The sequence below is a fragment of the Chelonia mydas genome, chromosome 2 (genome assembly GCF_015237465.2).
Source record: "Chelonia mydas isolate rCheMyd1 chromosome 2, rCheMyd1.pri.v2, whole genome shotgun sequence".
NCBI classification, from domain to species: Eukaryota; Metazoa; Chordata; order Testudines; family Cheloniidae; genus Chelonia; species Chelonia mydas.
In genome coordinates this window covers 117,409,784-117,481,872 of record NC_057850.1, presented here as the reverse complement: position 1 = coordinate 117,481,872, position 72,089 = coordinate 117,409,784, and the positions used below count along the sequence as shown (strand labels likewise).

The following is a 72,089-nucleotide window of genomic DNA, read 5'->3' as shown; positions in this document are numbered from 1 at the left end:
CACAAACCGTAAAACTATTGACATTTGCTTGATTTTGCTCAGATCTTGAGTACAATTAATTCTAATTGAGTAATATTTGGCATGTTTCAAATCCGATACAATTAATTTCTAGTGGAGTGCGTAATTAAATTTTATTGTCACATTTTGTGTATTTTTACCCAAATAATGGGTGTGAATCTCTCCATCTTTCACTCTTCATACATGCTCAGCCATAACACTATCAAATTTTGCCAATAACTCAACCAATTTCAAGAAATTTCAATTGTTGTTCTCATATAAAATATCCGAGGATCTGCGGAATGCGAGGCACTGTTCATTTAGGAAATTAATGATTGCCAGTAAACGTTCCAACACACCTTGCCAATGTAGAATTTCTGAATTTAGTAGACGTTGCTGTACCGCATCGATTGTTGTACCAGAACGTAATCTGTTTGACAGCTCAATCCAGTTTGTCAATGAGTGTAAATGATTTTTTGATGTTTCATGTTCTTTCAAATGCTGATGCAAATTTCGCTAGTCATTAAAACCTGCAGTTGCCAGAAGAATGTCCGCGATACAGAACAGTTTGCAGCAAAACCAAAAAACTACATCTTTGGTTCTGAATACACTAACCACGATCTATTAATTTGTTCCCCATTTTTCATTTTTTTTCTTCATACTGGATGGCATAAATTGACGATTTGACTCATTAAATGGATATTCAAATGTAGGATGTAGTTTTGAAGGACCTTTTTTCACAATAATCATTAGCATTGCATCAGTAATTATTGTCGGCCATGTACTTGGATCCGATGCTATGTCAGTCTCTCCACCTTCCAATAATTGTTCTTCAGTTTTAGATTTGGATAATAGTTCTTCGTTTCTGGACTCTTCAGCTGAAGAAGTAAATCTTTGGATGCATTGTGATTGTTCGTCTTTATCAGTTAGTGAAGATCATCTTTGGTTGGATTGTTGTTCATCTTTATCAGTTCATAAAGATAATTTTTGGTTCGATTGGTCTTCATCAGTTGATGAATAATCACTTTCAATGCATTGCTTAGAGCTTTCACCTTGATTGTCAACTTTTAAAAAATACTTATTTGAAGTACAAGATAGTTTTTCTAATTCTTTTTGCTATTTCTCTCTTTGCTGCCTGTAGGCAGCACCGGAAAGTCGTTTTTGTTTTTGTCCCGGCATTTTAACCCTATAACCACTGGCACCTACATGACATGGAAATTGGCATGAATGGCGCCGATAGGGCGGCACAGTACACACAAGTAATCGTGATTCCTGATTTAATTAATCAATAACTGTTAACGTTTACGCATTTACGCACGTTCACATTATGAGTGACCGTGTCACGACATGACACAATATTTTTCACTTCATGCTCCTATTGCACTACTGGAGATTTTTTTGATCTTCATGTATTATTTTTTTTTTTTTGTACATTGGTGGATTTTTCCGGGGTGGGGGGAGAAAAGGATGGCCAGGATGCTGGCCCTGGAAATGTGCCGCCCCAAGCACATGCTTGCTTTGCTGGTGCCTAGAGCCGGCCCTGATGTGATCGAGGGAATGAAAATAAGGCTGAAAGAATGAGGGGGAGATGAGGCTGAGAATGAGGGAAGGAAGAGGAAAGGAGAAGAACACTGAAGTAAGGGGGAGGTAAAAGGAGAAAAAAGAAGACAAGAGCCTGAGAAATATAAGATCATCTCTGTGGTTCTTCACCAAACCAAACCATGTCCTGGGAATCTTCTCCCACAGAATAAGTGCTCCATTTTTTTCACCTTGAAAATCTGGTCACCCAGTAAATAAACTGTTTTTATTTTTAAACATAAGCAGCATCTTAGACTCTGAAACTGTTGTAAATATTTGCAACAACACATACTCAAGTAGCTCAGAGTTGCACGGGGACCTTCATGATACATTCTGTGTACAGAATAACATACTGGGCTGTCATAAATTAGGACTGTTTGACAGCTCATGTTCATGTTTGAGACCACTGAAAATCCTGAGGACCAGATTCTGCATTGCCTCCCTCACCGCAATGAACAGCACTGTTGTGGAGATGACTGCCTCCGCAGAAGCCCCCAGAGCAGGGGACACTCCTAGGTAAGCATAAGGCCTGTCCAGGCAGACCAGAGGAGGACTGTGCATGGGAGAATTGTGCAGAGAGAGTGGTGTTACACCCCAACAATTGCCCACTGCTACAAGCCCGATATGGGTGATGGCAACTAGTGGCCCAAGGGCTGCCCTAGCCTGTGCTGGGGACTTGAACCCAAGTCTGAAAATACTGGCCTACATGAATTGATAAAGACCACATAGGGAGTCAGCATCAGAGCTGGGACTAGCCCCGGCTTAGTCTTCTAAACCATGCTCCTCCCACTTTTGAACTGTCTCCCGCCCTTGTAGCCGGAAGCCATTCTGGCTATTCTGCACAAGGGTTGGCTCAGTCACAGGCAGCCAAAACTGAGCTAGGGTCTGTAAAAATCAAGAGTGCTCTAGCTATAGTTATTCTGGACCTGGGTGTCTGATGACAAATAACCTGCAAGTTTTAGGCAAAATGAATGATAAACTTCCAACCGTACTGATTGTTTTGCCTGAACACACATCAGTTGACATTGTTAGGTTATGTCTGCAGTGACAAAGGCTTCCTCATTTTTTAAAAGAAAGCTGAGATTCTCCATTATGGGAGATTTATAATGGTTGGCTCTGACTAACTACCTGCTTCTGCTGATACCATCAGCTACTGTGACCACCCTACTGTATATAATAGTGATGTTTCACACCTGAGTCACTTCCTGTTGCTGTGGGCAATCTACTGGCTGCTGAATCTCTAGGTCTGTGAGTGAGGAGCTTTTACAGCATTCAGCTAAACATTGCCTCTGTCTTACATAGGACAACCACCATCATAAATCCACTAGTTGCTGGTCATGTTGTAAACCTGCATGGGGATTTGTTAGGATGATAATTTATGCTGCTGATTTTCCTGATTTCAAGTAATTTTTGGACAATCTTTTTCCCTGGTGCTTTTTTTACTCCAAAGTGGTCAACTGAGACCTTTGTTTTTTAAAAATCCAGGAAGCCACTCATGTTACTTTACTTGATAAAGAGCTTGGATGCAAAGCTTTCCAAGAAATGAATAGTACTGCTCTAAGGAGCATTTGAACAATGCAATGTTATTTGTTTTCTTCAGCTATTTTATAATAATTTGGCCACCCAGTCCACTTGTGAGGTTCCAGAGGTCTTTGATTTTTTTTTTTTTTTTTTTAACCTCGGAACACAGGATGTGCTTATTTAAGTGATAAGAAAGAAACAACATTTTGTAGAGGAGGGAATCTTTATTCCTTCCGGATGACCCTTTCTTTTCAGGCAGATTCCAGATATAAGGGAAACAGGACACACTGAAGCACCAGGAATGGCTAAGTTTCATGTAACCTACAGTTCACGTTTGCAGGAATATTTTAAAGGTTTCACATGAATAAAAGTTTAACTTTTATTCACATGGCAGCTTAAAACTACATTGAACACAGGCGCTGATATTTGCACTCAGGAGTCTATTCTCCTTTCCACATCTGCACAGAATGCCTGCTAGTTTCAGTAGAAATCCTAAAGCTATGTAGTAACTTTTAGTTAACTTAGCAAAAAAACCATAAAGGTCATAAAAGGAGGATAAAAGTTGCACCAGGTAGATAAAGAGCAAAGAAAGTGCCTTGGATAAATTAAGAAATAGCTTGAATCGTCATAATAAACTCAGATGAGAACGTAAAACAAACAATTTCTGAGGCTCAGCTTTCTTAGTTCTTCCACTCCCTGCAAACCTTACACTTTCATGCACTTCCTGGTTTTGGCTGGGACTGGAAGGGGTCATACCAAATACCTCAGGAAAAGACTTGTTCTCGTGATATTTCTGACCTATCCAGTAACAGGCAGGAAGAACTATATATCTTACAATGATACCGGTTCCTCCTTCCCCCGCCTCAACAAATCCCTTAACTGGCATCCTCTTTTTCTTTATCAAGTTCAGTCTCCTCTTCCTTACCTTCTTGCTTGCTGCAAGTGCACCCCACCCAAAATTCTTTCTTCAGACTCTCCCCCTTGCTCCTGTGAGTCATCCAAACCATCTCTTCTAACTGCTTCTTTTACCTTATTCTCATGCTTGGCTTCACACCTGATTCTGTGCCATGTCCCTATGCATGGAACAGCCTCCCACTTACCATATGCCAAAAATCTTCTCTTTTCTTCTTTGGGTTCCTCCGTAAACCCCACTTCTTTTGCATGAAGCCTTCATAGGTTGGCTTCTGTCTGACAATTTCTTCCTGCCCTCTTGCATTTGACCTGCTATCCTAGACATTCCATAACTGAGGCCTCTTTGAGCCTCATCTTGGTGGTTATTTGCATTCAAAACTCACCAATTACTTAAGGATCCGAATGTCATGCTTTATGTCATCAGACAATTGTCCTTTTGCTCTAGTGGGCTGTAAAGTGTGGAACAGGATTTTCCTCCTGAAAATCCATCTCAGTCCTTTCCCCTCATTTACAAAAAGAACCTACAGTCTTTTTATTCTTGAAGTATGTTTTTTAGAATGCCCCTTGTTGGCCCTGTCTTGGATCAGAGCATGCTATGCCTTGTACCTCTCCACGGTCTCTCGTGAGTGTGCCCTTCCCAGTCATAGGCCCAGGGCCTCCACTTCACTCAAGGGGGAGTCCTATGGCGCTGCCACTCTCAGGCTGGGTCCCTCGGCTTCAGCAGCCCTGTTTCCCAACATGGCTCTTTTAGCAGGGCCAATTTAGCTTGGCTCCCTGCAGGAGTCTTCTTTCTTGGAAGTTTTGTAGCCAGAATATATATGCAGTGACACAGTTCTGCCTTTTCAAAACAAAGTATTTAACAGTCAACAGGAATATGGTAATCAGAGAAATGGGTTAAAATAACAAAGTAGGCCTTCATGCATGAATCTTATTTAAACTTCATTCTTTCCTTGCAAGTTTTGGGTGAGTTCCATTCAGCCAAGATACCCCTGCTCCTGGACTGGGAGAGACAGACAGTATGCTCTCAGGATCTTTTTGTCATAGACACCTCTCACTGCTGATCACTCTTCTTCCTTTCTGGGCTAGCCAGTTTGGTGGGTAATTCCCTATTAATAACTTCCCCTTTGTTCTGTCGAGGACGCTTGGTATTTTCTCTGGAAGTATCTTAACTCCATTATTGTCTTGGTTCCTGTTGGTTTTCCCCTAACTACCTCCTTTGTTTTACCTGATGCATAATAATATCTAGCAGGTAAACTGAGATGAATATAATATTCCCAGAAATAATACAAAAATCCCCCATGATTTCCACAGGCCCTATATATATTGTTTTTCCTTCTTGTGGCTTTTTTCTCTCTCTTTTTGTATTGGACCCTCTTGTTCACTGCATGATTTTTAACAGGTTCATTTAATGATGATAATATGGTTTATATATAAATAGATATTGTACAGTGCCCTCAGCTCATTTAGTGGAGGAGTGTGCTTTATAAATAAAATCATTATCACTGATAATCTATTGTTGTTGTTATACCACAGTTATCTGATTAGATTGTATGCTTCACAAAACAAGTGTACCATTTTCTTTTTTTTCCATTATACCAAATTTAAAATAAGGATAACTCAGCCTGAACTAATGGAATTGCTCCAGGTTTTCACTGGAATAACTAAGAGCAGAATTTGGCCCATTGTCTTTTTATGTTTGGAAAGTACCATGTGTGTGATGGGAACTAATCTAATCTAAAATTTTCTAGCCTTATTTCTGTACCAAAGAGCATGAAATAATCATTTGAACTTAAGCATCCAACCTTTTCAGATTCACCCCACCTCTAAAGGCCTTTAACAAGATCCCGCTGCTTTGCAAGAGGCTACTAAAAAAACTAAATGGTCATGGGGTGAGCAGCAAGTGTTGCCTTGGAGGAAAAACTGGCTGAGAGGTAGGAGTCAAAGAATAGGAATAAATGGCCTATTTTCATCATAACAGAAGGTTACCAGGGGTATGCCACAAAGTTCCATAAATATAGTTATTAACAGCCTGGAAAGGGGGCTGAGCAGTGAGGTAGATAACACAAAATTGCTTGGGTTAGTCAATCCTAGAGAAGGCTGAGGGACCTCAGAGGGACTTAACCAATCTAGATGAATGGGCAACATGATGGCGGGCAGATGAAGTTCAACACTGATAAATGAAAAATAATGGAACTGGAAGGGGAAAAAATAAATTGCTTATATACCTTAAAAGGTTCTAAATCAATTGTATCAAGACAGGAAAAGGACCTGGTAGTTTCTGTAGACAGCTCAATGAAGACCTCTGCTCAATGTGCAACTGTGGTCAATAAACACACCATGTTAGCATGCATAAGGAATGAGAGAGAGAGCGATACCCAAAATATTATAATGCCTTTGTATAAATCAATGGTATGGTCTCATGTGGAATACTGTGTGCAGTACTGGTCTCCCCCTCTCATAAAGTATATTGTGGAACCAGAGGAGATTCAGAGAAGAGTGGTGAGAATGATCAAGAGCCGGGAAAAATTGTTCTATGAAGTGAGATTGAAAAGAACGGGATTGTTCACTTTCGGGTGGAGATGAATAAGAGGGGACATAACTGTATATAAAATAATGAATGGTATAGAGAAGGTAGATTCTGGTTTCCCTACCTTGTAATACAAGAGCAAGGGGACATTCAATGATATTAACAGAAGCAACTGACAAAAGGAAATAGTTTTTCACACAGCATGTAATTAGAACGTGGAGCTTGTTGGCAAAGGATGTCATTAAGGCCAAGAACTTAGCAAGATTCAAAGAGGACTTGGACATTTATATGGATAGTAAGAATATCTAGAGTTAAATGCTAACAGAAAGCATACTGGAGGGAGATAAACCCAATGTTTCAGGGTTTAAACCAATTCCAAGTATTAGGGATGATGATGAGTGCACGTCTGCCTACTGTAGGGTTTTTTTGTTTGTTTGTTTGTTTTTTTGCACTGTCTTCTGAAGCATCTAGTGTGGGCCACTGGGCTAGATGGACCTCTAATATGATAAAGTATGGCAATTCCTGTGTTCCTAAATTATATATTGTATTCCCATGCACAGACTGACCCATCAGGCAAACAGAATTGGAAATAGTATTTACCTCAACATTGCACCTGAATTCCAATTCCAGATAAATATCAAGTATACAGATGTTTTAACCTTTGCTGGAAACTGAAATTTGGGTACATTCTGGTAGTGAAGACTGAATTGAGCAGAGAGTCCAGCTCTCTCTCATTTCACTGCATCACTATCTTGGATTTGATCAGATAAGTCAGTGAATAATATCTACAGAGTCCTCTGGGTGTCACCGCTGTGCAATTCTTCCCCAGGAAAAGGAAAAATACCCATTGGGATGGAGCAGGTTGCTCCTTCTGGTGTGCCAGCCCTACTACATTAGCTAATGAAAACTGAACGGGGAGAGATCCCCATCTTTTTTGGGGGGGAGCAAGCATTGGGTACTAGGGATCACAGGAACTAACATTGAGAGTGGCCCCTGCACAGCCATGTAACAGGGACACAGGAACTCACTGTCAACCCCTGATACCTGCACACCAGTTAGCACTCATGTCAATGTGTGCAGGCTCCATTCTATGCCTGTTATCACTATGGCACACCATCTAAACACCTGAAGAAGAGCTCTGTGTAAGCTCAAATGCTTGTCTCTCTCACCAACAGTAGTCGGTCCAGTACAAGATATTACCTCACCTACCTTGTCACTCTTATATCCTGGACCGACACAGTGCATATACCATCTAAACAGTAAGTCCTATATTGTATTGCTTCTCAGTCTATCCTGCATGTACCTGAGATCCACAAGGAGCAATGACTCCGTTCTGAGATCAGTACCTTCATTGATCCATGTGCAGAGTGGTCCTTTTTCACTCTGCTTTCAGAGAGAAGAATCTTGAATAAGCCTCTGGCTTCTGTATCGTCTCTCCTTGTCAACCTTTTCTACAGAGCACACACAAAAAGTGGAGGCCATGTGATCTACATTAGTGTCCTTCTTGCTCATGATGGGAGCATAGAGTTGCATCTTTTTCTGTGTAACTAAGACCTTGTCTATACTCTGGATTTGGCCCCTATTTAGCCACCAGTGTAGTTGCACCCCAGCATAGGGTAGGAAACCAGAAATCTGTAGGAGTGAACAGTCTGAATAATTCCCCGAAACTCCAAATTTCCCTTTCTCCAGAGATGCCCCTGAGCAGTGTCTGTTTGATTTCCACATCTGTTTTCTGCCTTCCAGCCTTGGAGGTTTTTTGGTTGAGTTTTGTTCCTGATATGTTCTACTTCAAAATCCCCAAGGTGACCTCAATCCAGGATAGCAAAACAGCTAACTACAGACAGGCAAAAATTCCTCATAGCATGTAATGCCTGTTCATAACATTCAATGGCCTTCTTTCAAGAAGCTGCCAGCATGCAGTGAGGTAATTATATAAGCTTAAAAGAGGTGCACAGGGCTACTGATTTAAGTGACCACTCAGAGGACTGACAAAAACTGGTTACTTGATTAAGGTGGTTTTCTAATCAAGGTGTATTCACTATGTCTGGGGGTGATGTGGCCTCTCTTAAGATGGGAGCCCTCCTAGTGCTAGCCCCTGCACAGTGTAATATGAACATGTTTTAACAACCTCCAAACCCCTGCAGTGTAAGGAAAGAGTTATGAAGGAGCTGGATCAGGTGTGCTGCTAGGCATCAAATACCCTGCCCTACCACAATGTGCTGTAGTTATTAGCCCCATCTCCTGCCCACCCTTCCTTTCCTCTTTCCAGTTGCCCCTATGGCCCTGAGTTGCTATGTTACTGTGAACCTGCCCCTGCCTCGTCCAGAGGTGCTTCCTTTTGACCCATTCCCTCAGGAACACAGCTGGGGATTTCCCGATCTTCCCTTCTACAGGTGGGAAAAGAGAAGACAGGCAAACAGCAATAGGAGGAAAGGGATCAATAAACTTGACTTGTCTTTCTCCACAATACAAGGTTTGAACATAAGCAAGTGCCTGGTAATTAATAAACACCTTTAAATATTGACAAGGTTGTACTACCGGGCTGTGGTGCCAGTTACTGTTCTTCTTCAGTAAAGGAAGAAGTTGATGTGAGGGGAAGTACAGATTAAATGTAGTAGGGTCTACATGGCTAAGTGTGTGTTGTATTTGCTCAGGGACAGTACTGGACAGTAAATGATTACAGGCTCTGTCTAGCTCCCACTGATTTCAGTGACAAAACTCTCATTGACTACATTGGGCCAGGAGCAAGTCCCATGTCCTTGAGTACAAAGGAAACTAACTTTGCTGAGGAAGAAATATTGGCCAATCAAGAGGCAGGGAAGGATGCAAGGGCAGAGTTGGAAGTATCAGAGGTCCACCACTGCCACTTTGTCATGAGCATAATGATGGAAAGGAGATAGAGGTGTCTTCATGACAGGGATTTGGGAGTGTGTAAAAGACTTGATATAGATTTGGTGGAATTTCAAATTTATACTGGGCAATTTCTGCTCTCAATTATACCAGTATAGCCCCACTGACGTTGTCGCACTTACAGGACTAGCTGCATACCCCTTTCTGATGTCGTTCTCCATGCTGCCTTCTGGGAATTTGTCAACCTTGCAGCCTTCCCTTCCTGTTGGTTTATCCTAGAGTCTGTCTCCTGGGGCACCCATGTACCCTGCAAGAGAACTGGGACCTTCTCTAGCCCCTGGTCTGGGGCTGGCACCCCATTCTGCCTCTGATCATCTTCATTCAGCAAAGGCACCAGCTCTGACTTTTTAAGCTCTTTAAGGTTTAGCTTTCTTTCTTTCTTTGCACAGCTCCACTAGCTGATCTTGATTATTCATGGCTAACTTTTCCTGGCTGTGTGTTGGGTTTTTTTTTTTTTTTTTGTGCTCTTCCCAAAAAGAACATAGGACACCTTTCTCATGCTTTTTCCTTCCAAATTACTTGTTTTTTACTGCTGTTGTCACTAATGGGAAATTCACCATTGTTACCATCCGAAATACGCTGCCGCCAATATGTCAGGGTTACAGAGATAGCTGTACCTTTGAGTAATTTCTTGGTCTTTCTGCGTGCATTCCCTCAGGTGTCAGGCCTTGTACTGTTCCCTCTTCTGGAACAGAATTCCACAATTCTTCCAATCTTAGACCAGGCCTGGGGCTACAGTAGCCTCTGTATCAACCCTGCAGATCTGATTAGGTTCTGAAGCTGTGGTTCTGCCTTTCAGGGGTCTGTAACCAGTGGTGTTCAGCGGCAAAACAGCTTTCTTAAAACCAAAGTATTGTTTAAATTTAATAGCAGGAATAGAGCATGTAGAGGGGGGAAAAAGTCTACATGCATGTCTATTATTTTAAGATCTATCTTACCTAATGGCTTAACATCCCTTGATCATAAACTAGGCAGGCCTAACTTCTTTAGAAATCCCAGCAGGAGCCTGGGTCAGTCTGGTTTCCTGGAATAGCACCCTAACAATTACCTCCTCTCTTCAGAGAGAATCCTTTATAACAAGGTTCCTTCATTTCTGTCCATTTCCAGGGCTTGACCCTGCTTGTCCAAACCAGTCGGTAGCCTCAGCAGCAGGTCAAGCTAGATTTCTCAGAACTAAGGGTTCTGCCATTGTCCCATAACAACCCTCAATTGTTTACTTTGAGGTGGCTTATGTTGATCCATTGTTTCCTTCCAGCTTGCTTTTCATTACATCCTCCTATTAAACTAAACATATATTTATACAGTAAGTATCCCAATAACTAGGTCAACATACTGTATTAATAACTTACACTGGTGCTGCCCTGCTTACATCTGTGCTGGAAGTGGAGCTGCTCTGTAGTAAGTGAAAGCAGGGTTTAGTCTATTAGGTTTGAAATAGAACTGGGATCCTATGGGTAGGAGCCTAATTCTGCTTTTCAGCTACATGATGTAACTTCCATTGTCTTCAATGAGTTACACCTGCGTTTCTGAGTGTGGATCTAAGCCCTAAGGACTTTTATCTGCAATTGTGTTTAATAACTGCCCTCTGATACAGCTACAGACCATCTACACCTCTTCTGTCACATCTATTTTTATTAAGACACTGAAAAGTCACTTCATATTAAACCAGGTGTTCTCAAATGTTTTCACACTGCACTGTCTGGGGGAGACCTTTTTCCCCATTCATAACTGCAAACCATATTTCATCCCATTGACAATAACATAAGATCCCTAGTGCAGTTCAGCAATTGCTGGAAATAGTCGTCTACTTAACTGCCTTTAGCATGATAAGTTTTGTATTTCTGTTGGAAAAGAGTTCACCGCACTGTCTATTCTGATCTTTGTTGAATCTCCCCCTGCCATCTGTTCTCATTCTCTCAGCTGGAAAGAAGGAGAGCCAGCATCATGTAACCAGATAGCTTTCTCTGGGCCACCAACAAATACTCTGCAGGCCACCAGTGGTCAACAAACCACAGCTGGGGAAACCTCTGTTTTATACAAAAGCAAATGAAAAAAAAAAAGTACATGGGTTAATTGTCAAGTCACTGCCTTGATTCCTCAATTAAAGTTGTAAAAGAGTTTCCAGTATGAATACACGTTGGCGCTAAGTCTACTTTGGGCTCTCTACATGAGAAAGTTGCATCTGTTTAATTTAAGGCTTGTTTCCACAGAGAGGTTGCATTGTTTTAAGTTAAATTGGTTTAGTTCAACTGTGGTGCTTTGGTGGGTGGACACTCTCTTTTATATCAATTTAGAACTGATTATATTGTTTAGCTGGCATCTGTAAATGTACAGACACTATCTTAACCTATACAAGCCAGGCTTAAACTGATAAACAGACAAGAGTTGCATTGGTTTAATGAAATTGGTATAAAATCACACCTTTAGTTATGTAAGTACAGCTTTGACTGTAGACCAGCCTTTGGGAGCAATTGGTTAAATCAGCAGCAAAAGACTATGTGGATACCCTCATTTCACCTTAAGCTTATTTTGACTTTAGATTACATTGATTAGGAGCAGGTTTAAACCATTCCAAAACAAACCACTCTGAAAGTGAGAAAAGAGTATCTACACAAGGGTTGTCACCATTTTGGCTAAATCAGCTTAAAAACTGTGTTACTGTATAAAAACTTATAAACTGGTGCAGCTTTCTTGCATAAATAAGTCCTTTCTAAAAAAGCTGCTTTCTGCATAAAATAGTTCATATGTATCCTCTTGTTAGAGATTAACATTTATTGGAAACATTTAGGTTAATCAGATCAAACTCCTCTGAAGTTTAGAGACTGAAAATATCATGATTTCTTGTTTTTTAAAAATTGTACTGTACTGATTTTGGTATTCATATTTATGTATTTGAGTCAGATCCTCAGTTAGTCAGTGAAGCAACACATAACTATGCCTACTGAGGCTCTGGTCCTAGGAAACTGTGCTTGGTAATTACTCAAAAATGACAAAACTTCAACCCTATTTTTAACGTTCTAAAACTGGCAGAACATGCAGTGATGGGCAAATCCAACTGTGTTCCGTACGGTATTGTAAACTCCTCTTGTAAAAGTTCAAATAAACTCTGATACAATTAATAGGAAGCGCAATTCTTTCCAATATTATATTCAAAAGACTAGTAATGCAATTAAAATTTAAATCTAAATCTAATCTTAAAATACCTCTAGTTCCAGTTGTTGTTTGATAGTGATGAAAAGTCTCTTTGCATTTTAGGACCCTCTCCCCCCAAAATATTTCTTTTATAAATGACCAATGGAGAAATAAATATTTCCATAAATCATCTTTGGATTAAAAACCAAGCATAAAAAGGAGGCTTGAAGTTGTTTAATATTACAGATGTTTTGGAGTTCTATTCAGTAGTTGGCAAATCACACAAGGCTGCTCTGAATTCTTTATAATCTAGACACAAGGATCATTGCACTCTAAAAGAACCTCTGGGCTCTTATTCAAAAATATGTTGGCTTCTATTTACCTCTTTCCTCATTTGTATCTATCAAATGGCTAAATGTATAAATAAAGTCCGGGTGTTCTTATTAGCTAAGGCAGTATTTCATGCAGATTAATGCCGCAGATTTAGTAAAATGTATTTCTCTTTAAAGTTAGAGTATGTTTTGAATTAATTTCCTTGATGTGTATGAATCAGGTAGACCCTATTCTATGCCTGTTGTTTCACAATGCTCATAAGTATCACATCTGAGCATTGTCTATATGGGGCGTTAAAATCCCGATTCAGCAAGCCAATCTATTCAGCGAAGCACTTAATTTTAAAAAGGCGCTTAATCCCATCAATTTTAACGGGACTCTTCACAGGCTTAAAATTGGAATGGAAAGATGAATCAGGGCCTGCCTGACAATGCCAGCTCTTTATTGAGCACAGTTATTTAAATCTCAGCTCATGTGGCGGGGATATATCTTTCAGCGTTCAATAAAATCAGATTTACTCCGACTGAACAAAAATCTTTAACCTTCCTTCGCCATGAAAGTTGGCTAATATTTCTCTGGATTCTGTAGACAATGAACAAGAAAATGAAGTGCATTGTCAATCGGGATTAAAATACAATACGAAATCAATCCGCTGACAATTTTGATAGAATAATCTGTGAGTGAATTTTGTTAAATAAATACACTGGATGTTTTCCGGAATATGTTAACCAAATAGCTGCTCCAGCTTCAACATCTCACACAAGATAGATCCGCACTTGGCTAATTTTGTAAACGTTAAACGGCTTTGCCAGAACTCTCCTGTCTTTTGAGTGGCTGAGGTTTTTCTGGTGTAATGTAAACACTACCAAGGAAAATCCCCATGTTGGTGCTTCAGGCTGTGAGGAAATCAGCAGATGGAGAGAAAAATGTAGATTAGATTAGATACATTCCAATTTGGTCGACTGCGGTGTTCGTGGTCAAGATTTCATTCCTGTGCTACACAGAACCTCGCTTTAATGTGATGTAATTATGGACATGTTAGTGTTTAGTCCACCTTTAATCCAATTACCACAAACTCTCCCAGCAAGTGCGAACTCTATTGCTCTGCTAACAGGGATGAGTTTATCTGTGATTGTGTAGATAAGTGGGTCTCGACTTCCTCCTACTCTGCCCCCCATATTAGAAAAGAAGGTATAGAGGTATAAAGACCTATCTAAAGAAAGGGTTGGTGACCACACCACCCTGAAATCTGTTTGTGAACCGTAGCTTGAAAACCTATGACGTAGATCATATTTTCACACCCAGTCGGTAGAGCTGTGTGACTCGGGTTAAACCACCGTCCAAGGAAGGAAGCTAGAGCCTCGATACTACGGGGAGGTGTAGACAGAAACTAAGGCAGAACGAAGCGTGTCAATGGGTGCAAAGGGGATGGAAGAAGCAGAGCGAGGAAATAGGGCATGGTCATTGAAAATTCAGATAATTAATCACGGTGCTAATTGAGCTGGTGGCTGACTGAGATACATGCCCGGCAGCATTTTCAACCAGCTGATGTCCGTTTCAGTGACTCAACCGTAGGGTTCCCTAAAGGGTGACCCGCAAAGGGTTTGTTTGTTTTTTTCCCTTCCTAATTGGGGTCGTGCCCTTTCTGCTTGGTTAGGATGTAAGTGGAAGCCCGGAAAGGGATTTTTCAGAATAAATAAATACAATTCTGGTTTCTAAACTTCAGAAATATCGAGATGTGAACTCTAGTCTTCTCTCGTTTTGCTGGAGCCTCCTGGGTGCTTCCGATGTAGGTACTGTGAAAGTTAACCCGGGAATTAAAACGCTGGAGAAGTCGGATCTTTAACGAAGGCCTCCTTTCCCCAGACTGTTCGGTAACCACTGATGATACCCAAAGCAAAGCAAACCGAACCCTAGGGCGCTTTCAGCTGTCCCATTAAAAGTCCCTTCTGCAGGGGTAGAGCTTTCTGGCTTTTAACCCTTGTGACGTCCCTAGCCCTGGAGTCTTGCAGGCTAGACCAGCTCGGAGTGCCCACAGTAGCAAACGCTAAAATCAAAAATGGGGCTAATTTGGTTTTATTTCATTGTATTTCTCCCCCCTCCCCTTTGCAAGTCACTTAAATTTGAAAGAATTATTGGGTGAAGATTAGGAATCCATTTCACTGCCATTCCCCGGGCTCCTGTTGATAGTTAAATCGGTCTGTTTCTGAAGCATTCTCTGTCCGTCTAAAAAACGTGGAAAAGAAAACGTACATTTTACCGTCCAGAAATACAGAAGCAAAGGCAAGCTCAAAACTGCAATATTTCCTAGTATGGCATTCTTGTTATGAAGGTGTGTGTGTGTGAGAGAGAGAGAGAGAATATTGCCTGGAATGGAATCACTTCCAGAAATAGAAAGAACAAAAATATATCGAATAGGAACATTTGAAGCACCACAAATGCCGTTGGTATTTCGGTCTTAATGGTCAATGACACGGTGGGTCCAGTAGGGGGCACTAGAACCATGGTCTATTCAATCTGTTAGGCAAATTCAGTTTTTTTGTCTTTGAGGTCCTGTCATTCTCTGTATAAACAAGTTACGTTCAAGTGTTTAGGATATAAATCACGACCAGGCAGGCTTGCCTCGGAAAGAATGTAAACACAGCACTGTGGTCGGAGCAAACTCTGAAGCTGACTTTATAATTTATTGCAGGCCCCTGAGAAGCTCAGGGGGAAAAAGGGCATGTTTGAGTATAAATATAAAAATGGAGATTTAAAAAAAAATCATTCTGATCAAATTCACTCCCTACTTAGGAGTTTAAAGGCGCCAGGGGGGCATGGATGCTGCAGTTTAAACAGGAGTTTGTTTCCTTCCTTTTAATATGGACTGGAGCTGCACTGAATTGTATGATGCCTGAGGATATGATTGCATGCGATCAGGGGGCAAACTTGCGGTCTAAGGGAGAACAGATCTTTTAGCACTGAATTGGCCAAGCCGGTGCCACAGTTTCTTTCCCGTAAGAAAGTGTGATGTGAGGGAAGACATACATCAGCTCGATTCTATCTAACCTACCGAGGAAGCAGACCAACAACATCCTTCATATTTAATTCGCCACATGGGCTACGGAATAGCATCCTTGGGGGCGGGAGTGATTTTCTGAGGCAACCATCCTTGCACGTACAGATTCATTTTGCTTTCATTGACGGATGCACATGAAAACTTGACAAGCTTGAGGTGGTCCCTTAAGAAATCCAGCCAATACAGTAAGGAGAAGCGGCTTCAAGAGACATTAGTGCATCCGATCCCCCTGTGTGGAAGTCTCTTTTAAGGCTCCATACAGGGGTCCCACAGTGTGATCAAAGGGTTGTAGTTTATAAACGTGACTTCACTGCTTTACCTAAGCAGAAAGGTGTATCGCTCGTGAACTCCAATGATTTAAGGGATGAATTGACTTTATGAGCTGAGATTGAGTAAATGTTCAGCTCCATGTAATTTTAGATCTGTCCCTGGGGTTCCTTGCAGCTGCCCCACTGACACTCAGACATGTGTTTTCAGTATCTTGACATCAAAACTGCTACATGACTACCTGAACGAGTAATTAAGAAGCCACGATTTTACTTAACGAACAGTAGGATGCTTTTCTGAGTTACAAAAAGCCTGCCCCACAATCAGAAGTGACAAGGCACTATTTATCTATAGCTTTATCCTGCATTCCTAGCGCACCCCAAACTCCTGTTGAGTTCATTGTTTCATTAAGGACAAGGACAGCAGAATTTGGGCCAACTCCGACCCAAAGCATTAATACAGGGAAAGAGCAAAAACAGGAACAATTCTGAAGAAGAAATCACAATCATGGTCAATTGGATGCTCTAAACATTGTTCAGTGCAGTGGAGGCGTTAGATATAATTGAAAGACGGTTTGAATTTCTAACATTTTGATTATTTGTTTTTATGTTAACGCTTTCCCCCATACTATTGCAAATCCTCCATAAGTAGCCGGGGAAAACGAGAGAGAGAGAGAGAGAGAGAGAGACAGACAGACACTCCAAACCTAAGGCTAGCTCAGGACACAGATCCCACTGCAGGTCAATTACTCTCACCCTCCCTTCAATAGTACCTGCAGGGTCTAGGGTGTCTTATTATACTTACTACACTTGGGTTGAAAGGGACAATTACAAGAAGGGTTAGAGTGAAACTAAATGCCTGGCCAGTGCATATTCGTTTATACACATTTTATTGAAAAAGAATTTGTACATCAAAATATTTTTGGCAAACTGTAAAAAGTATACATAAGTGCAAATATATTCTCCTTTTAAAGCAGTTAAGTGTGCGAGTATACACAAGATGTATTTAAAATATTTCTTTTTAAAAATACTGTGGTAGAAAACAACTTTGTAAAAATAAAAACAAAACATTGTATTGTTGCAATACTGAAAAAAATGAACTTTCTTAAACTCTATACACGAAACTTCTAAACAATATACTTTTAATAATATTGATTGGTGCTGGCGTCCATAGAAAGTGTTTCGAAAAAAAGTAAACTTTAATTAACGCTCGAACCACTTAGAAAGGGACTTTCTCGCTGGTGTTGGGTTGAGGCAGATTTTTCCCAGTCAAAGGAAACTTGTTTCTACTAAAAAAAAAAAAAAAAAGATAGAACTGAGCACTTTTGCAGACCCTAATTTTTAGGACAATGGAGATCACAGAAATGCATTTTATTATTAACTTGGATAGACTTCCTATAAAAGATACCCTTCCCCCGCCCTCCCAAGCACATACACACCCACAAAAGAAAATCTTTCAAAAAAGCTTTGGAGCATTACATCAACTTTTTCTGTCTTTCAAGGTGTGGCAGGGGACAAAATGGTAAACAGTGCTGCCTTATGTAATTTTGCTAAGTGACTTGTGTACTATTCAATGCTATCAGGAGTGCACATTACATTTTATCTGCGTGAGTCCGTCTATACCTCAAATCTGTTAAACAGCCACCTGACTGTCTTTATTTGATAGTGCTAAGTTCACATCACACAGGGTTTGATATCTTGACAGACGCTTTGATGGTGATGGTGATGATAGTAAGATCCACTAGCAGAAGGGTGAAAAGAAGAAATGCCATTAAAATTGAGAACAAAATCTTTCCTGTCACACACTGGGGAAGAGTGATGCTGGTAGCGAGGCAATCCCACTGCAAGAGAAGAAAATAACAAGAGCTTCTCAGAAATTAGCTCGACTCTGTCTGAAAAAGTGGTTCTCTGTCTGACATACATCGTAGTTATGGCGAATATAAATTCAGATATGTGGGGAAATTAAACGTTACAGATGTGATGTAGCCTTCTGGAGCATTTAAGAAGGCCTCCACGAAATGTTAATTTCCTTGAAGACGCTTTCAAAGGACAGTCTGAAGGCTATTGAAATTTACAAGATAAGTAGTCTTGTCCCATTTCTCAAAAAAGAAAAGTGTAAAATTATTGTGCACACATACATACTTAAATAGTTTGTGTGTATTTGTGTGTGTGTGTGTGTGTATGTATGTGTGTAATATTATAAACACAAAGAATATGCTTGTCAGTGTGGGTGTAGAGATCTAGATTATATAGATTATATAGATACATACAATCTATACCCATATACCCACAACACGCACAACCTCATATACATGTTATGTGTATACGGTGTTTGTGTGTGTGTGTATGTGTGTGCAGGTATGTTTGCTGGAGTTGTGCACACACACATCTCTGTACCCCCTCGTGTGTGTGTGTGTGTGTGTGTGTGTGTGTGTATGTGTGTGTGTGCAGGTATGTTTGCTGGAGTTGTGCACACACACATCTCTGTACCCCCTCGTGTGTGTGTGTGTGTGTGTGTGTGTGCGCGCGCAACTATACAAACACACCTGCACTTTTTTTTTCTGAATTCAGTGCAGATAATGATCCTGATCCTGCCCTATCAAAATGAATGGGAGGTTTGTTATTGACTTCAGTGGGCAGAGGATCAATGAGAATTAATTTTATTAACTATAGAATGTGAGTGTGTGTGTACTGTATCTGGCTATAGTTGGACATGTGTATTCATATAGTTAAGATACAGAGGAATGATGCCCTACACTTAAACCAAAAAGTACAATACCTCCCCCATACAGTATCACCAGTATATAAATCAGGTATCAGCCTCACTCAGATATTTCAAACCCCACAGCCACACGCCAGTGTGCCCGGTTCCGGATGTGCTGTACTCTTTTGGGAGCAATTCTATACAACTGTGGGGCTGATCCTGAGGTCCTTTATTCAGACTTTATTCTCCCGGTGGGAGCTTTGCTTGAGAAAGGACTGCAGGATCTAACCCAGGTGTTCCCCCCACCCTTCCCAGAGCAATCTGTTCATATCTGAAAGGGGATGTTCAGTGGGTTCAGATTTTTCCTCTGGCCTATTGGACCTTTTCAAATCTTATTGGAAAAGAAGCTTATTCGAGGTTCTTCAGTAGCTTATCTGAGTCCCGCAGAGACTGGAGCAAATCTCCGACAGCACAGAACATCAGCGTCTGCATTTGTAATCTGGATAAAACTTTGTAGATTCCAAGGCAAATAGGTCTCCAGCTTCTGTGCCCGGAGGCTAGGCAGCCCTCTTGTACAGTGAGGCACGTACAGTATTCATTGCAGCATGCCTATCTCTTCCTGAACTGCTGTCATTGTCCCTTCCCTCACCCCACAGTGCTCACTGTGTAAAGGTGATTATTTCGCTGGATTTCCTTGGTCTTTCTAATAACCCTGCTGGTATGCTCACAATAAACCATTGCACTTTTTATTACAACCCTGATTCAATCAGTGAGCATGGTTTAATAGTGTGCGAAAAAATGTCTCCCTCAAGCCTCCAGGAGAACAAGTCTCTGTTTCCAATCTTTTCTTTTCTTATTCTTGGGTCAGATGCAAGTCCAAGGCTTAAACTCTACACCATCACTAACTTAAAAGGCTAGTGATTTGATATAGGTTTATTGACCGATAAAAACACATTTTGGAACCAAATCTGCGTCGCATTAAACTAATAAAAAAGCAGCTACAGAAACACTGTGTGCACTTGTTATTGCTTGTAGGTTGTAGATTAATGAGAAATAATTGCTCATATTCATTTACTGTTAAGAATTCTTACAAACCCAGGACCTAATTTTTACCATATAATGCCGCATATACATAAGTGTGTATATATTCACAAACAAAACCTTTTTAGCTACCTAGGGTATGATGATCTGAGCTGCTTTCACTAAAGGCCTGGGCCCAAATCATGGCATTAGTTTTAAACAGAACACATTTATTGAAATCAATTGGAAATTCCGTTCAAAAGCTGACTGCACGATTTGCCCTCTGGTCTAGCACATCTGAAATAAATATTAATTTGTCCCTTTGGCACAAATGATCTTACATAGCTAGCTAGCTAGATCTATATTTATAGCAGCGAGCTAGCTATGGGATCTGTACTTCTCTTACGTTTTAAAAGGATGAAACTGGATTTAAATAATCACATTATTGGAAATATTTGAGTTTCAACGGTAGAACAAAATCCCTTGAAAACAAAACAAACAAAAAAACAACCCTGTACTTGGATTGTCTCCACGTCCCTTTCAAAATTAAAATGTTGCACTCTGATAACAAACGTCACTTCTAAGATCCTGTTGATTCCATGCCCACTGAAGTTGCTTACTGCATTTTTGGGATACATTTTTTATTTGTAAACCTCAAAGTATTTCTAAAAGCTGTCCAAAGGTTATGAAAGTGTTCCTCGAGGGGTTGGCGAGAATATGCAATTGCGAACGCGCGTGTCTGTTCAGAAAAAGGATAAGGAAGATTATTGTTCTGATCATAAAACCAAAGTGAAGAATTAATCTAATCTGTAGACGGGATTTACAATTAAACGAGGCTATACTCTGGCATTTCGAAAGTGCAGATTCCGCCTGGGCAGATGGAAACTCTTTGTGGAGGTAGGGTTCGCTTACTGTTTTCTGGACCAGGGTCCGTTTCCCAGGAGCTGCTGTAAAGCACTGAATTCCTGTAGCTGCTGTTGCTTTACAGATCAGCCTCTGAGATTATTTTCAAGGTTTTAACACTGTGCGGTTTTGTTTGGTCAGCTTCACTGCTGAGATAAATTTAGTCAATGCAAACTTTAAACCTTCCTTTCCTAAAGGACATCCAGAACCGTTTGCGCTGTTAAAAAGTTACTTCTCTGCGAGCGAAGCAGCCAACAAAGGTTAAACATTGCTTTCCAAAGTGAAGGCTGGGTATTTTAGATCGAAAGGTACAGTGCAATTCTTTGAGATGAACAGAGGAATGATTGACAGCCCTTCAAGTAGCGGGGGGTAGGAGGGGGAACCCAATGAAGAGGGTCTTCTGTATTTGTTACTTGTTGAAATTCCCATAAAATTGAACAAGACCCTGCTCTCATATGGGTTAAGTCAGGCCAAAATCCTCTTCGGTGTGGTCCAGCCCAGACTGTCTTTGTTTGGTTAACCTCCAAGACCCACATTTAAAAGGGCTATTTGGAAAATTCCCCCCTAACAACTTAACATCTTTTACCCATTGTTGTGCCTTGTTTTCTCCGCTAATGTCCCCTTTGCAGTTTTTCTAAGAATACATTTTCTATAATCACTAGAGCAGGCAGGGAGGGGAGAAATCCAGGCACATTTCCCCCTCCGGTTGTAGAAATAGATTAGATCTGCTTTAATCTCTTCTGCATTTTTAAAGATTACGGGGTTTTCCGCCCCCCCCCCCGCCGCAGCCTGCAAGACTTTGGAGGTAATATTAAACACCTTTTTCAGTCACTCTTGCTATAAATCTCCTTGGGTTTTTGTATTTAATGTCGGATTTGTAATTCTTTATGTTTTTCCTAGTATTTCTGTCTAAGAAATCAAACAAACATACCAGACGGGTTGAAACTGACAATACCATAAAGATAAGGATCTGGGTTTTAACCTCTAAACTAGTAATAACAACACTAACGGACATGTTCATATTGAGATCCAAACCCACAGCAAGGCAGTAGTGGATGGCAATTTTTGTTCTCCCCATACTTAGCCAGAAACAGAGCAAATGTGTTCACGAACAATAGCTCTAGTTGTCCTTCTCGGACCAGGTTTTGTTTTCTCTTGTCAAGCTCTGTTTTCAGAGAAAACACAAGGCAGCCCCAGCCTCGCCCTTGTTCCTGGGCTCTTATCTGACAGCTTCAGTAAACCAGAGTCAACCACCAGATTGCCCAAACTAGGCAGCGATTGGAGAGCCTCCTCTAATCCTAGCAAGAGCCCAGCCCCAGCCGTAAAGGAATGAAAGTGGAAGGGGTATTACCTGACAGGTCTTCCCTGGCGTTTTGGTGCAGATAGCTTTGCTCCAAGGAGTAGCTGGGCATGCTGGAGTGGATGCCCGTGGAGGCTGGGTTACTGGGTGGAAGGGCCTGCTGCTTTATATACGGAGATGCCCCCGATGCTGTCCAGTGAGCTGACGGGCTCGTGTAGGGGGAATGGCATTCAATTGCACTAGCCAGGGCGGGTGAAGACGGCACGGGGCTGCTGCTGCTGTCGGGACCGTAGTCCCCGTTGGAAGTCACAGGGCAGCTGGCCATGTAGGTAGAGCCCGGGTTGGGGGACATGTGAGGGGCGTGATGCCCCCCGCTCAGCGCGTCGTAGCCGCCGGCCATGGAGTTAGTCATCATGTCTAGGTTGTAGCCGTTGGCGTGGCAGGCCAGGGAGGCGGAGGGCGCCTGGAAGTCAAAGCCCTGGGGCAGGATGGAGGCGCTGAAGCCGATGCTGTTCATCATGCGGTACATGGGCTTGAGCGCCTGGCACTTTCTGCGGAAGCCCCGGGGCCGGCGGCGGAAGGAGCCTTCCTCGAACATGAACTCGCTGGCCGGGTCGATGGTCCAGTAGTGGCCCTTGCCGGGGCGGCCCAGCCCCTTGGGCAGCTTGATGAAGCACTCGTTGAGCGAGAGGTTGTGGCGCACCGAGTTCTTCCAGCCCTGGTAGGAGCCGCGGAAGAAGGGGAAGCGGCTCTGCAGGAACTGGTAGATCTCGCTCAGGGTCAGCCGCTTGGTGGGCGAGCTCTGGATGGCCATCACGATGAGGGCGATGTAGGAGTAAGGGGGCTTCTCGGGCCGCCGCAGCCCCGAGCTCGCCTTCTTGTTCTTGCTGGAGGAGGAGGAGGAGGAGGAGGAGGAGGTCTCCAGGGCGGAGGGGGGCGGCTGGCTCATCAAGGCGGACTGGAGAGCTCCGGGAGCCGGGCTGCAGGAGCGGAGAGGGGCCGGGGGCTCCAGCTGCTGCTGGCCGCTCTCGGTGGTCATCTGGCGGAGGGAGGGAATGGAGGGGTGGGGTGAGACTGGAGCGGGGTGCGGCGGGCGGGTGCCCGGGTGGGCTTGTGGGGAGGGGGCGAGCTGCTGCTCCCGGGGCACCTCCTAGTGCTGCTGCTGGAGGCGGCGGCGGCGGACTGCAGGCAGCGCCCTGTGCATCACTCCCCCAGCAGCGCCCGCCAGGCCCCTTGCGCAATGGCTCCCCTCCTTTGCGCCGCGGCGAGCGAGGCACTTGGCAGGGCGGATTAGGCTGCGCTCCGGCTCGCCCCCTGCCCCCTCACTGCACTGCCTTGGGGAGGGCTCGGCTCAGGGCTTCTGACATTCCAGCCTGGCCCCCCCACCTGGCGGCCATCCCTCGCTGCCTGAGCCTTTGAGAGGAGGAAGCACGAGAGCCCCTCGAGTCTGGCGTCGAGGCTGAGCAGCCAAACAACACCCGGCCACCTATCAGTTCCTTAAATCTTGCTCTTGTTCTTCAGACCCCCCTGAATCCCTCCGAGAGCTCAGCCCAGCAGCAGCGAGCGAGAGGAGAGAGAGAGAGAGAGAGAGAGAGACCACCCCCTTTCCAGCTGGCCCCTGTCCACTCGTCATCTGGGCAGGAGGCGCTGCCGCACCAGATCGGTCTCGCTGCCCTCCCTAACACACGCAATTACACCATTCATCAACCTCACTTAGACATTTCAATCCCCACAGCCACACGCCAGTGTGCCAGACTCCAAAGGTAACGTGCCGAGCTCTCGCTTTCCTGGCATGGCAATTGCATGCTCTCTTGTCGCTTGAAGGAATGCCCCCCCCCCCCGCCCCTTGGGATGGAGGGAGTTCCCCACAGAGAGCGTGGAGACCGCAGGGGAGCTGAGGGGGTGCGGGGAGCATTAGAAACCGAGAGAGAATCTGAACGTACCTGCGCGTGGACTTTGCCACGGCACCCGCCCCAGGTTGACTTCCCGCCCCACGCAACAAAACGAATGTTGAGCAAGGAGCGGAATGATTCCGATCTCACAGTGTGTGTGTGTGTGTGTGTGTGTGTGTGTGCGTGTGTGTGATTGGGTTTCTGCATGGAACCCGAGACAGCAATATCGCCGCTGACAGCCTGCCAGGGTTTTATATCGAGAAACAGCTCACGAGACATTGCCAAAAAACGATGTGCCCCCGGTGAAATCATTTCCAGTGAAACCCCCCGTTCCGTTATAGGGTTACACGTGCTTGGAAACAGGGTCTGATCCAGGAATTAAGGGGAGAAGGGAGGAGAGAGAGAGAGAGAGAGACAAAGGCTGGGGGTGGTGGAAGATCTCTAAAACCGTGGGGAGGAGGGAGGATGGATGGAAGCAGCACGGGAAGTGGAAGAGAAAGGGATGCTGGAGCAAAGAGAAAGGAAAGGTTTGCGGCCGAGCAGGACGCCATATCAATATGCCTGAAGCACTGTGTATCTGTCTGTCTCCAGTGCAGCTCCTTGCAGCGGGTATACGCAAGGAGGGGGTTGGGGTTGGGGCTGGTCTCAGACAGTGACCTGCAGTTGAGTGGAAGCAGGCTTTTTCCATCAAACTCTGCCTGGATACCACACACAGAGCCCAAGTGTCAGTTTACTGCCCTGAGCCCGGCTCCTTTTCCCTAAGCTCCACAGTAATTAGACAAAGAAAACCTAAATTAACTGAACAGGCGTCGACAGCTTCCTCCAGCTCACCACTGCTACATACATGGGAATGTGTCCGAAAATGGCTTGATTGTACCTGAGAATCAGCTAAGAAAACACTACGAAGCTCCACACTATTTACCACACATTTTAATAGGAACCCCTGCCCCCCCCCAATCGCTTTGTCAATATGAATTGTTTACCTTCCGTAAGACTTTGGTATAAGTTGTTCCCATACTGTATTTGGAGGCGCAGTTTCTGAGCTTGTTGGAATTACCTCCTCAGAGAATAAAAAAATCCTCTTTTTTTGCATTTAAAATCCTTCCCTGAGCCTGATCAGTGAGAGCAATTCTTTTTCTCCTAAGCTCTGTGACATCTGTTTAAATGTCCAGATCGTTCCACCACCAGAGAACACTGTAAAATCTTCACGCCCATTTCAATACACTCCTATAAGTTCTGTCTATTAAATATAAGGAGGGTAACTTTATGTGAAATAACTCCAACCAGATCATTAGGTTTAAACAATATTACGTCGGAAGGGGGAATTCGCTCAAAGTAACTTTCAGGAGAAATCTCTACTCGCGGTGTAAAAAAATGCAATTGCATCATCTCTTGATTACAAAGCACATGAGAAAGAACTTTCACAAGTAAACCAAAATAGCCCCAATTGGGCAGAGAAGCACCTCTTATTTACCATCAGTATTCTGCCGTAATCTCCCGTTTATAGAAGAAAGGGGGTAACAAATTGCGTCAGATTCCTCATACCTGACAGGAATTTACTCTGCCTAGCAGACGATTACTTTAAACAAATCATTAAGAAGCCAGGCGTGCTATTTACAATGAATTCAAATGATCGTCGAGCACTAGCAGCACCAGTGGTGGTCTCTGCTTCTGAGTTTTACTGTCTTCTTTATTTTTAGCCACACAAATCCTGCGTCCGAGACAAGGTACTGAACGTTTCCATGACTTTTTGCTGTTAGTATCAGCTTGAGGTTCCCCTGATTAAACAAAAGTACATAGGCTGGTTGGTGAAGATGTTTATTTTGGTTGGTGTATCGATTTCTGTGCTTAACCCAGCTTTGGAGCTCTGCTTTGCCAGAGTATATGGACATTATACTTTTGGCAGATATGGTTAGTCAGATGGTGTTCTATAATCATCGTTTTTATTCTAGGAAATCTCTTCATTATTGCGGTTTCAGTTTCATGTCCGTGCGCCTCTGCTTCTTGGGATAAATGAAATAGCTTAGACTAAGCCAGTTAAGAAAATGGGAGACAAATATGAAAGATAAATGTTTACCGCTATCTCAGAAACTTCCCTTCTTAACTGCAGGCTCTCTCCCCCTCCCTCTCTTCTTGTTCTGAGGTCCGGCATATGAGAAGCATTTTTTCAATTAAATCCGAGACTGAAACTTAAACAAATCCCTTCAGTATTGTAAAAGTACGTTTCCTTAAGCCCTGGAGGATTTTCCCTCCACTGTCAGTTTCAGGGTGTCTGAATTTATCAAGATCTACATAGATCTCGACAGGCTGAGGCTGAGATAGACAGATACATTTCAGCATTGGGGATATGACTGCATTTTGCGCTAGTTGAAAATGCTGATCAACCAAAATGATCATCCAATAGACTCTCTCGGCAAAACCTAAAGAAAAATCCGAAGAGAAGACAAGTCCCTTCAAAGCAAGGAAGGAGGGGAAGAGCTGGGATGGGGGGGGGGGGAGGGAGAAGGATTTAGTACCAATCCCAGACTCTGTTGCCCTTTCTTTGTCCTGAGCCCCCAGACCTCTTGGCTTCTATTGGACCTTTGGCACGAGGCCTGGAATCCGACTGTTTATTTGGATGGATTTTCCTTTTTGCAAACGCACATGTCACAGACAGGACGCTTTTTATAGCCATCTTCCTCAGAACTGCATACTCCCCTATGTCCTTTTTAAATGATTTGATGCCTCTTTTGGCTACAGGGGGAACATTCTGACATTTGACAATCTTTGTAACAGATTAACCATCTAACTGCTTTTCTGATAGGGACTGTGTGTCCATAAAGCAATCGGTGCTCTCGTCGGATCAGCCTGTGTCTAAAGAATAGAAAAGGAAATACTCTACAAAACTTAAAGGCCTACCTTACTTGCAGTAAAAAAAAAAAAAAAAAAAAAAAAAAAAAAAAGCGCTTTAGGCAACTAACGTTTAAAGGCAGTGTACCTTGAATAGATTGTTATGAATCCAGCTGAGAACCCTAAATTGCAGTAAGAATAGGATGTTTTAAATGACACGATTGCTACCGTTTTCCAAAGTGTGCTGAATCACGCAAGATTTGGAGAGAAATAAACAGCAGACAGGAGTAAATACATTTTCCATTTTAGGACGAAATGTTTTCCCATGTCTTTTTGGGTTATCGAGGCCGAGCCCTTTGACGTTATTCTCTGCTGCAGGAAAGTTTCCTTGGCCTGTGAAGTTTTAAACTTCTCCCATCAGTGGCGATGTTATGGAATACCCTGGGGTTGGAGACATAAAGAGGAGAGAAATGGAGTTCCTTGGTTATGTACAAAGTTAGAGAGACACAAAAACTATATGTACAATAGCAAAGTATTCTTAACATGAAATCAGTTGAGGAGAGGGGGAATGGGGAGTAAGAGAAAAGAAACACCCGAAAACAATGTATCAGGGTTCCCCATCATTATGTCTCACTCAAGCAAAACTCCCATTGATTTCAATTTACCCTTGATTTCAGTGGGATTTTTGCTTGAGGGGGAAGTGCAGGACCTGTGTGCTTGGAATTCTTCAAGTGCAAACTAACGCGCAGGAATGTCCTACAGGGCCAGCTAGCACCAGTGTAATGGAAAGTGTGAAAGTTAGTTGCTCGGATCTCGCAGCCTTTTGCTATTTTCTCTTGGAGTCATTCTGTTTCCCAGGCACCGGTCTATTCAGCGCGCTGAGATGGGTTTTTCAGCTTTCCGGAAAGCCATTCTATAACCTAAGGTTTGTTGCCGCTGTTCCCGAGTCTGCCTATACCATGCATTGTTTGAACTGGGTGAGTCTAAAATACCCCTCTCTTCCTCTTCACGGCTTGAGAGAGGAGGGCTCCAGTGAACGCCACGGCTAAAGTCCCTGGAAAGTCTCCTCTTAGAAGGCAGCAATGCGCATTTTCTAGCTGGTAGATAATCTGTGAAGCAGCAACAGAAAAGGAGGGGGGAGAGAGTGGGCTGATGACCCCGTTAGCTCTCCCAGATGTGAGACCGCTGCCGGACACCACCCTCCGACTCTCAGGCAGGCTACAGGCTCGCAGCAGAAAGACTGACGCAGACTTTTGCAAGGCAGCCTCCTGTCCAGCAGCCCGGCTCAGGTATGCGAGGCAGCTAGGGCTAATTGTTCTGCTGATCCAAACTGCTGTGTTGCGAAGGCGCCTTTCGCCACGGTCCTATACTTTTCCCTTTTGCTGTGCGCTGGCGAGCTAAATACTGAAATCCTACAGACGCCTTCACTTCGTCATTGTGGTAGATCACACTGCACGTGGGCAGAGACTCAGCAGTATCTACTGCCTCAGAATGAGCCTCTGTAGTTTCAATAGCTCACACTAAGGTAATATGTGCGTATTTAATGAACATGTCATCTGACCTCCAGGCGTTTATCATAGGAACTCCATGCGTATTACACACAGCCACTGACAGGAATCTGTGTAAAATACTCACTCTGCATTGTCCTTTGTCTACTTCACAAGTGCCACCCTACGGTAATTTAGAACATGTCTTTTTGCCTGTAGTATTAGGTAGATCTTGCTTTTCCTCCACCAGAGCACAATGTATAGGAATTCCGCCCCGCCCCTTCCCCCCCAAGCCTGTGATCTGCACAATCCTATATGAACTTCCCGGAGTATCAAAATAACCCCCCTACTGCGGACAGGATACAGGTCACCTCTTTAAAGGAAACACGACCCTTCCAAAAATATATAACATCTCTGACGCAAAAAAAAAAAATAAATAAAAATAAAAAAAAATCTTTTGTCTCCGGGCATCCTTTGTACGGGGAAAATAAAACGTGACAGGCGCTGAGTACAATAATAATAATAATAATAATAATAATTAATAATGTATTTTTAAAAAGCAGAGAAAATACAAATTCTACGTTTAGTCTGGTTTTCCGTCACAGTTCAGGCTAGGACAGTGGAGTAGCATGCAGCACACTTGGCTTAGAAAGGGGTGAGCCTTTTAGGCAGGGATCTGTTGTGATTCCAATATAGCACGCTGGAAAGTGACAAACTCTGCTTTGGCAGAATCTTCCAGCGTAGGATGCCAAGCGAGATCTGTCCGAACGGGAGAAATGCCGTTCTTGGTAGTAAAGGGCAATCTCAATCTCCAGTGCGTTGGTCCAGTGCACATTTGAACAACAGCCTTATCATGGAAGTTATTTTGGCTTCATAGTACTTCTATTTAAAATAAAATCCGAATCCTGCTCCCCATTCGCCGGTGACAGTAATGAATAAGGCCAGCAAGTTTTGCCCGCAGATCTAAACACGCAATACCATCTTTTGTTTTGCTTTTAACTCTCTCAGGTTTACATTCCAATCAAACGAGATTTCTGCTCAAATAGCTTTTCTACATCGTCAATGATTTTCATACAGGGCTTCGACCTTCATTATCTTCCACGCCTTTTGTAACTGTAGGTGAGTGAGGGGAAGTGTCAGATCTGCTTCTAGTCTAGTTGTTCTAAAAATACTCTTCTCACTGAAGGCTGCTCGATTCCGACACTCTTATTTATATTAAGTGGAACCTTACTCCAGTGACTTGTGGGGCTGCTGACAGAGTAGGGTGCTGTTAAACATGAAGGTGGGTGTCAGACTTTGGCCCAGAGTGGGTCAATTCTGTAAAGAAACACGTACGAGTTTGGGTTTCACTTTGCAATGGGGAGTGGGGTCTGTAGCTAAATATTAAAGACACAGGGCATAATCCTGGTGCCAGTGACGTCCGGGCAAAACTCCCTTTATCTTCACTGATGCAGGATCAAGGCTGTGATCTCTAATTTGGACTGTGAAAGGAGAAATTGTTGGATCCCGTAGAGAGAAAAGACTCGTTCTGTTTTTTTTTTTTTTTAAAAAGGTTGCCTGGTTTGGTGTGGAAAGCAGAGAGCAGCTCGCCTTAGCCTTGCGATGTTAACTGGGAGGGGGAAAAGTGCTGTGGATTGATGTGACATAACCTCAGTGTAATATGAATCTGACCTACGCTGTTTACGTTGGGAAGATGGGGATTCAAAGATTCGTTTCTGCCCAGGCCGCGTGTATGGAATGAGCTCAGAGGAAAAGAACATTACGCGTCTCCCATCCTTTGCGGAGAGCCCAGCTGGACGTCTGGGGAACGTGCTAATCAGGAGCAGGTTGCATGCCCCAGTTCGTGAGAGGTTTTCATTAATTTCGTAGTAAAGGCCATAAAATATAACGATCCACTCAAAGGTAGGGCCGAGTGACTGAGTGCCGGATTATTAAATGATTTACGAACATAGTTTGGAAAAAAGTAATAATCCAAGGAGCACCTACGAGCGAGGCTGCCAATTCCTGAGCGAGCTTTGCGCTCCCCTGTGCACCTCCTCCGACATTCAAGGAGACCCCGGCGGTGACTAGGGCAGGAAACAATAAACCCGGTTTTACATCATTTTTATGGGCTGTGTGTCGGCAGAACGTGCGTTGTGCCCTGCAGCTCCGCCGCTGGAGCGTCTCCCAGGGAAATAGATGGATCAAAGGGAAGAAGAAATGATGCCCTCCCATAGGTGCTGGGACTAGGGGTGCCGCGGGCGCTGCCCCACCCCCTGGCTTGCAGTGGCTTCCATCACATCCAGGGTCTGCAGTTTGGTTCAGTGGCTCTCAGCACCCCCACCTCACAAACCGTCCCGGCGCCCCTGTGCGCTCCCCTACCGCAGGTGGCCTTCTCTGAGCGCCCGCGCTGGAAGGGCTCCCCGGAGCTCACCTCTCCCTGAGGCTGGGTGGTTCCGCTGGCACAAAACGTCTCTGACGGGTTTAAACCATTCACCATCCACTGTTTTAGGGAGACGTTTCGTCCTTTCCCACCCCACTCCAGAGCGGGAGGGGAGGGAGCCTACCTGAAACGAGAACAGCTCCATGAGCGTGGTCAAAGGGTACCCTGACCTCTCGGAAACCTAGAGTCAGCAGAATCGCCCAAGGATTTACTTGGCCTCCTCTTTGGCTTTCACTGCCACGGGCTGCACAGTTAAAGGGCCCGCTCTTTTCCTAAGCTCATTAGGCTTCGGGGGCATGGCGAGTCCATCTCTTTCTCCCTCCCACCCCCAGGAAGGAAAAAGGAGCCCTGAACACCATGCCCTTGGCAGAAGGAACTGCTGCTCTGGAAGGGAGAGAGATGTGGAGGGGCAGGGCCAGGGGGGTTTGTATAGTGGGGGTGCTGAGAGCCGTTGAACCAAACAGCAAACCCAATATCTGATGGAAACCACTGCAAGGGAGGGAGGGGTGGCACCATCCCTAGTTCCAGCACCTATGGGTGGGTCAGACTCCAGCTGTTGTTTGATACCTGGGGTGGCTGCTGCTGTCACCAATCTCCCCCAGCCTCTTCCGTTAACTCGGCTATCTCCCCTCACAAAGGGCCCACGCCCCCGTCCTTTCTCCCGGCTCCCCAGAAGTAGCCCCCCGCCCCCCGTCTCTTTCTCCTGGTTTGTCCTTTCCGCTGGGTGGCGCTAGGCTCTTGCGAATGAGGGCTCAGGCGGCAGTCCCAGCACTTTCACCACCTGCCGGGCGAGCGTGTCCCGGGAAGCCGGCTGCTCTCCGGAGAGCGCCGACGGCTCCCCAGTGACTGATCGGGGGCACAGAATAGCAGCGCTGCAGGGCAGCAAGCGTCTGCCGGTGAAACTGACGAGCGAGGAAATAGCTTGCTCCACTTGCGCATACTGGGATCACGTTATGCGGAGGGCCATGCCTGTCTCTGTTGTTAGAGCCACGTGCCAGCTCCCTGTGCTCAGCTTGGCAGCCAGGCTTCAAGGCGAAATCAATGGTAGTTGATAGCTGTTACATTTTTTTTTAAAGGGGTAGGACCTAGGAATGCCGAACGTGCTGAAAGTATTTGGACAGGTTTATTCCCAGCCCTGTGACTTAAGTGATTATTTGCTATTTATTTTACTCGAGATCCAAACAAAAGTTTGTCTCTGGTGTTCGCACTACCACGGCAGAACGGTGTGTTTTTAAAGCGGGTCACTGCAAATCTGCATTTCCACCCGCGAAAGATAGCCCGTGAGCACGGAATGTTACCTACTTGCCAGGGCAACAGTGGCTCCGAATCACCTCCGTTAACCGCTCCCAAAGACTCTTTGCAAGATCCGGTGGGGCCTGGAACACAGGTTGTTGTAGGATGACTTCTAGCCGTGCGTGTGTTTTTCTAATTGCTTGACATTTTTCACTCTGCTGAGTTCGTGTAAAGACAGATAGCTATAGAAATACAAACATCCATTCTCTAAACTCAGGGTTATTGGTCCGAGGCTGTTAGAAAACACGCTAGTCTCAGTGTAGTCTATTGACTAGGGGTGGGGGTGGAGGGGGAAGAAGGGACTGGAGTGTCAGCACGTTTTCTCCTAAACTCGGTGTTTCTTTGCTTTTGTGGTTTTAAATCGGACTCTTATTTATGATACACTTTCCCACGTTGGTTCCTTTGTGCGTAGATAAGTATCTTAAATCGAGTTAAAAGCACTGTACTTTAGTTACCTAATTTCCTCATTCGGTCTGGTAAGCATATTGTATGTTTTTTCCCCCCTAACCGAGCGTTTTGAGAAAGCTGTTTCCGAGACTCCCAGTTCATACGAAATAATTAATCAATCCAGCTCTACAATCCAGTTTCCTTTACATTTGAGGAGGGGGGAATGGTTTAAGATTTACACATCGATATACTTTGACTGACGTGACAAACCCATACCTTTTATTGAAACTGTTCTAACTATTTTTCGTTAGGCTGAAATGTACACACATCTTAAAACAGCTTACAGCTTCGAGGATCTGGCCAATTTTAAAGAGAGTTTTCCCCAGATGAGTTATGTCACTGAAGGGGGGAAAGGACATTTTCAAAGAGCCATTTGTTTGGCTTGTATGTCACGTTTGCTGATAACAACATTCACCCCTGTTTCTTACTACGAACATAAATTCCCCCGCAGACTTTCTCAGGCAGAATTGTCCGTTCTTACCTCCGTGTGTTAGAGCTGTGAGAAACTACATGGTAATTTACAAGCGATTACAGTTCATCTGATGATGCTAAACACATTGTGTATGTTGAACAATAAAATACAACGGTGGCTGGCAAGGAGTTAGCAATATGTCAGTGCATTTGAGTGCACTAGGAAAATCAATAGACGTTTCTGAACCTGAATTCCTAAGGCAGGTTAGTTTAAGCAGCCATCACCTATCCAGTTTCTAATGCTCTCGCATCACATTTGTCCCAAGGCAATGTAAGAAAGACCATTTTAAACAGAAGGTTGACACCACACTTCAGCTCTTGTGTTCACATCGATTAGAACTTCGAGGATTGTTTTATTGTTTGGATTGCAGGGAAAGGAAGAGTGAGATCTGTTAAGCGATTTAGGTCACGTTGTTATGGTGCTTGGCATGAACAGGATCTGTGAGAGAGGGGGCTGCTTGTGCCCAAACCGAAAGGGAAAATCTCGGTGCAAATAATCGAAGGCAGACATCCCTGAAGGAAATACGCAGGAGCATGGAATTTTGAGTCTCTTCTTGCTTTTGTTAGCTCCTGAGGAGGAGTCTCTCACAAAGCAAGGACCAGGGTAGTGATTGATCCAGGTTTGATTACATCCAAAGAGGGCTGGGAAACGGAGAAAAGAGTGTGTGATCTTTTTGAATGGCCTTCTACGGATTGAGAGAAAACAAAAACAAAGGACTCATTCCATGGCGTGGCTAATTCTTGTTGAATCATCCAATACATCCTATGTAAATGAAGGCAAAGAGTAGCAGTGTTGTCATCTACCGACATACCTAGGGAAAGTCATTAACTGAGAGTTGGGTAAATAAGTACATCAAAATACTAAGCTTAGGAGACTCGAACTGTTTTTCTTTTTTATCTGGCAGCAAGACGGGGGTCCAGGTTATTTTCCCAGACTTGCAATACTCTATTTGGGGGTGGGTCGGAGGGAAGCTGTTAGTATATTTGGTGCCGGGTGGAAATTAAGAGAAATCCTTACAAAGGCACCACACATCATAGTGCTATTCGCATAAGATGCTGCAAGTGGCAAGAGACGTCGAGTTTTCAAGCGCAATCGGGAAAGTAAGGCAAAGAAGCTATAAAACAAGACCCCCTGGAAAGCGGTTTACATCTCCCCGTTTGTGAACACGACTCATTTAATACTGTAATTTAAATTAACAATAATAAAGCTGTTCATATGTTAGGGACAAGTATACTTAAGTCTCTGCAATGGCTGCATTTTCTTGCTTTTTCACAGCAACACAAATAGTAGTTAAAATAGATACATTTAATTTTAAAGTATATTCAGTTTTCTTTCTTTCTCTTTTGGCTGTGTAAAGAATAATAGTATTTCTTCTCTGAATCTTGATTACGTTGTATTAGCTGTATGCCTGCTGGATATTATATGTGTAGGATTGTAAATTATTTCCTATGGAGCTTTTGATTGATTAGTTGGGATATTCTTATTCTTTATTGCTATAAATAGCAACGCTAATTATTGCTTATGACTTATGAGGTAGGCTGCGAGAAGAATTCCTGGGACCCGATCCTGCTCCCAATGAAGTCGTACTCACTGTAATCACATGCCTTTCACTCCGTGCTCGTTTGATCTTTTCAGCTATATTAGTCCTTTTAATGTCGCAGATTCCTGATAACTATCTAGCGATCTTAGTACCCAGCCAATATGCAGCGTGATTCCCCCCATACGGTGAACATTGGGAACCTACTTACCGATCCTCGTTTGTGAACACGACTCATTTACAACTGACATATACACGATGGAGATAAAAATAATTCGGAAGTAGGTTCCCAATGTTCCCAGTGAGTACGTACTTTTGAATGATTTTTATCTGCATCGTGTATATGTCAGTTAGGGAGGTAAGCTCAAGGTCCTATGGAAAGTTTCTTTTTGAATACTATCATATAGCATGCTCCTTTCTCCAGTTTTCTTTCTTTTTCTTATTATTGGGGCATGATTGCAGCTGAGGACTTGCTCTTCTGATGGAATGACGTGAAAATAGTTGCATCAAGGTAAAGTATGATCCGGAAGGTAATATCGTTGGTATGGAGTCTATAGAGGAAAATAGGCACTTTTTGGATCCGGTAAACAATGCTAATACTACTTAATACAATTAGGAAAGGGTCAGAAGCAGAGAGCTGAAAAGAATGGACTAGGATACAAAATTCTGCACCTATCCGATGGAACCAATGAATGATCACTTATAGCCTTCATTTTCCTTAGCCAGTTTTCTCCCCAACATAGTGCTCTAAGACAATGAGGTATGATTCAGGCTATTACCAACGGCTGTCACAGGTTCAAAAAGTTACACTTACACATGGGAACAACCTAACTCGTTGAGTTTTGGACACAAAGCTCTCTGGAGACATTCACAAATTCACTTGACTTCATAGGGGCAGGATTACTTTTGGGGGGGGAGGGATTATTTTTTATCATGCATGTATACAGAACCTAGCACAATGAGGCCCTGGCTCCTTGGCTGAGATCTCTGGACACTACTCCAGTACAGAAAACACTTTTGCATTTGGAGCTCTGATATGTGAAAATACTCCTGTAACCAGGCAGCTTCTTAACAGCTGCACAGCTGGGGATGCTCAAATTGCCTAGCTTATTTCTTCTAAAATACATAGTGGTTGAGACTCACTAAGGGCCATATACTGCTCTCTGGTAAGACACTGGAAAAAATGAGTGTCACATCTCCATTTCTTGGCTGACACAGGATAACAGGTTACCACTGCTATTTAGGAATGGAATATTTCTTGTAGCACAAGTGATAGTGAATTGTAGTTTAGAGCTGATGGTGCCAGCCTTAATCCCTGCTGATGGGCAATGCTGGGCTGTTGCATAAATTACTCCCTTTAGCACCAAGAGACCTCAGGTCGGCCTTTTCCAGGCTTATGTGCCCAGAGGACAACAAAACTATAGAAACTGGTCACCTAAGAGGAACATGGAGAGTGAGAGAGAGTCCTTCTACATCACTTTCTGGGGATCTGCATGGCTAAAGACAGGGTTCCCTAGAGATTCCCAACTTTGGCTATGTGATCAGGCCACATCTTCTGTCTATACTGCCCTGTTGGCCTCATCTGGTGGAGGACTTACTTATTATGTCAGAAATACAGTTGTCGCAAATCTGCTGTGATTTTAGTTAAGCTTCCTCCCACCATCCCATATTCCTGGTCACATGAATAGAGAGTATAGGCACCTTGGACATTTACAGAGAAATAACTTATGTATTTAACAGAAAACAACTTCCTTCCCTCCACCCATCATGTCTTCTTTTATAAACCCACCTTCACAAATGCAGAAGACAAGAGGATTTGTCCATTTCTGAAGGATAGCAGAATGCTGGTGGAGCAATTGTTTGGGAAAGGAGATTTGCTGCCAAAGCTATCCTGAAAATAACTGATTTATTCCCAGATGGATAACTCATTCCAACTCCTGAGATCAGCAGTGTGGATCCAAGAGAAAAGTTGGCTCAGAGGAGCATATTCACGCCCTAATCTACACACACAAATCTGTCATGTCTTAAATTAAGAATGTATGAATGTATGATCTTAGGTGGGCAAAATGTCTTCTTCTCTATGTTAGTAGAGCCCACATTATATTGGGGTCTTGATCTAATTGGGATAGCTGGGTATAGTAATAATAATAATAATTGTACATAGAAATTATTGAGCATATGTTCCAATTATGTCTTTCACTTTTGATCCAAATATATCTCTATTCCATATGCTTATGTTATTTTTCACCAGATACTGCACCCAGTCCTGTGAGGAGTTGAGTTCCTCTTTTGAACTCATGAGTACCTCACAGGATCAGGCCCATTGTAATTAACTGATATCCTACATGGGAAAACGTGAAAATGATTACATAGAAAATAGAATAATTGGATAGTTAGACACTTGTTAAATTAATTCCATATACAATGACATTCCCTGGCCTGTTATTTTCCTGATGTACCTCATTTAAGGTCTGATCCAATGCCAACTGAAGTCCATGGGAGGCTTTGCTTTGACATCACTGGGAGTTGCACTGTATTCTGTGCATCTTGTAGGCCATTTGGGTCTTGGCAGGCTAAGAGCTGTGAGATGAAACCTCAGCTCATCTGTTTTGAAAATGGTGGTTACATGTGGGGAAAGTTTGCTCTAACTATATTTATATTATAAGTGGTGGAAATAACAGGGTATGGGATGGATTTATTTGAATACTGTGTTATATACGGCATATACATCAGGGATGGATGTGGTATGCTAATTTTATCCACACTGGTGAACCAGAGAACTCAGAGACTTGTGAGGTTAGAGGGACTGAAGAGATTGATGGAGTTGTGCGGTCACTCATCTCACCAATGGGCAGAGTGCACCTTTGGGACTTGTAAAATGCATAATGATAGTATAGTGGTATACCCAAATTTGAAAAACAATCCCTGGCTTGTTGACAGTTGCATGTGGGATAAGTTGTTGTCTGAGTGCATCGCTAAGTACTCTGAACACTTGATGAGTAACCTGCTAACTGTGTCCAGATTTGGGAACTGGGGAGGAAGCATATAGAGAGAAAGGAAGGCAGGAGAGAATGAAGAGGTTGTGGAGAGAATGGAGTGATGGAGGTGGTTGTCTGTGGGGGAAGGGGCTGTAACATAAAAAGGAATAAAAAATAAGTAAGGAAATAAGGAAATAAAAAATGATGCAATAGGAGGAATTTAATCCCCTAAAGCATAAAGCAAACCTGCTAGTAGGGATAAAGGGACTTGGCCTTGGTTTTCTTCTCACGTACACTGGTATAAACAAGTAATAACTCAGTTAAAGTCAAAGGGGTTACACTAGTGTAAGTCTGGGATATGTGAGAGGAGAATTCCACTTCTTGAAGTCAGGGGAAGGTTTTCTGTTGACATCAGTTGAAGCAGGATTGGCCCTCAAAGTACCATTTGACTCTCATCCATTTTGTACATTGTTTACGACAGTATTAATCAGAAGTGATATCTGTAATGTTTTAACAATGCACAAAAACATTGAAAACGTGGAAACGCTGCAGTTGTTTTTGGTCCCTTGCCATTGGGCGCAGTCCATTTCTGTGGCCATGAGTTGGTTACCTAAGAAACCACAATGGGATGGAGTTTGACTGGCTATGCTGTTAGGATTTTGGATGGATCTGGAGTAGCTGATGTGCATATCATACACACATACATACACTGATATTTTTACATTAGTGAAAATAAATACAAATGGAATGCTTGACACATGAGCTCAGTTAGAACAGGAACATAATTTGACTTGCTGCAAGGAGGAATATTTTTCAAAGTGATTCAGAAGGAGATGTCGGTATTGGTTAGTTATACTAACAACTTTGCAAAGAGTACGTTTATGTGATGTAGCTGGAAATAACTTCTGCGGTACAAATGACAAATAACACCTGGCTTGCATGAAGGATGGAACAGTTACTGAGTTTATAATGCTCAAGACTGAGGCAGAAAACATCACACAGTCATTGAATGAAACAGCACACGCTCTATTTTATTACATTTTTCTGTAATTTGGTGTAAACATCCTTTGTGTGGGCTGCAATGGTGATTTTCTTTAAAAGCCTGATAGGCCTGGTTGTGACTCATCCCAATCAACAGTCATGCCACTGAGTTCAGTGGAAGCAGGAAGGGGCCTCACCTGTCTGAGTATGTGAAGTAGAGCCGGTTGACATTTTTTCAGTGAAAAATGGCATTTTGGCCCAAATGATTTTTTTTGGTGTGGAAAATATGAATTCTAACTGAAATTTTCAATGAAACATTTTCAGTGGTTGAAAACATTTTTGTTTTGTTTTTTCTTTCCTTCCTTTTTCTGGGGGACAAATGGGGGAAAATGTGAAAAGCATTTTTTTTCCAGTTTTTGCTTTACTCAAAAAACTTTAAAAATTCCAACTAAATGCAAATGGATAAAAATGCATGGAAAATATATGGCATTGACTGATCAGCTCTATAGTGTGGTGACCTATCTCCTGATCCCGCTCTCATTGCAGACAATGGCAAAAACTTCAACAGGAGCTGGAGCACATCACTGCTGCCTGGTTTTCACAAATAATAGCACAATAGTACAACATGGTGTCATTTAACATGATACTGTTACTTACACTTACACACACACACAGACACATAAAACAAGCAATGTGGGAAGATGTTTACTTATGCAATATGATTTTTCAGTTTGCGCGGAACCCTTTAAAAGATCTGTTCAATAGCTGACATGAATACGTGAGTAGAATGATTGCACTTAAACTTTTGAAACTATATTTCAGCAACAATTTCCTTGTCTACAACTTTACAAGGCTGTAAATAGCCCCTGTGTGCATAATGAATTCTGACATCATAGGCCAGGCCACTTACACACAGCAGGTTAGCCAGAACTTTTATTAGCAAGTATACCTTGAGGCTAAACAAAACCCCCCAATTTCTATTATAAATGTTGCAATAAAATGTTCCTTTGAGTTTTCCTTGTGTTCCATGTTACCTTCTTTCTTCCCGTTCCAAGTAATTCTTTCTGCAGAGTATAGGATACAGTCAGATTACACAGAAAATGTGTTTTGTTGCAGACGTATTGGATATTAACTATTGTTACAAGGTGGCTTTCATGGTTAGACTTACAGGGCCAATGGAAGAGGGTGGCAAAGAATAAAACCAATATTTTTTTACTCTCATAATACTGCATTGGTGATCACAGTAATTCCTGTATGATCTAAGATGTATATGTCTTGCCTTTATTTGTCCAAATGGTGAGTGTAATGGAACTTAAATATGTTACTACATGGGGAAAAAGAGTGGACAGAAAAGATTAAAAAAGAAAAAAAGAGAATGCAGGGGGAAAATTATATACTTTTTCGTGGAATTATTTTGTAATGAAATTATTTCTCCTACCTGGTCTATATTCTTATTCGCCGATCCATCAGTGATGTTCTAGGTTCTTATATAAAACACAATAAAAACTAATGCAAATATAAAACTTTTTTTTTTTCATGTTAGCATGTATATTTTCCACACAGTGCCTTACAGAAAACCTACACCCTGACACCAGCGCTGGATTTCCAGTTAGGCACAGTAGGCATGTGCCTAGGATTGCTGGCATTCTAGGGGCACCTTACCTCTCCAAAACAGTGTGAAACATGAAGGTCAGCTGCAGGCTCGGGGGGGACTGAAGATGCTGTGCCTAGGGGCACGTAAGGTGTAAATTCGGCCCTGCCTGACACTTACAACTAGGTGTAGCACTTACTTTTTTAAGTTGACCCATTTTGTTCAATAACACTGCTCATGGAAGTAAGAAATAGCCCCGATTCAGGAAAACAAGGAGGCCTGGGTTTTATTCCAGACTCAAGATTGCTGGATAAGTCACTTAGCTATTGAAGAAAAGCTCTGTATAAGAGCCAGGTATTATTATTATTATTTTATTATTCAGAAGGCATTTGCTTTAGTCTCATTGACTAGTTAAGTTAAGCACCTGTTTAAGTGTTTCCCTGAAAAGAGGCCTATGTCTAGTTGAAAATGCTATCTAAGTGCGATCTGTCCTTTTGTCCTATACTAAAAGACTTGATATATAGTATAACACTGCAGTGCTTACTATGCACCAAAATAAGAGAGCTTGCTGGTGTTAACTGTGTTATTTCTGCTGACTCCCCAAGCTTTTTGGATATTTTTATGAAGAGCTGAATACTAGATAGAGAACTCATTGGGAGCTACTCAAATAATCCCTTCCACTATTTTTATTTCATTATCTCTCTGTTTTCAAGGACCTTTCATTTATGCCCTTGTGTTACTGGATTTCTGAAACACTGAAATCACATGTTCTCTGTATGCTCTAGATTTACAAACTCCATGCCCATGTCTTTTTAATCAAGTTAAACAGATGTGAAGCTACATTCTTTTTCAATTAGATTTTGTCTGGGTTTTTTTTTTTTAAACACCATAATATGTAGATGAGAATTTTAAGACTAACATAGCCAATATCCAAGTTTCGACAGCATCTCGACTCCTATGATGCAGCAAAGCCCAGTTGTGACTCTTTGAGAAAATCTTAGCTACCCTAAATGGTCTCTCTAGCCAGAACTGATTTTCTTTTCCTTTTATGAACTCATCAAGTGAACAGGAAAAGTGACAAGAGAGTTTTGTTTGGCCCAGTTCCTATGGGAGAGAAGCATCTTATTAGCTTGTTTTTTTCCCCTCAGCATATTGTAAGTTTCATTGTTATTGAATAGGTTATCAGGAGGTCAGTGGGCTAACTGGTTGTTTGGATTTCCTAAAATTGTGCCCCTCCCTAAACGTGGCTAAAAAGATTGTTTACAGACTGCTCTGTGAACCTGGACTGCACACTAAAAATTGAACACAATGCTACTGCTCTTTTGGTTTCCCCTTCCCGCCCTCCCAGTCAACCTAGGTATTTCATAACTACGTGGGGTTCATTAAGATTCTTAAAAAACAGAAGACAAGCTTCAGAAACTCATAGTTCTACAGATTCCTCAGTACATCCTTATGAGATTTGCAGTAAAGAAGTGCAGTGCAGAATGAGAGATCTTAAAACAAAGACTAAGCCCTGGTCTACACTATGGGGTTAGGTCGAATTTAGCCGCGTTAGGTCGATTTAAAAATGACTGCGTCCACACAACCAACCCCATTCCGTTGGCCTAAAGAGCTCTTAAAATCGACTTCTGTACTCCTCCCCAATGAGGGGAGTAGCACTAAAATCGACCTTGCTGGATCGAATTTGAGGTAGTGCGGACAAAAAATTGACGGTATTGGCCTCCAGGAGCTATCCCAGAGGGCTCCATTGTGACCACTCTGGACAGCACTTTGAATTCCAATGCACTAGCCAGGTACACAGGAAAAGCCCCTGGAACTTTTGAATTTCATTTCCTGTTTGGTCAGCGTGGCGAACTCAGCAGCACAGGTGACCATGCAGTCCCCCCAGAATCGTAGACCATAGAATGTTTCTACACTCCCCCTATCATCTCCGTCCCTGAGGTAATTGCAGATTAGAAGCCAAAAAAACCACACTCGCAATGACATGTTTTCCAAGCTTATGCAGTCCTCCTGCACTGATAGGGCACAGCTTAATGCATGGAGGCATTCAGTGGCAGAGGCCAGGAAAGAATTAAGTGAGGGCAAAGAGCAGAAGCAGGATGTGATGCTGAGGCTAATGGGGGAGCAAACGGACATGATGAAGCATCTGTTGGAGCTGCAGGAAAGCCAACAAGAGCACAGACCCCCGCTGCATCCACTGTATAACCGCCTACCCTCCTCCCCATGTTCCATAGCCTCCTCACCCAGACGCCCAAGAACGCGGGGGAGGCTCCAGGCACCCAGCTACTCCACTCCAGAGGATGGCCCAAGCAACAGAAGGCTGTCATTCCGTTTGATTTTTAATGTGGCTACAATAAGCAATGTGGCCTTGTCCTTCCCTCCTCCCACACCCCACCCAGACTACCTTGTCAATTATCTCATTTTTTTGTAATTAACAAAGAAAGAATGCATGGTTTCAAAACAATAGATACTTTATTTCGAAGGGGGGAAGGGTGGTTGGCTTACAGGGAATTAAACTCAACAAAGGGGGCGGGTTTGCATCAAGGAGAAACACACACAACTGTCACACCGAAGCCTGGCCAGTCATGAAACTAGTTTTCAAAGCCTCTCTGATGCACAGCGTGCTTTGCTGTGCTCTTCTCATTGCCTTGGTGTCTGACTGCTCAAAATCGGACATCAGGCGATTTTCCTCAACCTCCCACCCCACCATAAACCTCTCCCCCTTACTCTCACAGATATTATGGAGCACACAGCAAGCAGCAATAACAATGGGAATGTTGGTTGCACTGAGGTCTGACCAACAGCGCCAGCGAGCTTTTAAACATCCAAAGGCACATTCTACCACCATTCTGCACTTGCTCAGCCTATAGTTGAACTGCTCCTTACTACTGTCCAGGCTTCATGAACCATGGGAGCAAGGGGTAGGGTGGGGTAGGTGCGACCGTGCGGTGCTGCCGGTTGGGACAGCAGCCTGAGGCAGAAGCCTCCAGCTCACAGAGAGCAGAGTTGCAGTGGAAGTGGTGGAGCCGTACACCATGCCCTGGAGGTTGCTAGAAGCTGGGCAGGGAAGACATTCCCAGAACTCCCGGCCAAGCTACATGTCTGACAAGGACGGCTACCAGTCCTACTGCACCGTCTGCTGCAGAGTTGCAGGAGAGCAGAGCTGTGGTGGAGCCATTCACCATGGATGAGGACGGCTAGCAGTCCTACTACACCGTCTGCTGTGAAGGCACCCAGGACCTGCTGCTGTGTAGCAATGCCAGCTGCTGCAGGTGCTTCTGTGTCGAATGTATGGAGGTCCTGGTAGGGCAAGGTACCTCAGCCAAGGCAAAAGAGCAAGAGCCCTGGAGTTGTTACATTTGTCAACCGCAGAAGTGCTATGGGGTTGTAGCAGGGTAGACATCCGCTCCTGCCCTGAGGGGCTTAAAACAGCCCAGGAGAGGGCTGTGGCAAGCAGCCCAGAGTGAGTAGGGAAGTAGGCTCAGCTGGGGCCATGCCACAATTAGGGCTCAGCTGGCCTTATAAGTAGGCAGTGAGCCAGGAGCTGACTCACTCTCTCTCTAGCCTTTGGAAAGGGAGGGACCTGGCTGCAGGGAGCAGAGAGTACCTAGATTGAAGCAGGGCTGGGGAAAGGCCAAGGGAACTGGGGAGCTCTGTCCTGCAAAATCCCAGGCTTCAGCCTCGTAGAAGGCCAGACAGGTACGGGGGTTGTGCAGGGGGCAGCCCATGGGTCGGCTGAGGCAGCAGGTCCAAACCCCTCCTTGCCAGTGATGAGTGGCTTTTACACTGCAGTCTGCCCCCAATACAAGGGGCTAGTTGGTGACTGGCAGTAGCCTTACACTGAGGCAAGGTGGGGATAGTGGGTGGGGGTTCCCCTGGGTGGGGGAACCCTGAGAGACAGTGGGTGTACTGCCAGGGGGCAGCCATCCAAAAGACAAGGGGCACTGGGTCCTGGAGGGACGCGGGGCCAGCAGTAAGGCGGATCACCGACCTGCAGAGGGCGCTCCGGAGCCTGGTGAGCTAATTCCTGATGAAGACCAGCAGGAGGCGCTGCAGGAGTGAGTCCACTTCCTTACAGGGGTGTTACAGCGCCGACAGGACTGGAACGTACGGCTGCAAGACTTCTTCACCAGCGAGAAAGGACAGGAATGTGATGCACCTAAAATCTAAAAAGGCCCGCACATTTCCCAGAATCACTACTCTTGATAACAGAACATCGATGTTTGCACTGGCTACTTGGATCACAGCAGCCCCCACAGTAGACTTGCCCACAACAGCAGCGGTGACAGTGAGCTGAGCGGGCTCCATGCTTGCCGTGGTATGGCGTCTGCATGGGTAACCCAGGAAAAAAGGCGCGAACCGATTGTCTGCCCTTGCTTTCAAGGAGGGAAGGGCGACAGATGACATGTACCCAAAACCACCCGCGACAATGTTTTTGCCCCTTCAGGCATTGGGAGCTTAACCCAGAATTCCAATGGGCGGCGGAGACTGCGGGAACTGTGGGATAGCTAGCCACAGTGCAGTGCTCCTTAAGTCGATGCTAGCGAAGGTAGTGAGGACCCACTCCACAACTTAATGCGTTTAGTGTGGACATACGCAATTGACTGTAAAAATCAAATTCTAAAAATCGACTTCTATAAAATCGACCTAATTTCATAGTGTAGTCATACCCTTAGGTGTTTGTAAGTGGCCTTTAAAATGGCATGGTATTGTGGTGAAGGAATTAGACTGAGACTCAGAGCTGTGTTTACATCCTCTGACACTGACTTCTTATGTGACCTTGGGTGAGTCACTTAGTCTCTCTGGGCCTCAGTTTCCCACGGATGATAGCACTTCCTTTCTCCTGCTGTTTGTCTGTCTTGTCTATTTAGATGGTAAGTTCTTCTGGACAGGAACTGTCTCTCACTATATGTTCATACATCATCTAACACATTTGTCACTAGCACCTGCTACAACTGTGAGGCAGCAGCATAGAATGCTGTCCTGGGGAGAGAGACAGGCCATGAGAGGGTAGCTGAAGCTGGGGAGATATCTAGGAATCTGCCCAAAGGGGGTAGTTGAAAGATGGTTAGAGAGGAAGGAGGTGAAAAGGGACTGCCTGGGGTGGGGAGGGGAAGCGGGTTTGCTGAGAAAGCTGTATTAGAGGAAGCTGGACCCTGAAGGGCAGTGTGCAAGGAGCCTTGTCATGAGGGGCATAGACGGCAAGACCGGTAAGGTTGACACTGACAGAAGGAATACAGTTTGGGCACCTGCGGAAAGGGTGTGCCTCTCTGGGTGAGGAACTGTTGTTCCCTGGAAAGAGGTGTGGTCATCACAGTGTCAGAACAAAGGAGCTCTGTAAACCAGAGAGAGGAGATCCTGGGACAGGACGTGTGCAACTGGACTTGGCAGGCAGGGAGAGGAGGATTTGATTCCTTCTTGAGGTGACACAGCGTGTTGTTGAAAAGACTTCTTTTCTTGTGATGGTAATTTACAGCTTATTATTTTCCTACGCAAGTATTTAATGTTACTTTATATCATATTATTATTCTATTATTAATGTTATATTAGTGTTCATGCCCAATTTCTGGGTTTACCCGTTATAAAGTTTAAAATGTAAGGTTACCTGCATTGTATTGGTTTGCCTCTGTGTCTCCTCACAATAGCCCAGCCCAGCACACTTACTCTTGGTCCAGGTCATTAGGTGCTACTGAAATACAGTAGATACTACTACTACTAATGCTGACCCAATTCTGTTACCATTGAAATTGACTATTTTTGTTATTGATTTCAGTGGGAGCAGGAGCAGGGCCTATATTTGCAATCATTTCCATGATGTTTTAATGAATATTCGTCCAATCTGTACTCATTGTAGTTACAGTTAGAGAGGCTATTTCACAGGAAAGGGTTACTCAGGTGGATATCCTATATTACTACAGGACTATACAAACCTTCAGGAAAGGTACTGTCCAATAGCTTATATGTATGCTGCTGAGTGAAATACACAGCGCTTTCCAGGTCTGATTCACCACTCCTTAACACCACTTTGTGCCAGCGTAACTCCACCGAAATCATTTAGTTAGGGTTGTTGACCACATAATGGCTCTTTTATTTTTTACATTTTCTCAATAAAAATGTGCATTTAATATGGCCCATTTAAAATTCATACTGGAAGTTGCCCCCTGGGTTGAATGTGCTTTGGATCAGGCATTAAGAGCTGAGCATGGAAGGAAGAATCTGTTCAGTAGAACTATTTTTAAGCTTTAAAATTGGAAAAAAAAAACTCATACCAAAGTTTCTATGACTTTGCACTCTTCTTGAACTTGAAGTACATTGAATAATTCATGCCAACAAGTATCACTTAAAATCAATCTTAACTCTGGCTCCTTTTCCCTTGAAAAATACAGAATAACAGCCTGAATATGTAATATTCTTGATGTGTTTTCTCACCCATTTGCACCATCAGGATAACATTAGGAAGTCCATGTTGCTGTCATATTTACAGTATGCTGCTAAAACATTTTACTTAGGGAGGAATATGGGAAATAGACATGTTATAGGGATTAATACGAATGCCTTTTCACTGCATATGTACGGGGAATTTTCCGAGGGGGCAGCAGTTTGAGAGCACTGCATGGAAACTAGGCACTCAGTTTTAGATGCTCTGGAAATCACAGAGGTTTTCAAAGGTGAGGGTGAGTGGTGCTGGAACTGGTAAAATTATGTGCTTGCTCCAGGTGTGCAAAATGCTAGGGCTTTCTAGCTGGATGCTTAACAACTGGAGCAGTGAGAAATCAGCTGTCACATGAGGTTATTGGACACCACCTCTGCAGATATGCCAAACCCATGGAAAAAAAAACCTCAGAAATTGGGCTTGTTTTTGGCTTAATTGGCTTGTGCGTTGCTTGTTGCCTAGTTTTTGGCTTGTTTGGTGTCTCGCTTGTTGCTTCTTTTTTTTGATCGGCTCCCGGCAAGCAGGGGCAAGGGCGGGAGAGAGTCAGGGGTGCACAGCGGGCCCATACCAGTCCCAGACTGCACACCGGGGGGATCTAGTCACATAGAGTGTTGGGGTCCTTAGGGATTGGCTTGTTTTGGCCTTGTTTTGAAATGGGATTAGCTTGATTTTTGGCTTATTGTGAAAGTCGGGGTGCTTATTTATTGTGTGAAAGTCGGCAACTGTGCACCTCTGCTGTGTCCATTTTTTACCAACTGTCACAGTGCCTTTCTCCTTTGGTGGATCTCAAACATTACGCAGGAAATTATTCAGGGGCTACCTGGTGATCATTAAGTAGCAGGAAGAACCCAGAAAGACTTAGCCATTACAAATGCAAAAGGAATTTGGACAGATACTGGAAAACAATCACATCTCTTCTATCAGACTGCCTCATGAAGAGTGCAGAAGAGCTATATTGAAGAATGGAATTTGCACCAGATAAGGTGCATACTTTCATCTCCAAATTATACAATCTGTATAAAAATGGAAGACCCCGTCAGGAACCATCATTTGCTTGCCACCCAAAAGAGGACAGAACACCTCAGTGACCCGGACTGTTGGAAAATTCTGATCTGTCTTTGGAACACAGCATTAGAGGGGAGACTGTAGAGGATGCTTTCTGAGTCATAGGCTTGCTCCAGGGTTGGGACACATAGTGGGTGTGGTCAAATGAGGGCTAGGCCAGAGCGTTGCTGAGCTCCAGCAATCTCCAACTAATCTAATGTCCGTTATGGTTATGGTCAGCTGGGGTAGTTTGGAGCGTATAACTAGCGTTAGTTAAAAGTTTTCCCTGAAGACTTTTTTTTGAAGGAAAATTGGGGTTTTGATTGGTTAAAAATGTTTGTGGAATATGTCTGCTTTCCTTGAAAATTTTGATTTTCCATCAGGACACTGAAAACCTGAACACCAACATATTTTGTCCCCAAACTAATTTTTCCCCCTCTAATTTCTGGCAGTCACAATTATTTATTTATTTATTATATTTGGCAGTTTACAAGTTAACTTTTTAATTAATTTATTTTTTATGACAAATCAAAATATCCCACAGAAACCACTCCCTCCCCAGTTTTCCAACCAGCTGTTCATAGAATTGACCCTAGCATTGGGGATCCTCAAATGACTAATTTGCATCTCCCTCCCCCTGCAATTCCCACCAGTTCCCCTGAAATTTCACATGCTACAACCCTTCCCAGATTTCCCAGAAAAAATTATCTTGGGGGGGGGGGGCAAAAGAGGGAAGGTTTTCCACTGCTTGACACCTTTTATAGTCATTTATACCTGTGCCGGGTAACATGCCACTGTTTTCACGGGGCACCATTTTGGTCTCACTTTGCCCAGGTAAGGGCAGGGCAGTGGAGAATCAGACTTGTGGTGTTTAAGAAGTTCTTAGTTGTTGTCTTTTTGAGTACTTCCCTATTTTTGTAAAAATCATTCTCCTGCCAACTGGGCTACCAACACCAAATATATTTCGTTGTCCTTGCCGAGGAGAGGTGCTGTTTTTAGCGTGGTTATTTTGGGGGCGGGTGTTAGCGGGAGAAATCACAGAGATACATGACAGAGTGTGGAGTCAGTTGGCAAGCTTTGCCAAAGTGTGCACAGTAAGGGGCCCAAAATAGGGGAGGGGAACAAAGATGTTTGCGTGGCTCCTTTATGCCCTCAATCCTAAGACAGGTTGTGGCTAAAGGGTTCTTCCTGAAGCATAACGGTGCAACAGAATTCAATCCTCCCACTTCTATCCATAAGAACAGTATCATGCTCCATCTGCACATCACATAACTCTGATATACAACAGTGTGTGCTGGGACTATATTCCCTTCATCACTGTTACTTTGGGTAGATATAGATACAGAACTAAAAAGTGGCTCCCAGCCATGGCTCAAGGAACCCCTACCATAAACTACAAAACCAGATACAACTAAATAGCCAGCAGAACACAAAACTCCCTTCCCATTCCTCCCCCCTATATAAAACCACTGGGGGGAGAAGGAAGAAGGCATGTAGCTAGCTAGCTAATAGAGCTAGTCAGAAAATGGAATTTCATTGCATGCAAAAATGGGATATTCATTCAGAATCGGGAAAAATGTCAACATTTCCTTCTGAATGTAAAGTTTGGAAAATTTCTCCAATAAAAACTAAACATTTTATTTTGATAGTGTGCATAATTCAGTTTTGATAATGTTTACACAATATAATAGCTAAAATAACTATAATAGATAACTAAAATATCAATATTCAGTATTATTATTAAAATTAATAGTTCAATATAATATGAAAGTCAGAATGAAATATTTCAAATGATAAAGTAAAAATGAAATGTATTTACTTTATTGAAACAAAAACGTTTCAACATTATCAAAACATTGAAGTAGACACGTTCCCACAGAATGTTTAGATCAGTGGTTCTGAAACTTTTGTACTGGTGACCCCTTTCACATAGCAAGCCTCTGTGTGCAACCCCCCACCCCCAAAATTAAAAATACTTTTTTACATATTTAACAGCATTATTAATGCTGGAGACAAAGTGGGGTTTGTGGTGGAGACTGACAGCTCATGACCCCCCATGTAATAACCTCGTGACCCCCTGAGGGGTCCCGCCCCGCCCAGTTTGAGAACCCCTGGTTTAGATATTGATGAAACTGCATTATCTAATGTAAACTGTTCCTTCAAGAATGCTTCTACCAGTTCCAATAGATTGACAGATGGATAAAAGAACAAGAATTGATTCTCTAATGGTAATGAGGTATTAGATCCAAAGGGTCTGTCTGATAACTGAGATAATGGGACCTGATCCTTGTTTATACTAAGTCCTGTTTATGCTACTTTGACAATGTAAAGGGACCTTAAAGTGGAAGTAAATTATATTTACTGTAAATAAATTTACATACATGTTAAGGCCCCTCTGCACTGCCACAGTGGCATAAAGAGCCATAGTGCAAATGAAAATCTGGCTCAAAGTCTTCAGTTACTCCAAGCAGAAGTGTTCATTTTTGCTTGTCCTTCTTAGACCAATGTGGTTTATTAATTGCAGAGAATATTGCCTTCTCGTTAGAGATATCAGTTCTTCACATTTACTCTTATTGTCATGGGCACTGTCTTTTTTTTCTTTTTCTGAGAGTCTTTTTTCTTGCTAACTCTCTTAATTGTATGTTCAGATGTTCATAGAGACATAATCTTAAATTTCATTACTTGCCTGTTTGAATCATTGCTGCTAAAATTCCTCTCATAACATTTTAAAAAAACATTGTAAAAACTAAATTAAAATGAAACAAATAATTGTTAAAAGAAAAGGAGTACTTGTGGCACCTTAGAGACTAACAAATTTATTTGAGCATAAGCTTTCGTGGGCTACAGCTGTAGCTCACGAAAGCTTATGCGCAAATAAATTTGTTAGTCTCTAAGGTGCCACAAGTACTCCTTTTCTTTTTGCGAATACAGACTAACACGGCTGCTACTCTGAAACAAATAATTGTTGGTTAGTTTTCATTATTAAAAATGGTATAATATTTTATGCATAGCAACAAATCCAGCCATTTCTCTGAGATAAAATTGTCCACACTATCAGGTTATTCAAATGACTGTATGACTTCCATTGTGTTTTATTAAAGGTTGAGAGCAGGATAAAGGCTGTCCAAGGATATCCAGGTGTATTGCTGTTATCTTAAAAAGCACCTGAAGGCTGCAGTGTTGCCTTGATTATCTACACACCTATAGAAAATATCTACTTGATTTTTCTGGGTGTGCTGAGCACAGAATCATAAAAGAGACAATAAAGGCAGTCTCTGTGAGTTTCCAAGACCAGAAGAAGAGTTCAAAAGTTTGTATCTTTCACTAACAGAAGTTGGTTCAATAAGAGATATTACCTCACCTGCCTGGTCTCTCTAATATCCTGGGAATGACATAGCTACGACACCACTCATAGAGACTGTAAAAGGCAGATGTGGGAAAAGAAAATTACTGAATTGAGGATGGAAGCAAAGAAGCCATAGCTTGCTTACACAGTGTGATTCAAGAGAATGGAGGAAAATGATGCACCAGTGTGTAGCTATTGTCGGGGGAAGTGTGCACAATGTTCCCAAATTATGTGTTTCTAAACAGAAAGAGATCCGCCTTCTGGCAAGGATATTCAAGGAACTGATGCCAAAATCTTTGGCCATTATTATCTCAGAAGATGATTATAATATTTCAGAAACCTATGTGCTGTTTTCTGCTACACATTTTATGAGGAAAGAGATGGAAGGCCAAATGAGGTCTTACATGGGAATGGACCACACAATTTTCTACTCATCCTGCTGGAGTGGGGAGGGGACGAAAGGAGGGAAAGGGCAGACTTTATCTCCCCATCCTCTGGAGTGAACAGGGAGCATGCCCAGAAAAGACCTTTGTAACACTACCAGGAACATAGAGTGCTCCTGGGGAGCCAGGGGCAAGCCCACCCATCTTCTATGGTTGGCGAGCAAGGAAAGAAATGGGAAGCTGCTTCTTGGGTCTCCTGATCTCCCATGACAGTGTGACTCCACCTGGTCTTTATCTGGCTCCAAAGACACCCATTGGGGTGGAGGGGAGCTGAATGTCATGATGGGACATTACATGTTGGCAAAGACACAAGAAGAAGGCTGCTGGATTTTCTCACAGGCTTGAAGGGTGATGATACCACATAGATTGGCAATTCCTCAAACACACCCCATCCTCCGTGCCCAGCTATATTTCAGAGCCCCAAACGTGCAGAGGACACTTTAGAATCAGAGGATGCTGCTGCTGTCTAAGTTCCTTGCCCTCAACTGCCACACAAAATGTGTCCCATTTATTCATTTATTTAACTCTCTCCACACTATTTGGAGTTTTTTTTTCTGATGGGAGATGATCAGGCTCTCAGAGATATTAGGATATTAGTATTTGCATATGACAGAGATCACCACCTTGAACTAAAATTTTGGAAATAACTGTTTTTTGAAAAACCAGTCTTTTAACAGACACATATCTTCACCCTTTGATCATGATTTGGAGAATCCGCCAGTACCACTTATGAATTCTGTGTGAGATTCTGAACTCTCTGTATGTACCTTCACTCAGCTGCAATCTCCATTTTAAATGTAGGAGCTAGTTACCTTTTCTGTGGTTTCTTTCCCCCCATCTTGGGCTGAGGCCAGGTCTACACTGAAAATTTAGCTTGACATAGCTAAGTTGCTCAGGATGAGTGACGTCGCTATGGCAACCTAACTCCAGGTCAATGGAAGAATGTTTCTGTCATCCTAGCTACTGCCGCTCCGGGAGGCAGACTACCTACCATGACAGAAAATCTTCTTCTGTTGCTGTAGGAAGCATCTACATTATAGTGTTACTACAATGAGGTCTTACATGGGAATGGACCACATAGCTATGCTGCTGTAGTGTTGATGTGGCATCAGATTCCAAGGTGTAGTGACACAGGGCTGACAATAGCTGCTTGTTAAGGACTGTAAACACCTGAATGGGCCTCACCTAGGGAGAACAAAAGAAAAATCTACCTCTTAGGGGAAACCAATTCTCTGCAAATCCCTTCAACAGGGGGCCTGGGGAGTGGAAATTCCCCAAGCAGGATGAAGAAACAGGTGCCTAAACCAGGAGGTTATAAAAGGGCTCATAGGGAGAAGAATCACAGAAAATGTGGGCAGCAGCTGATCCATTTGGGATCTTTAGCCATTTTTACCAGCTCTACAAGAGGGAAGCTACTATAGGAGCCTAATGAGGTAGGGGTGAGCCCTTTCCTTTCTGGACACAGATGGCTTCCAAGGGAAGGGTGAGTTAGAGGGAGGGACATTGTGTTCTGGAAGTTTGTTGTTTTCTGCATGATCTGTACTCTGTGTATTTCTCATGCTTAAGTAAAGAGCAATAGAGTGTTATAATCCTGTGCAAAATAGCTGTGCTTTTCATGTGTCACACCTACCACATGCCCCTTGAAGTAAATCAGATGGCTCACACCTTTGAGTGGAGTTCTGAGGTAGGGTGTGTTTAAGCTATGGGGAGAGTCTGAGAAGTCAGCACTGGTTCAGGGGCTGGGCAGCTCTCAAGAGGGAGTACTAGACAGAATATTTATACCCCAAGAGTTTGCCCAAGACAGGGACAGTGCCTGGGCTCCCTTCAGACTTTGAAGGCTTAAAATACTTGGGATCCAGAAGCTGGGTCCCCCTCACAACAATCTGGTGAGTGGCCAAGAGGGGATGTTCAACAGGACTTGTGACACCATTTCCCTTTGAGTGCTTTGAGATGCTACCTGAAAGTCCTCCTAGAGCTGGTGAAATAGGCCAAGATTTTATAACTTGGGTGCTGAAAAGTACCTGTGCCCATATTTGGGCATCTAAATTTTCAAGCATCTGATTTTCAGAAGGTGCTGAGCATCTTCAACGCAGGAATTGTGGGTTCTCAACACCTCTGGAAGTCAGGCCATGCACTCACTCATTTATTTATTTATTTCCTTTTGCACATTCACCCAGTTCTAGTCCTTTTGTTCCATGAAAATCTGGTAAGAAATTTTTCATCTTAGAAAAATGAAGGCCCTATCTAAAGGCTATTGAAATCAATGGAAAGATCTTTCCATTAACTTCAGTAGGCTTTGGATCAGACCCTAAATAAACAAAATTCTGGATTGCCACCTATGGTGATAATGGCTTTGTTCTGCCCTTTAATGAGTAATGATTATGTTATGAAAAGCCTTATGCAACTTTTGGCATAGTTAGACATCGTATACTAGGCCTACTAGAGGTGTATAATTTTAGGAACATTTGGCTGGTTTCTTGGGTTGTATAACAAATAATTATGGAATCTTGCTGAGCCCTGCTTTATTATTACAGGGCTTCAGGCTCTTAGCCCCAGTAGCTCTGCATGCTTGTTAATATTTAGCTATCTTGTAGTTTGGTAAATAATAAGGAAATTTTTTTCTTTAATTTTCACTTCAGTAACAAAGATTACTGGGTTGCAGAAAGAATGCAGTAGATGTTACGTTCTTCTGATGGCATATTTTCCTGCTCTGATTCTTTTTTGCTGATATATGAACTAGATAAATTCATGGAGGATAAGTCAATCAATGGCTATTAGCTAGGATGGGCAGGGATGGTGTCCCTAGCCTCTGTTTGCCAAGAGCTGGGAATGGGAGACAAGGGATGAATCACTTGATGATTACCAGTTATGTTAATTCCCTCTGGGGCACCTGGCATTGGCCACTGTCAGAAGACAGGATACTGGGCTAGGTGGACCTTTGGTCTGACCTAGTATGGCCGTTCTTATGCTCTTATGTTCTTAATGTGAAACAAAGGTCTTCCAAAGCCTCTTAAGGAAGCAAATGATAAATCATTCAGAAAGACCCAGCTTTTTTAATAAGGCAGCTTAAGCAACAGAGGAAGATAGTTTACCTGACTGAAACTTTTCATACATATAGATAGGCAACTTTCAAATGCCAGTCTTGACTGATTAAAACTCTGTATTAAGAGCCTGAGCCAAAACCCATCTAAGTCAGTGGAAAGACAGTCACTGACATCAATGGTTCAGGCCCTAAAAGTACATCTACACAGCATTTTGGACTGAGCAGGAGCAAGCCTCCCAGTTCTGGTTGATAGACTTGGACTAGTGGGGCTTGCACTAGCACTCTAAAAATAGCTGTCTAGACGGCACTTCGAAGTTACAGGTCAGAAGCCCACCCCCTTCCCTAGACTTCAAAGCTCGAGCTCCAGCGTCAGCCACAACTTCAAAGTGCTGTCTACACTGCTCTTTGTAGAGCACTAACGTGAGCCCTGCTAGCCCCACTAGCCTGGGTCTGTCAGCCAGGCCTGTGAGGCTCATTCCCACTTGTTCCAAAATGCCCTAATTGTTTAGGCAGAGAATATCTGTACTAGAGACCAGCGTGGCTAAAACAGCACTTGCTTCTGGTGCCTCTGCTCTGTCCTGTTACACCTTAGAATCTCTTACTCTGCCTGGCCCAATTACTAGACACATCTTTCAGTTATTTCATTTAGACTCCTGAGGGCCTGTTACCTCTCTTCAGGACCGGACAAACAAATCTGTGTTGTCTCCCCTAGCGTATCTCAATCAGAGCTCCAACTTGATGATAATTTAAAAACCCTTCTGCATGTCTCCAGAGCAGCCAAGATAGTGCCCAAGCATGGCACTTCTGGTGGGCGAGGCTAGGAGGCTGCTGTGCTCAGAACTCAAGATGGCCCAGATAAGGCACATGGAAGGCTCTATGGATGAGACTTTCAAAATGACTCAGTGTTAGCCTCTCGGGGGCCAGCCTGCAGTAGAGCGGATCTCCTGGTAACCTAATGAGCACAGCTGGCCTGATAACAGCTGTCCGATTGACTGAGCCACCTGAGTGGCTGCAGGAGTCAGCATAGTGGCTGCTCAATGTGCTCCTTGCCTGTGGCTGTGCTTGTTCCTGCCCCTGCTCTATCCTGTACCTGTTCCTGACCCAGCCGCCAGCTCTGTCCTGGCTTCTGACTCTTGGCTCCGATGCTTGGCTATGCCTTCTGACTGTGGCTTTGGCTTCTGACTCCTGGTTCTGATCTTTTGGCTTTGCTCCAGGAGCCCCTGCTTGGATTCAGCTCTAACAGGTATGAATGTTATTCCAGGCATTAGGACAGATTGCCCATGACTTGGTCGCTGACATACCCTTGATTTTAATGGAAGCAGAGTTAGGCTAAAATTCCCATTACCTTCAATGAGACTGGAGTTCAGGCACTGCTGAGTGCTTCTGACAACTCCAACACATGCCTAATTGAAGGCAATGGGAAGATGCCCCAGATCTAATGGCCACATACAGCTTCCAGGTACCCTATGAAAGCCCAGGTGTACCTGGCTTTTGAAATGCATAGCAAAGATCTTAAATCAGGGGCACAGCTAGGTGAGACTAGCAGAGGTGGAAGTTTGAGATGATTCATGATTAATTGTGATGGTTCTAAGGTTACCCAGGACTGTAAGTCACCTCAATACCCCTTGCTTGCTTCCATCCCTGGGCAGTCTTGCTTGTGCTTAGCTGGGTGTTAGCTCCCTGGCACCATCAAAGTGTTAGCTACTCAAGCACTATCCTGTGGGCTATGTCAGCCCTTTCTTTTCCTTGCAATTTAATAATAGGTGAACCCCACTTCCCAAATCCCTTTGATGCATTCCCCTGTGATATCTAGCCCCTGGTGCTGGCTCCTCACAGAATTACCAAGTCAGATATTACCAATATATTACCAAGATATTACCATTCCTCACAGAATTACCAAGCCATCTTGTATGATTCAATTCAGGATCAGCGCTTTGCTTAATATCATAGCACTTAAGTATATTTATAGTGAAAACAAGAATAAGTTTATTATCAAAGATTCAAGTGACAGTGACTAAGAATATTGGAAACAAATGGTTACATATAAAATAAAACCATAACTCCCTTTTCTAGAAAGCAAACTTACCTGACAGGTTAACCTCCTGTATAAAGAAGTTTTATCTCACCCAAAGTCTTCGGCAGCTTTTTCAACCAAGGCTGGTTGTGATTTCATTTTTGTGCATGTAAACATACTGTTTGTTTACTTCCTAGTTGCAGGATGAATGAATGTTGTCTTTTTCTTTGACATATATCCCCAAAATTTACTGTGTTTACTCCTAGACTGAGTAATCAACCCATGGCTTGTTTTTCCCGTTTGCAGCTTCCCTGTTGACTTCACATCTCTTTGGTAAAATTTGACTTAATATGTAAATGGGCATCCATTGTGTTGGTTTACAAATGTTAATTTACATCCTGACACAAAGAGAGGTGAATAAACATCTGACAGAAAACCGGGTTTTTCACCTTTGCTGGTGATTAATACTTTGATACAGATTCTAAGAACATATTTTCAGTATGTGTATATAACTTCTTACTTAGTATCTGTAACTACATTTTACAATGATATTAATAACTAGCATGGCACTGGCTTTCGTTTGAGAACTCAGACATTCTTTGGTGAACCAGAATGTACGTACCAGACTCAGAGCTGTAAGTTAAGCATATGTGTGACTGGTTCAGTCACAGGGACCCCCTGGGGGCTGTCACCTGACATGCTGGAATTACCTCTGAGCCCGTGTTTGCTGCCAGCTTGGGACTCCAGAACCCCATCTTGTTGAGCCAGACTCGGTAGCCTGCTCTAACATAGACTCAGGGTCTGGTCCATGCCCCCAAAGCTGCAGACTTAACGGAAAACAGCTCAGCAGGTTACCTATCTCCAGCACCCAGATCCCAATGGGATCCAAACCCCAAATAAATCCATTTTACTCTGTATAAAGCTTATATAGAGTAAATTCATAAATTGTCCACCCTCTATAACACTGATAGAGAGATATGCACAGCTGTTTGCTCCCCCAGGTATTAATCACTTACTATGGGTTTATTAATAAACAAAAGTGATTTTACTAAGTATAAAAAGTAGGATTTAAGTGGTTTCAAGTAATAACAGACAGAACACAGTAAGTTACCAAGCAAAATAAAACAAAACATGCAAGTCTAAGCCTAATACTTTAAGAAACCGTTTACAGGTAATATCTCACCCTAAGAGATGTTCCAAGAAGCTTCTTTCACAGACTAGACTCCTTCCTAGTCTGGGCCCAATCCTTTCCCCGGTACAGTCCTTGTTAATCCCAGCAGACATCTTAGGTGGCAAGCAAGGGCTTTCTCATGACTTTGTCTCACCTTTGTCCTGCTCGACCTCCTTTTATAGCTTTGGCACAAGGTGGGAATCCTTTGTCTCTCTGGGTCCCCACTCCTCCTTCTAAATGGAAAAGCACCAGGTTTAAGATGGTTTCCAGTATCAGGTGACATGATCACATGTCCTGTGAGACCCCAGCCTCCACTCTTCCAGGGGTGGCCCACACGTACCCAGGAAGTTTTGCAAGTAAACAGAGCCATTTATAGGTCATTGATTCTGAAGCATCCTTAATGGCTTCCACTTAATATGTTTACATCAGTAATACAAGTTTATATCTTATTCTCCTAACTCCAGACAAAGAAATAACACATGCAAGCAAATAGGATGAACATACTCAGTAGCTTATAAGTTTTGTGATGATACCTTACAAGAGACCTTTTGCATAAAGTATATTCCAGTTACATCATATTCACACTTATAAACATATTTCCATAAGACATATGGAGTGCAACATCACAATATGCTTATGTGCTTTGCTGAATCAGGGCTAAAGAAAAGGGTTACTGAAAGACAGGAGGGGCAGATGCATGTTGTTCAGAGTGGTTACATGGCCAATTTCACCCTCTGCACACCCACCACTGCTCAAGAAAGCAAAATTAGGAGAATCTCTCACTTGGTCTCTTATTTCAATATACAGTACTTCCTGCCATTTTAAAACCACTGGTGCCTTTCTTTGCTTTAAGACCAGAAATCCAGCTCTTCAAACTCTTCTCATGCAGTAGCCCTCATTCAAATATAATAGACTTTAAGGGTACTCCTTCGTTAATAAAAATACTTGTACAAGTAAGACTTTGCAGGATTGGGCCCTGTGTTTGCAGTTCAAACATGTTAACAGTGTAACCTAGATTTCCTTGTTATCATAATATAAAGTTTCTTACCACAGTAGGTTTATTTTTTTTTATTGAAGACATCTATTACTTACATAGTCAGGAAAAGTGTAAGTTCAGACTTTTTGGCACATGCTGTATGATGGACATGCCAGCCAAGAGCCACAGGATTTTCATTTGCAACTAAAATAATATAAATGTATTGATCTAGTTGCTTGTAATTAGATAAAATAGCTCAAAGACTGCAACTGTTTTTTAACAATATTTCTACCGGGATGCCCTTTATAAAATATTTATTTCCCTAAAATTTGTTTTATCATTTTTCAGGAAGAAGATAGAAACGGCAGCGGAAACTGATCATTGGATGCAAGAGCAAAAACACAAAGAATTCAGTGGCACTGTATAATAGTCTTGATTTTGATATTTTGTATAGGTGGACAGAACAAAATCAAATTATTACAGATGTTCAATCAAATAAAAATAAGATGGAAAAAATAGTATTTGTTATTAGGACCACCTTTTGTACTCTTTACATGAGAACATTCATTTTAAGGAAGCACTTTCAAATGAAGGCAAGCATCAACTATTTAAATATAATCCAATATCTCCTGTATGTACAAACTGTAGTTCAAGTCCAGTAATCACAACAGGAGGCTTCTTAAACAGGGTTACCAATCAACCTTCTTTGGTTAATGTATATGCATAATGTCTAAGGGCCCCGCTCTGTCCTCCAAAGACAATCACCATGCTGTAGCTATCTATCTGTGTAATCTGATCAGTAGCGGGACTTACCTGATAAGTGGAAATGATACATGTGCGTTCATTGAAGGTTGAAATTGAACCCTTAGGGCTATATTTTCAAAGCTTTGTGCAATGATGAGAATGTTTAAGTTGGACCTTTATAAATCTTTTCACTGGAGATGGATATTCAGTCAGAGGGGGAAGAACACACTTGGGTGTTGGCTAGGCTCACTGGACTCCCCTATTTGTCATACAGGAGAGGGATGACTTTCCTCTCTGATGCAGGATAATGATAAGCCTCTGCTATTGCAAAAAACCAAATCCTACCTGGCAGACCAGGCCTATGGGCCTGATTCTCCACTGCCTTTCACCTTGTGCAGCTATTTAAACCTGTGCAAAGGGAGTACAAAGTGGGTGTAATATACTACCAAATTGCATCAGTAGCATTTTACACACATTTAGCACAGGTGGCAATGTCTACATAAGGTGCAAAGCAGAGGACAATCAGTCCCACAAGGGCTAGTCTCGTATAAAAGGAGCAGAACTTAACCACTCAGCATCAGAGATTCTTATAGTATTCAGCCCTTTGAAGCAGGAAGATGTTATCCAGTTTAAGATAGCAATAGAAAGATTTCCAAAGAGGGTCCTATTTACTAAGTGTGGGCCATATTTTCACTTTATTTCTGGTGTGGAACTTTTATTGACATCTAAGGGAATTCTTTACAGAGATTGATGGGAGCATTTGACCCTTATGTTCTTGAGAAAAGTTCTAGTGAATATTTTTCTTGGCTATTTATTCTTGCTGTACATGGGATAGACACGGGGGTTCACTTTTTAAAAAACAGTATGAGGCAATTTTTAAAAAAGGACAAATGCTAATTAAGGTTTTCCTGCAAAGAAAAGTCCCTAGTGCATTTCTAATAACTTTTCACAAAAAAAGGTTTGAAGACCTTGAATTTATGCACTTCCACAGCTAGCTTCTAGTTTCCTCACAGTTGCAAAGGAACACTGTGAAGTTGAAACCGTATTTTTAAAAAAAGTCTTGCCTGTGTTATAGTACTTCAAAGTGTTATTTAAATCTGAATGTTTTGCAAATTGAATGTACTTTTTGTTATTTTTGTTTGTTTTGTGTTTCACTCATCTTTGTGCAACAAAAATAGAACAGTTTGCTTTTCACCCTCTAGTCAGTTTCACATTGCTCTCTTGCAATGAGACAAAGTTTTGGTTGCAAGTACTACAGTGGAATGTTTAAAAGCAAATTAAAAATGGTTTTCTTTTAATAAAATACAATGATGAACATATTTTTATTAATATTAGATTTTAAATCTTGACAGTATGGCCCCAAAGTAGAAAAAACTTAAACACACATGTAACTTCAAGCAAGTGAATAGTTGCCCCGATCCTGCAAAGATTTATGCACATTCCGAACTTTACACACTATGAATAGTCCCATTGACTTCAGTGAAATTACTCATGATGCATAAAGATAAACATGTGCTTAAGTCTTTGCAGGATCAGGGTCTCAAAGATACGCATGTTTTAAATTGTATGTTGTACTGCGGCCAGTTTGACTTTGCGGGGCACGAGTAATTTCCTGTACATTGCTCAGGGATCTCATCACCTATTGCACTCAAAGGATTCACTGTGCCTACAGTAAAAGATAAAATATCTACACCTCAGTATCTGTAACTAAGAATCCATCAATATACTTTTCATAGAGTGTATGGGCAACACACATTTAGTTATTTTCACACATGCAGTTATACAATAAACATGGTCTAATTTAAATATAGTAATTTTATTGAATGGTTCTTGGATTACTTATCCAGCTTTTTATGGGCCATATACCACTCTGATCTAATTGATGCCAATGGAAATTGTGTGTGTGGACTGCAGCCAATATATGCCACTTTATTAGTCACCAATTAAATACTAAACAGACTATGGAGAAAATGACTCTATTAATTGGTTTATGCATATAAAATTCTCCTGGGAGTGTCATAAATCCATATGCTGTCCCAAATGTGGTATTTTGCATAACCTCTCATTTCAGCTGAAGTACATATAAAATCTCTTACTATGAGGTGCTCCAATCTGACCTTGACTCTGAGGAGCTATGTGTTTAGTTTATTTATGCGAGGATCTGGAATAAGATGAACTCAAGAAATGTTACATAATATACTTCTTTCAGACAATTAAATATGAATGGAAGGGAGGATACGGGTAAACTTTTGGTCAAACCATGCTTCATTTTTTGGAATCTTTGAGCACTAGCATGTTAGGTGTGTATCTATCCTGATATACTTTTGGAAGGCTGGCAGAATTATGACAAAGCAAAGTTTGTCAAAGAGATGGCTCCCAATGCACAGAATGTTATCAGTGGGCCAGAATCAAGCCTTGGTAGGTTTTAAATCTCCTAAAACTCATTTCTGAAAAGGTACCAGGATGGGTTAACTTGATATCACAATTCAATCTTCATTTCAGTGTTCATGAGATTAGAACAGATATTGGTAACTAATCATTCATGAACAGGGCTCCCAGTGGAGTTTACTTTACTTTATTAAAAAAAAAAAAGGACTTCAAATAAAACTCATGGTTCAAATTAAATACCCAGAATTAATTTGTTCTTGACGTATTTGCGGAAGAGACACTTTAAACATTAAATAGTGTTGCTATTAGGACCGGTTAGAATCCAGCTATCTAAGGTGGCATTCAACTGTCTAAATCACCCTTTCTCTTGCAATCCCCTGACTCATGCACTATGAACATTGCAACTTCTGTAACAAATGAAGCAGGGGTCCTAACAGACAACAGTGTCATTAACTACAGAATCCCAATTCATTTCTGAGCAGATCCATGCTATGCATTGAATGACCCAGAGGCCCTTGGAAAAAGAATGTGATCATGTAATTAATGACTGTATCATAATATATATGCTCAAGGGGGCTGAATTAAGATTTCACAGAAACCTTGATTCTAGCATTTTCTTATTTTTGAGTGCTTAACTTTGCAACCTTATGTTCTTTTAAATTAGCATATTATGAGAAAATGTTAAATGTAGCCAACTATTACTGAAGCCATCATGTGATCTTGTATTTAAGACAACTGGCTGAAACTTGTATTAATTAGCACAGAACAAACATTAGCTCAATGGTTACCCAGCCCAAACCTTGTCCCTTTTAGGCCAATATGATTCAGTCAGACCAAATGTCTATCGGCTCCAAAAGAGTGCCAAGTGAATCCTGAGCAAGTCGACCCACAAATTGCTCAGTCTGCTGTTCCCATTTGGAGAATCAGGCCCAACTATTAGGAGAATCCCAAATGTGTACATGAGTGCAAAGTCATTTCCCCCATGTTTAAATTAAACCATAAAAGTTTATATCCCTAATTTCTCACTTTAAGCCTATAATTCAAGGGTCTTCAAGGAACAATAACTTAAGTATTCCAGCTGGACAAGAAGAAAATATAAGTGGTAATCGGGAGTAACTCAGTTGATGTTGCAGGAGTTACCCTGGTATAAAAATGGTTGTGAGATCAAAATCAGACCTTTATTTTTTAACCAGCAATGTAATGTCACTAGACCTGAATCATTCCAATAAACCTGAATCCATTGTTTCTGTCCCCACAGATAACCTCTGAAGGATGATTGGAGGGAGCCTTGCCCGCAGTCCATTGAAAAGTACAAAACTGAGAAACTTGTCACTCCCAAAGAAGAAGGTAAATAATCAGCTCCACCCAGAGGATCTAATCCAGTCTCCAGGAATTGGCAGGATTCAAATCTAACAATTCCTGTGGAGCATCTGTCAAATTTCTCTCCCATCCATTTACCTGGCTGCAAAAGATTTGGAGATTGTCTCTGTTCTCATGGGTTGTTGTAATGACATGGAGGCAGACATTTGCCTTGGCTTGATCATAGCCTTAATAGTGACTTTTATATCAATGAGATTGTGAATCAAGCTAAAATAAGGGTTATAATTGAAAAGACCTTTAGTGTATATGTTTTTGCATCTTTGTTATCTCATATTTCAGAGGCTGAAATATCTGAAGCTGTCTAGACACTCTTAACAGAGCTGGAGAAAGGAGGTCTTTACCTTCTTCTTGGTAAAGCATGCTGGGAAAGGAGAGGAGTCTCAGGCTTATATAATGCAGGCTTTTCTCCCTCTCAGATAGTGTTTGGGAGGACACTATCAAGAAAGGCTATAGTCCTGGCTCTGTTAAGAAGGGCCTCTGAAAAATGCAGGTAGGACCTGGAGCTATTTCTTCTACTTGATCAAGACTTTTATTAACGTGTTGTTCTGAAGGGACTCTGGGGATGTATGTTGCTGAGCACTTTGGTGTATGAGTCTGTGTGATCTGTTGTCAGATCATAACCTCTCCGTCTCTGTTCTCATTTAACCTATTTCTTCTTCTGTGGTGGGGAAGAGAGGGAGGCACCCTGGTATGATGATGTGGATTATTCATAAGATGCCAAGCATCTATCGTGCCTTATTACCAGATAGTTGTACATAAACTGGAGAGAGTTCAGAGAAGAACACTAATGACTTCTTGGACTGACTTAAGAGGAAGAGCTACTGTATATGTGTACAGTTTTGCTAGGTGACTAATGGAGAATCTGATGATAACGTACAAATATTTGTTGGGTATATATGCCAAGGAGAGAGAAGAAGAATTTTTTAGTATGGTACAATGGGGTATAACTTTATTGTAACAAGTGCACGTTAGTAAGGTGATGGTGGCTATATACGTACGTAGAAAGATAGTAACTGTTTAAAACTAAGAAGGAATTTTATTTTAGGGTGAATCTCAAGCAATATTTCTTGAAAACGAACTCTGTAAGGCTGTAGTGTGGTAACTATAGTTTGGAATATTTAAACTAGGCTAGATACTGCCTTGCATAGTTTCTACAGTCATTTACTATCCTGCACTGGAAGGAGGATGGATTAGATGATTCGGTAGGCCTTTCCTGTCTCTAATTTCTGACTTTTATTGAAAATCTAGAGGCAATTACTTTCATGAGATACCACAACCTTCAGCGGCAAATACTGTAGAAGGAATTAAAGTAAACAGTTCCCTGTCAAAGGCCTGTTCCAAGAGGCCATAGGTTACATCTGAGACCTTTTTGAAAATCAAGGTGAAACTACCTTTCCAACAACACATGTTAAAAATCTCTAACTCTCTTTTATAATAACTGGCATCTCACAGATCATAATATCCATTGATACAAATACAAAGGAAATTATAATGTATTAATCAGTGTTTGGCTGAAACTTAGGCTCTTTAAACAGATAACTATAAACCATTTTACACAACAGGATTTTGTCTAATTAAAACATCTAAGACTTTTCTATCTAGTGATGTAGTTTAGGATTGATTAATGGGTCTTGAGCTCCAGCATTGTATTGACAATATGATTTGGATTTGGTATGATAGCTAATGCTAAAACAAAAATTAAGAAGTTGATCACACCTTATGTTAAGGGTACACTTAATTTATAAAGGATTAATAAATGACTGAAAGATATAACATACCTTAGTAGGTATTATAGCTAGTTAAGTACGTTAGTAGGAGTTGAAAGCAACTTGTTAGACTCTAAAATAATCAATTAACATTTATTAGAAACATTTATTAACCCTTCATGAACTACTCAAATGTACACTTTATATTAAGTGTGAGTAAGAAATTGGTATGACAGAAAATGCACAAGAGTAGTTTAAAACAATATATGAAAAGGCTCTACTACAGCAAGAAAATAAAGATGAAAGTACAAATTTTCAAAGGCACCTAATTGCTATAAGATCACAGGGGTGGAATGAGGGATTGCGCTTTTCTAGATGCGTGTGCATCCCATTGATGCTAATGGTTGTGATATAATATATTGAGGGAGGTGAAAATCTGACCCTTTGTTCCCAAAATGAAGTTTGTAGGTGCATAAAGATTAAGATTGGTAAGTAGTGGGATCCACCAAAGCTCCTAAGAACCTCCCGCATGGAACACTCATGAGAGTTAGGCCCCAACTGTTATACCAATAAAATAAAAACCAGCAGGATCTTATTAAAGGGAAAAAGGCAAGATACCACATTTATTGTGAATACAGAAAGAATCATAGTAAGCAGTTAGTTATAGCTATAACATTCCATTCAATCTCATATTTATTCACACATTCATTCATACACACACACACACACACAGGTTCTGCAAGGTTGTTATCATAGTTACCAGCCTTAGAGTTGCTCATGCCAAGCCACTGGCCAGGTGGCCTGGACATGAGGAGGGAGCAGGGCCTTGTCAGATGCTCATCTGATGCTCCTGGAAGTTGGTTTGCAGAATCAGACCCCCAAAGTTTCACTTTCCAGAGTCCATTTTTATAGGAGTTTTTTCCTATGCCAGTCTATGGGAATTGCTTCATCATGCTGTTGCTGAATCAATCAGCAGATAGCACATTCCTGACGGCTCCGTGCTGCTAGATGTTATCTTGTTCTTTGGTTCTCCCATTCTTGAGGCTGTTGGGTGGATTCCGGTCTGCCCTCTGGGGGTGCTCTGGTTATTTCCACTTGACGCCTTCTTCAGCCGATGGACACTGGATTCTTAGGCTGGCACCTCCCTGATCTTTCAGTTATTATCCACTCCAAGCGTCCATCCACATACATCCTCTATCTCTATTTTAATCACAATTGTTAACAAAGCGAGATGAATACAACAAAAGGGCGGGGAATCTCTGGGTGCTGTTTCTGTTGTTACAGAGTATTGCTCTGAGTCTCTCTCTGTGTGAGTAGTTGTTGTTACAAAGAATTGCTTTGAGAACAGACTCTGTCTTAGAATGTACTAACACAATTAGCAGCTAGCAAGTTTCACACATAGAGGGAGAGAAACAGTACCAAAACCCAAGAGACCTCTTAATTGGTAATACCCTGGAATTTAAACTATGGGGAATCAAACTCATTTGTGATTTTAATACAGAACTTCTTTAATACGATACAACATAATGGGATTGTCTAAAGCACCTATCTGTGTCTTTAGCAGTCTAAATATCTTTACAAATCTGGTTCAAAGTGCAGAGTGTATAGATTAAAGTAGGGCAGAGCCCGCTGCTCCTCATTAGTGCCAAAAAAGCTATTGGTAGGGGGCAGGCATGCTTTGTCGTCTTGAGCATGGAGAGGTCAGTATATGTCACACCAAGAAACCACGATCTTGGTGCTGCAGTGCAAAAGTCATGACTCTGTGCATTCTCATGAACCTCATTTTTAGGCATACTTTATCTTAGAAGAAGAAGAATGAAGGTCCACCACATCCAGATACACCAAGGTGGAGCATCATAAAATCAATAATAATACCTAATGAAAAATGGAACAGAATGCCATGTAAACTGTGCCTATGTTGTGGAGTAAGCAGACCTGCAAACTGCATAATGAAGCACAACCTGAAGTTCTTTTGGGAGGGGTCACAGCAGCAGCTCATGAGCTGAATGCCAGACTAATCTGACATGCTCCAAGTCCTGAGCTCGGGTTGTCAGGGTAATAAAGTAATCATGGGTAGGTGCCCCTGGAATGCATGGTTTGAGACACTGGAGAATAGTATCCAAAATGGCCCTTTTTCTTCAGAACATGAGAGAGATGGATCCAAATTCAGCCCTGGTTTAAGAGGGTATAACTGTTGAAATCAATGAAGTTGCAGCAGGGCTATAATTTACCCTGTTAAACTAAAAGCTGTGAATACCTGATGGAATTGGCACGAAGGTTTATCCTTTTTACAATGGTTTTTATGGTCGCTGTGTGAGCAGGATAGGGCTTTAGGTGGCTTTAACAGCAAACTCACCAATGCTATCCACCCTTACCTTCAATGGACAAAGTTGACCCTTAAAATATATCCTGTTGTCTTACTCCCATTGAGTTCAATTGCATATGATTTGTCTCTCTCCTTACTGGCGGGAAACTTCTCCCGGTGCAGAAGCCCTACACAAAGCTGTACGGCCACTTAAGCTTCCTATTAAGGACTGAGTCCAGCTGCACTTGGGGTTCCTTGGAGGAAGAACTGGTGAAGCTCCATTTTTCTGGGGGCAGAGATGGGGTGATTGAAGGGTGCATAAGGAATGAAGATTCTCGGTATGGTGTAGAGCTTTGGTCCACACCACCCCTTTTTCAGGCCAGCACACGGAGAAGAAGTAGCAGGAATGACAGGGCAGAGGGAGAAAGAGAGGGGATCTCTGTTAGGACTCCAGATAAGGTGAGCTGAAGTAGCATTATTGGAATGGCTCAGCAGCCTGGTGGAGGATTACCTCCCCTCCAGTATATTTATGTGAAATCCAGCTATTGCTGCTGACTGGAAGACTGGATTTTAGCTTAAGGGGTTAACTGACCCTTATGTGCTGAATTGGACCTTGTTAGAAACTCTGCATTGAGCTCAGTCTTGCCCTTGAATAGGGTGACTGACTTCAGTGGGGCTTTCAATAGGGATACTGCAGTGAGGAAGGGGTGTGGACTAGGGTCCTGAATGTACAAAGATTATTTAGCTCAGCATAAGGTGCAATGAAGAAAAATTTCCACCAGCTTAATTTATCATGCCGTCAATAAATGTCTTGTGTAAAATGGGATCAAATAACTAGATGAAAATAACACTATCAAGAAAAAAGAAAAGGAGTACTTGTGGCACCGTAGAGACTAAATTTGTTGGTCTCTAAGGTGCCACAAGTACTCCTTTTCTTTTTGCGGATGCAGACTAACAAGGCTGCTACTCTGAAAACTATCAAGAAACTAGCCTGATGAGATCCGCCTACAAAAGGTTATGAGCAAAGTGATTTGCCTCCACTTAAAATAGGAGTATTTAGTCTAGTTGTATTGTACCCTGCTAGGGCTCAGGTTTCTCAATATTGTTCAGGTTCTAGAAACCAATATGCTGCTGACATCCATGGACACTTCTGAGGCTTGTAGTATGTGTTTCCTCCTCATGACTGAGACATGATCTAATACCTGAAATAGCTTTCCCCTTAACCTAACGAGTCATGGCCAATGAGTCATAACTCACAAAAAAGAATAATCTGTGAAGCAAGATGTGCAACTGTATTGATCAATGGAACTGGAAAGCTATAGTTTAAACCTAAAGGCCTGAGGAGGCATTTAAGATTCCTGCAGGTCATTGTGTGCCAAGGGGAAGGTGTGTGGGATTTTTGTGTGCATGCTCCATGCTCGAGCAAAATTCTCATTGCCGCTGAAGTCATTGGGAGTTTCCTCTGAGCATGGAGCACAACTGGTTTCTAAGAGCCCTGAACTCCACCCACACTCAACAGAACCGCTCCGATATCTTGGTAAGAGTTCACATTGTCCTATAGGGCTAAAAACAGAAAGGGGAGGGGGAAAAGTATTGGCTCACTGTTGGTGTTTCAAATATCAAAAGGAAAATGCATTTGTCTCAGTTCTGTCATCCTGATTTATTAGGAAATCAGAATGACAGTGAACAGACATAAAAAACCTTGCTGTTTTGGGAAGGGCTCAGAAAACGTTAATTTGCTTGTTCCACACAAAAATGTAAAGTGTCGGTTCTCTGATTACCTGCTTCTGGAAACTGTTTGGACAGGTGCTGTGTTTCAGTAGTCATCTTTCACAGCTGACAGGCTTGATTTACAGTTGTAGACCATAGATTTCCTTTCTCAGCTCTGGTCCCAGTGCTGTGTCTGCCAGGGTATGTCAGTAGTGCACTGCAGCCAGGAAAGGCTGCATCTTGATTGAAGAGTAGCTACACTACCTGGATGAGATTCTAGCACATAGGATTGAAATAGAAAGGGGTCCTAAAAGATGTACAGGCTCCTCCTTGAGGACACAAGACTCCTCCTGTTCTGGGTATTGGAGTGTCCTTGTCAAATTCTAGTCACATTAGTAGTAGTTTTGTTAGTCCCATTGAGTTTAATGGGATTACTTCAATGAATAAATGGAGCAGGATTTGGCTCACTACATCTGAGGTCCAGTTTAGTTTGCTTGAGACCACTAAATCCTCTTGTAAAATCACTTTCTTCTAGTAACTAGTAAGCAATTAAACTAATCAGTTACTTAAGCCACACACACAACCTTTAAGAAGTCTTTATTGTGGGGAAAAACATTTCTACTTAACTGAAACTAACTAAAATTCCTAGGCGGCTTTTTCCATTTCTGAAGCAGAAAGATGAAAGAAAGTAAATATGGGGAGAGACATTGCTTTGAAAAGGGCCCGATCCTGCAGTCCTTACGAAGCAAAATTTCCACTGTTATCAGGGAGCAGGATCAGGCCCAGAGACTTCTTAAATTAGTAAATATCAGAATGTAATCCTATGTCGTATACTCTCTTTTGAGTCTCCCATGCTGTTCATGCACTCAAATTTGGCACTTGCAAATTGCCACCTGGATTTGTAGCTAAAATTACCTGGGACACCTGACAGAACCCTAGTGTTGCTGGAAAAAAATCTGAACAGGTGAGCATTTGATGAGGAAAAGTAAACTAAACCTGCCAGGACTGATGAGAATATAGTTATCAAATATAATAACCATTATCCACAATCCTGAAATGCACAAAGAAGCAAATCTGAAAAGTTGGTATTCATGTAAAAGATTGAAATATTTGAAAGCACTTTTGTAAGTCTTTAAATTTATATCCTTTTATATTTCATTCTTTTTAAAAAAATTGTGATCTTTTACAAAACAGGATTTTAAAAAGTGTTGCACGCGGTTTGATTTTTAAAAATACTTTGGTTAAATTTAAACAAAAAATACTATATTGTCATATCAAAGTACAATTAGTACACTGTGAAATCATCCCTAAGGATGTTAACAAGATGTTAGCCGTGGTCTAGAGACAACTAAATTCTCCATTTTTAAAGAGAAACAAAAAACACAAACTATAGCAAAAGGTAGATTATGGAAAGCCAAATTAGTATTTGTATAGGGCCTTGAGGATAAAATGGTATTTAAGTGCAAATAATTTTATGGAAACCAATTCCTTTAATGGTTGATTACTCTATACATTAGACACTGATCTCTCGTGGTAAGATGTTATGGATGTTAGGGTTTGAGCTAAAACACATGAAATCTGCGTGGACTTTATTGAAATAAGTAAGGGCTTTCGCTTTGGGATTGTTTAAGGCAACTAAATAGAAGACTTCCTTTTCTGCAGGCATTTTTAACTATTCTGCAAATTGTTCTGAAGAAAAAAATATCGAATGGTAAATGCAGTGAGGGAGATAAGAAAATCCAGAGAGTCAAAATATAAATAAAATACACCAGATTTCAGTTTATTCCTCTCCCGTAAATATAAGAGGTTACAAAAGGGATGGGGGGATACCAGTTTCCAGTAGTGCAACCCTTTAGTTGTTAAGGCATTCAAATGAAAACTTTTAAACTGAGTTTCGCAACGCTGTTAAGATCATAATTAATTAAAAAACAAACAAACAAACCCGTAAAGATTGCACCTCTTGCTCTTCTTTTCTTAGGGCTTTCCTGACAAGCCTTATATTTAAAGGGTGTGTGTGTGTGTACCCGTGTGTGGTTTTATTAGTAACCGAAAACACATCAGGAGAAAAATGTAAGGGGGGAGGGGGAACTTTTGTTCCAGCAAAAGCAGTTAGAATCAAGTTGTACTACCAACCTTCCTGAAACAACTTTCGTTTGTCTAAGGAGATGAGACAATAGGATTACGTTTCGTCTCTGTCCTCTTTTGAAAAAGGTACTGCAGAGAACCTTTTTTACAAAGCAAATGTTTAGCTGGCCCTCATTTCCAAAAGATGATCTTTCAAGGGCCAGTCCTTCTGAAGGAATGAACACCAGCACTCGAACACTCTTTGACACGAGGAATTAAACAGTTATGTCAACTTTGTAGCTAGATGTTTTCTCCGGGCTGGGGAGCACACTTCTTTCAAAAGGAAGAGAAATCCTACTGACCCAAGTCTCAGTCAACAGGAATGCTAATGAATCTCTGCACATCGCACATCTAAACGCGAATGGGCACTACGGAGGGGGGCTGACAACCACCATCAACCTCTCTCCCAAAAAATGCAGTTGAGCCCAGTGCTCTCCTTCAACGTGAGGGCTTATCTACCTCTGCAACCTGGTCCCTTTCTTTCCGCCCACACAGCTTCTTTCTCTAGCACTATTTTACATGGTTTCCATGAAGTCGGTATCAACCCCCTCCCCGCCTCCCTGTCTTACACAGAGACATCACGCTATTCCTTGTGGAGTTCTTTTATTGGAAAATAACCATGAAGCCTGAGGTTTTTTTTTTTTCATAAAATAGTCACGCACAAATATACAGAGGGGGAAAAAAAACCACTCCTGGCTTGCCAGTGGTCTTATCTCCAAAAACACAACTCGGAAAACAGATCGAGCACAGAAAGAGACCACGGCTGACATTTCATTGAACCCAACCTAACGATATATATTTTTTAAAAAGCTGCAACCTGCCGTGTTAAAACATTTTTTAGTTTACAATGTATAAATAAATCTACCCCCTCTCCGCGAAATGCTAGGTGCTGCGGGGGGGGGGGGGGGTATTTTGGCACAGTGATGCATTGGTTCGGAGTAGAGAAAATGACCCAGCAACCTCTGGCACCTTTTCACTCGCCCAGCCCTCACCCTTGGGTGCACAGCGCACCTCCAAACTCCTAGTCGGGACAGAGCCTGACGGAACTGGTTCCCTGATCAACGACACATGGCTTTGCGCAGCGAGAAACCAGCGCGAGAGCAGATCAGGCACCTGCCTTAAGCCAAGTGGTTTCAACAATGACTGAGAAGCACTTTGACCCATTGCGAAGT

At 42.4% G+C, this 72,089-nt stretch overlaps 2 protein-coding genes across 2 annotated transcripts in view; both read right to left on the bottom strand.

Moving 5' to 3' along the window:
• Positions 1-17,107: 17,107 nt before the first annotated feature.
• Positions 17,108-23,728, bottom strand: FOXF2 (forkhead box F2). Its single transcript, XM_037891625.2, has 2 exons — positions 22,213-23,728; positions 17,108-18,075 (listed from the first exon to the last, which is right to left on the bottom strand). The coding sequence occupies exons 1-2, from the start codon at positions 23,198-23,200 to the stop codon at positions 17,909-17,911; spliced, it is 1,155 nt and encodes a 384-aa protein (XP_037747553.1). The 5' UTR covers positions 23,201-23,728; the 3' UTR covers positions 17,108-17,908.
• Positions 23,729-70,758: 47,030 nt separating this feature from the next.
• Positions 70,759-72,089, bottom strand: part of FOXQ1 (forkhead box Q1) — a 3,429-nt gene continuing 2,098 nt past the window's right edge. The window contains 1 exon segment of the mRNA XM_043540187.1: positions 70,759-72,089. This exon segment is cut by the window's right edge and continues 620 nt beyond it. The gene's annotated coding sequence lies outside the window, so the exon portion shown is untranslated.

Excerpts from the sequence above, each read along its gene's own strand:
- FOXF2 (XM_037891625.2), bottom strand. The coding sequence starts at position 23,200 with ATGACCACCGAGAGCGGCCAGCAGCAGCTGGAGCCCCCGGCCCCTCTC. Across the intron at positions 18,076-22,212 it reads CGCCAGGGAAGACCTGTCAG|TGGGATTGCCTCGCTACCAG; the intron begins GTAATACCCCTT and ends CTTCTCTTGCAG.